This window comes from Canis lupus, chromosome 11 (genome assembly GCF_011100685.1).
Source record: "Canis lupus familiaris isolate Mischka breed German Shepherd chromosome 11, alternate assembly UU_Cfam_GSD_1.0, whole genome shotgun sequence".
Classification (NCBI taxonomy): Eukaryota; Metazoa; Chordata; class Mammalia; order Carnivora; family Canidae; genus Canis; species Canis lupus.
This window is the reverse complement of record NC_049232.1, coordinates 9461579-9525390: the sequence shown is the minus strand read 5'-3', so window position 1 is coordinate 9525390 and position 63812 is coordinate 9461579. Positions and strand designations below refer to the sequence as shown.

General features: G+C 36.4%; 1 pseudogene; it reads right to left on the bottom strand.

The window, feature by feature from the left end:
* Positions 1-3500: 3500 nt before the first annotated feature.
* On the bottom strand, positions 3501-25401 carry LOC111097922 (annotated as a pseudogene).
* Positions 25402-63812: the final 38411 nt, after the last annotated feature.

The following is a 63812-nucleotide window of genomic DNA, read 5'->3' as shown; positions in this document are numbered from 1 at the left end:
TGATTTTTATAAGAAATTGAGAAAATCAAGTAAAAGCATGCCCCTGGAAAGCCCTGTTTCCATGGATTCCTTACTAAGAGACTGAAGACCAAAATGTAAAAAATTTAACAGGGTAAATGTTATATATACATATTAAAACAATTTTTTAACATTGTCCATATTTTAGACAGCTGCAATTGTATGATTTTTAAATTGAATAATGTTGGAAATTATTGATTATTTCTGTTACGAGCAGATACGAATTCTGTTTCCTAAGTACATTTCTTTCACATGTGAGTGAGTATTGGTTATATATTTAGCTGTAGTTTTATAATGGCCAACGGCATACATTTTAGCCTTGTTATTTCTACTAAAATTATAGTAAATTTACTTGCTAAAATGTGTTAAAATAGGTCATGTTCATGGATTTTGAAAAATCATCATCTTATTTTGAATTGAACTGACTCTGAAGACAAATCATAAATATTTCACCTGTGTTGGAAAAAGTCTGATCTGTCTTGTCCCTTGGGAATGATCTTCTTATCTTTTTGTTTGTGAAAAATGGTTCTTTGGGGTATGTTTGTTCATTTCAATAAAACAGTATTTTTAAAGAAAATAAGCCAGTGCCTGCAACACAGTAATTGTTTGGAGAATGTGGCAGTTCTCTCTTTGTCTTTATGTTTCTGTTTCTCTCTTTTTATCTGTTTCATTCTTTCTCTTTCTCTTGTTCCATTTCTGATTTCTGTCATTACTTTGTCTCTTGAGCATGCATATGCCTCTGACTTTCCTTTTCCTTTCTTTTTCAAACTGAATTAGAAGATCTAGTTTATAGTTTCCAATTTCATAAACTCAGTAATATCTTAGGTTACAGCTCAAATAAATTGGCTCTTAAAACTCTTGGGGACATTCAATCTCAGTAAAATTTCAAGAGCAGAAGGACGTATTGATAATTCTAATTCATTTGTGGGCCTCTGACTGCCTTATTTCCTGCTTGCCCACTCTTTAAAAGCCAGTTACATTATCTAATTCAGTTCTAACCTAATTCAATTAAAATATTACTAAAGTTTATTGTATGTGAAGCAATGATTTAATTTCTCTGAGGAATGATAGTTAATAATTTATCATCTAAAAAGTAATAACACAGAAAGATAATATAACAATGGATATGTATGAATATTACATGCAGGTAAATATCCAGAGCCTTGAAACTGTGAAACAACAGACTGTGGAAAATAGTTGATAAATCATCCATTTTAACACACACGTTTCAGGGACTGACAAATCAAGTAAGAAGTAATAATTAGAGGTATCTGAGATAAGAGCAAAAAATGAATATACCTTGGAGTACTAGTTATAAAGGTATCTACACTAAATAAACTAGAACATTTACCAAAACAAACTGTGGATTAGGCCTGAGTAATCCATGATATCAGTATTATACAGAAGAAATGCTCCATTTATGAGGCAATGCAGTTAAGACTTAATAACGCAAAGCTATATTAAAAATTCAGTATGTTTAGAAATCATATGACATATGCTTAAATAATTTGTATTAAAAGGAAATTATAAAGAACACTAGAGATGATTACTAAGCTTTCAAAGGAAAGATTAATAAAAGAATGATATAATTTTGAAATTAGATGAAATAATTCCTATAAAACTACAAATTACTGAACTTAACTTTGGAGGAATAAAACATGAAAGAGTGATAAACAAATAAAAATGATATTCAAAACCCATGGCCATGAATATCCAAGGTCTGTTTTCATGGGAATTGTGTCAAAGTTTTCAGACTTAGTTACACTATCTACATAAACTACTGAAAGGGAAAAATCAGACCTTCCAAACTCATTTAAGGAGACTAGTACAATCTTATTCCCAATAAGGAGGAAAGGAAAAGTATTGGCTCTTCTTACTTACAATTATATACAAAAATCTGAAATACTGCAAGGGCTACATAAATTAAAATATATTTTATAAGATATAATGATCAAGTAACAGTTATATAAGTTATGAAATGATTCAACATCAGGAATTTATCAGTTTATTTTATGTAAGTTCATTTATGTATTAATGATTTCTAGGAAAATATCATTTAAACATCTTTAGATGTAGAAAAATGCTTTAGTAATGTTTTTATAACAATTATTAACAAATTGGGGTACATGGGAACAGACATTCATATGTACTTTTTAATTATGTAAGAAACATATGTATGCATATATAAATAGGTATATTTCTGTAAAAATGGACATTCCCAATAAGTATATCTAAAAACACATAAACATATATTTTTCCATTCAATTAAATGATTGCTGAAAATCTACAACAAACATACTTACTGAAAACATTAGATGCTCTTTTTTAAAAATGGGTCAAGACTAGGACATTCACTAGAACAGTTATATAACAAACATTTGATGTCTTGGTCAGTGCTCTGAGAGGAAAATAAGTATTGAGAATTCAAAGAGAAAAGATGAAATTGTGATTTGGGGCAAATTTAGAGGTTATGTACCTAAAACAACAATGATCACAATAAATCACGATCAATAAAGTATTAAGTATTTGGACTAATAAGTTTTCTACAAAGTTTTCAGGTAAAATACAAACATGATAAGTAGCATCCCTCTCTAAACCGGTTATAACCAACTATAAATAAGACACTGTAGAAAATTCACAAAAACTACAATGTATTTAGGACTTAGCTTAACCACGACTACACAAGAAATCTATGGAAAAATTATGAAGGTAATAAGGTAGAAAATGATCTAGATAAGTGGACATTGTTAGCCTTTAATCAATGATAATATATTTTTAAGACCTCTAATTTTTAATATTAGTTACTTTGATCAATTCCATTGAAACCTCCAGTTGGATACTTTTTTTTTTTAATTTTTTATTATTTATGATAGTCACACAGAGAGAGAGAGGCAGAGACACAGGCAGAGAGAAGAAACAGGCTCCATGCACCGGGAGCCCGACATGGGATTCGATCCCGGGTCTCCAGGATCGTGCCCTGGGCCAAAGGCAGGCGCCAAACCGCTGCGCCACCCAGGGATCCCCAGTTGGATACTTTTGAGAAACATGATGAATTTTCTATAAAATATAAGTGAAAGAATAAAGGTTAACAAGTAGTCAAATATAGTCTTAACCCTTGCCATTTCAAGTGTGATTCTTGGACAGGCATCATCATTGTCATCATAGTGGTGGGATCTGGAATATGCAGACTCTTGGGACTCACCTCAGACCTAGTGGATCAGAATATGTATTTTATCGAAGTCCCCAAGTGATTTGTATACAACTGTTTCTGTTTGTGTATTTGTGTCTGTTTGTGTATGTTTTACTAGACAAGAGATTAGTATAAATCAATAAGAAAAAGAGAAATATCTCAACATAAGATTGCAACAATTGGACCCAGAACTTACAGAAAAAGACTTAAAAAGTCAATAATCTTATAAGGAGAGGTTCATAGTCATTGGTAAATAGAAGAATTAAAAATTTTTTTCATACATCTGCCTTTATTGTGAGCAGCAGGTGGGAGAGACACTTCCATCAATAGAGGAGAAATTAGTTTACAAAAGTAGAGATTCAGTGAGGCCACCTGGTTGGAACTTTGGGAGATATTATGTAGGTGCTGACCCAGAACAGCAAAAAGGGAAATACAAAGCCCATATAGAGCAACACCACCAGGGAGATGGGAAGGCCTTTGTAGAGATCCCGAGTGTACTTGGTGGGGATAGCCTCTCAAAAGAAGAACCAGGTGGTGAAGAACATGCCAATGGCCAATAGCACCATAGTCAGATGGGAGAGAGCATCCAGGTTCACTGAGCTAGTGTATCTGCTCATGGCCTCAGCTCCATTTTGCCAGGAACAAGGTAATCCATTGCTTTGCCACTGGAATAGAAAAATGAAAATTATATCAAGAGATATCATTTTAGATACATTATGAGCCTGGATAACGCCACATATTTGGCAGAATGTGAACTACAGGAATCCTCATATTTTGTTGTGGGGATAAAAATTGCTGCAGAGCTCCTTGAAAGCACTGAAGCAGTATTTGGTAAAATTAAATATTTATAGGCTCTTTGAGCCGGCAATTCCAGTCCTAGACCCATACCACAAAGTCTATAAGGAAACACACACAGATTGATTAGTGCAGTGTTGCTTGTGATATCAACAAGCTATAGACGGTCTGGGCATTCATAACTTCATGATGGATGGATGCGTCTGGTAGGTGTACACTGTGGAATACTACACAGACATATTAGACAATGGATTAAATAAACACACATGTTGAAAACAACATGCCTTATAGGAAAGCAAAAACTAGCTTTATAGCATCGTTTTTGTGAGTTAAAAAGATAACAGAAACCATTCAATCTATGAGACCATATAGAAAAGAAGCATACACATCAAACACATTGGAATAGTTTACTATTTTAGGGAGGTAAGGAATGGGAGTGGGAAATAGGTAAAATATACCAAATAAGTAAATTCAGAAATGGACTAACGGTAGTAATTTGCTGTGAATTAAGGTGCATAATTAACTTTAATGGAAGAGAGAAAGACAGAGACAGAATGTAAATTATAAGAATTTTAATGTAAATTATATTAAAATAATCATGCAAATTATAATGCAATTGTGTACAATTTAAAAGTCAATAGCCCCTATTTCAAGAGTTTTGAAATCTGACATTGCCCAGTAAAATAATATAATGCTTAGAAGTGATCCTTCGGAAGGTTTTATTTTTAAAATTTTATTTATTTATTTATTTATTTATTTTTTATTTATTAAGATTTTATTTATTTATTCATAAGAGACATAGAGGGAGAGGCAGAGACACAGGCAGAGGGATAAGTAGGTTCTTCACAGGGAGTCTGATGTGGGACTCGATCCCTGGAACAGGGATCACACCCTGAGCCAAAGGCAGACACTCAACCACTGAGCCAACCGGGTGCCCCTCTCCTAAACATTTTAATACATCTTCATCATATTAATACTTTGCCATCTAATCTCAAAGAAACTTTTTAGTCATGGTTGTATTAAAATAATCTATAAAAATTTAAATTTTGTTGAGATGCAGCTAAGCCTTATCTTTTCAGACTTTTGGGTTGATTACACGAGGGTTCAGCTGTCCTGCTTCTGCATGTACTCATATGGTTAAATCCTGCTGCCCACAAGTGAAATTCTGTCCTAATAGAATCTTGCCCTTGCTCTTGTCAGACTGTCTTTGCTTTAGCTACTTTGAAATCTCTGCTTCCCTCTTCTCCAAATGTTTTCCAGACATATAAACGCAAACAATTATGTCTGTCAGACTGATGGCTAGAAAATCCTAAAACCATATTTATAATAGTTGGGTGTGGCAACACTTGTCTCATTTAAATATAGGCCAATGAGTTCTGTTACAGAAGTTAACAAAAATGTTTCCGATCTTCCTCTTAAATCTGTATTCTTTCAGTTCTTATCATAAGTGCTTTAATTTTAGAAATGCTGTCTGTTTTATTATTATTAATGATGAGTATTCAGATGATTTATTTCTAGGTGTCTTTTTATATATACCATTTGGCCATTTATTTAACAACATGAAACACCTCCCATGTACTTAGTGTGATACCAGGGGCCAGGGATGTCTGTGGGAATAAGGCTGCTTCTGTGCTCCTAGGAGCTTACAGAATGTGGAGAAAGGGGTAGGAAACAGTGCATAAAAGCCTATGTAGGCAGGGCAGTTGGTGAAGTACAAAGTGTTTATTTCTACCTGGAGAGACTAAGGAAATAAGAGGTAAAATTTCAGCAGATTCATGGAGAAAGTGACCAGACAAGGTATGTTTTCTGGCCCTCATTAACTCTGGTCCTGGCTCCCTTACTTACTTTCTTAATTACTTAATTTTACTCTTTTATTTTTCACTTGATTAAAATGACTCCTGGGCACACAAAATGTTTCTATAATCTAATGGACAGCATTATTTTTGTTAAGAAAAAAATCACTTGTAGAGAAAAAAAGAAAACCATTGCACGCATAGCTCTTTTCACCACTTGACTTTAATAAAAAGGTAATTATTTTGGCCTTGGAAAATAACAAGATTTCCACATAGTTTCCATCACTTAAGGGATTTCTTATTCCTGTATCATTGACTCCCCTAATACAAGTCTTCTCCAGCCCCTATAAGTTATTCTGTTTCAGCATCTTCTGCAGTGGTGCACAGGGCATGAGGCAGTTTTAGCAGGACCTAGATGGATTCCTTTTTTCCTTCTTTTTTTCTGAGATATAAGTATATTTTAATATCCATTGGACAAAAAAATATGGCACCATTCAAACATGCAGTTTTATAGAAAGAATTAGGCCAGACTGAAGTCTGTGACTAAGTAAAAAATTGGAAAATAAATGGTAAGTGAATAATAGCAGGAGTAATATATAGAAATGGAAAAATTGTGAGGGTACATCTTAGGTGGCTAAAGTGTAAAAAATTCTAGACTAAGTGTTTTTATGATCATTTTGAACTTCAACATTCAGTGTTTTTATGAAATCTGTTTACTGATGGGAGACCCTGAGACTTTTCAGAGCCTGAAATGTCCACTGAGGTATGGCAAAGAAGCCCATGTGAAAATGTACTAAGGATGCTCAGAATTTGTCTGAGATACAAATTAAGTCCCTTGGGATAATGAACATGGCCCGTAGGACATGCATTTACTCCTGCATGACAGGAGGGTTCAGTTGATGATGAGCAAAAGGAAACCACAATGACTGGAGGATAAGAAAGATTCCCACAAGTGACACTGAGGCTCCTGCAGAATGAAATCTCTCACCACATGGCTGACTTTCCAGTACAAGTTATGCTAGAAGAAATACTAAATCATCTAAATCATCTTTCTCTTCCTTCAGTAGACAGTGGCTTGTAAATCATTATCCTATGAAGAGACTTTCAAAGAATAAAGATTGAAATGAAATAGGAAAAGCATAGAAGTGTATCAAGCAGTCAATTAATATAAATTATATGTGTGTGGATTTGTGTGGTATTTGCCAGCTTTGAAAGTTGTAATTTTTTATTTATTGTAAACAAATATTTACTCCTGTACTTAGTTCCTTGAGGGATTTTGTAAAAATTATATGTTGTTCTTATTGTTCATATATATTGTTCATTGTAAGCACAGAAGTAAATATCTATGAGATGCAATTCAGTGATCCCTAGAAGGAAGAGCAGGGGATGGGCCTTCTTCCCTCTTCCTCTTCTTCTTTTTTTTAAAAATAGAATTTTGTTTATCTTTTATCCAGGTGTAGTCTTAACTGAAATTCAAATCTTTATTAATTATATTTAGTTTTAAAGTGTTAACATAACATTAGCCATTTTACCTAGTTTTTAGTGGACAAATCAAAGGCATGAACTATATTCACAGGGTTGTGTAACCATTATTTCTCTCTGTTCCCAGAAGTTTATCATCATCCAAAAAAAAATTCTGTAATCATTCAGAATATTTGTTGGGAGTAATGAAATACCATGAAGCAATAACTCCCCATTGCCTCCTCACCCCTGGCCCTGATAACCTCTAATCTATTTTCTGTCTTTTTAAATTTTCCAATTAAATTATTTGTATTTTGCGTAAATACAACCAAACAATATTTGTCTTTTTGTGTCATACTTACTTTACTTAGCAAGTTTTCACAATTCATCCATGTTGTAGCATGTATCAGGTTCCATTCCTTTTTGTGGCTGAATAATATTCCATTGTATAGAATTAACACAGTTTATCCATTCATCTGTTGAAGGATCCTTGTATTTAGCTAGTGTGAATAAAGCTGAAATGAACTTTGAACATATAAATGTCTTTCAGTCCATGTTTTCAATTCTTTTGGGTTTACATCTAGAAGTAAAATTATTGCATCATATACCAACGTTTGGCTTTACAAGGAACCATCAAACTATTTTCCGCAGTGGTTGCACCATTTTACATTCCAACAAGCAATGTATGAGAGTTCCACATTTCCATATCCTAGCCAACACTTGTTATTTTCAATATTTTTGAAATCAATTCAAATTGAAATTTTGAATATCAATACTGTAACCCTCCTTATAGATGTGAACTGGTATCTCCTTGTGGTTTTGATCTGCATTTTTCTCATGACTAATAGGGTTGAGAACCTTTTCATGTGCTTATTGGCAGTTTGTAGGTCTTCTTTGGTCTGTTCAGGTCTCTTACTCCATTTTACATGGAGTTTTGTTGTTGAGGTTTAGAGCTTCTTTACGTTTTGGATGTTAAACCCTTATCAGATGCATGATGTAAAAATATTTTCCCCCATTCTGTTGGTTGTATTTTTTACTTTTTTAGAGATTTATTTATTTATTTTGAGAGGGAGAGTCAGAGACAGAGAGAGAAAACATGATCGAAGGGAGGGGCAGAGGGAGATAATCTTTCAAGTTGACTCCCCACTGAGTAAGGAGCTCCATAAGGTGCTGGATCTCACAATCCATGAAATCATGACTGAGCCAAAGCCAAGAGTTGAACGTTTAACTGACTGAGCCACCTCAAATGCCTCTTTTTACTTTCTTGATAATGTCCTTTGATGTACAAAATCCTTTTTTAACTTTGGATGAAATCAAATTTGCCTATTTTTTCTTCAGTTGGTCATGCCTTAGTATCCTAAGAATCCATTGTCAAATCCATAGTAATGAAGATGAATCCTTTTGTTTTATTCTAAGAGTTTTATGGTTTATTTAGGTCACTGATTCATTCTGGATTGACTTTTGAATATGGTATAAGGTAGAAGTCTAGTTTCATTCTTTGGAATGTGGAAATCCAGTTGTGCCAGCACCATTAGTTGAAAAAACTGTTCTTTCCTCCATTGAACAGACTTGGTGCTCTTGTCAAAAGTCAACTGGTCATAGATGTATAGGTTTATTTTTATTATAAACTCTCAATTCTATTTTTTTGGTCTATATGTCTACCCTATGCTGGTCTTAAACTTACTTTTGTATTTTTTTCTTACAGTGGTCTCGTCCACAAATTAATTATGTGCATACCCTCTCAACCTGAATCTTCCAGTTATATTATCTAAGGACCTCTGAAGATTTATTTTCATAGTTCTGTTTTGTGCTTTGGTTTGTGTCTCTTTTGAAGTTATAAACAATGCCATCTATTTGTTACCATTTGTTCTACATATACATGTATAATAACATGTATAAATATATACCTCTATATATTTATACAAATATTTATACAAACCAGTGACAGTACATAGTTTTATCCTTACTAATCTTTAGCTAGCTCTCTCTATATAAGGGGCAAATTTCAAGGAGCTGTTTGTCTAGATCTGGATTTCTCTACCTTAAATGTACTTATTATTTAAAAAAATATTATTTGCTATTACATAGCTTATTTGCTCAAACTCTGTCATTGAGTTGAGGTCGTCCAATTCTATTGATTAGCTTTCATTATACTCTATTTGTTTTATATAATTTCTTCTATTTTTATATAGAAAATCTTAAGGTGAGTAGCAGCAACAACAGTGAAAAGTTGGCAGTAGGAAATAAGTGAGGAATTAAAATAAGCAAAGAATTGGGATCCCTGGGTGGCGCAGCGGTTTGGCGCCTGCCTTTGGCCCAGGGCACGATCCTGGAGACCCGGGATCGAATCCCACGTCGGGCTCCCGGTGCATGGAGCCTGCTTCTCCCTCTGCCTGTGTCTCTGCCTCCCTCTCTCTCTCTGTGTGACTATCATAAAAAAAAAAATTATTAAAAAAAAATTAAGCAAAGAATTAAAAGGCTTTCATTGACTTGTATATACTGGTGGAAGGTGGCTTTTTGGCTATTGGTATCTTGCATCACTGGGGTCTGTGATTATTGTATATGAAGGAATTAAAAACACAGTCTTCTCTGTGTCTATAATTAGGAGTATTACCCTTGAATACTACCTTCTTGTTAATGATATGTCTTTTAAATAGTTTGCAGATAAGAGGCTGGTAGTCCAGAGTTGCAGTTGCTCAAAAGATGAGAATCTAGGATAGTAGATTTCAATCACTGTGTCTTTTACTAAGATTTTTATGTGTGTCACAGAAAAAAAATGTTTTGTAATTAGATAAATTTGAGATAAACTTATTTATATAACAGTTTTGTTTCTTCTTAATTATAATTTTCTCAGAATCTTTCATGCAAGATGTCCATGATAAGAGAGTGTAGCTTGCAGCCTTCCATAGCTAAGATATCAGAAACTGATCTGCATAAGACAGCTATGTAACACCGTTTCGGATAACACAAATCTAGAAAAATATATCTAGACCCGTTTTTGGAAGATTGAGGGACAAATTATACTGAATAGGAGAGATAAATAATAGTATGACACCACAGAAAGAATGACTTTAGGTTTTTTATAGCAGAAGAACACCCAATAATTATTAAATATAAATAGAGTCAGGTTAAAAAAACAAAAAGAAAAGGAAAAACTAAATGGGATTAGACCAAAACGGTGATCTTCATCAACTGATTTGGGGCTGACATACACATCACTTTAGAAATGGAGGAAAACCTGGTTCTTGGCTATGTTAGATTACTATAATTGGAAAGGATAGCAATGCAGCTTAGTTGTAATAGTTTTCACATTGCACAAATTTGGTTTGTCTTAGGCATGTTTATTCAATGCTTATATGTATAGTTGCTGTATCTCTCTGTGCAACACCAGTATTAAAATGTATTATGCATGAAAGGTTCCAATGAAAGGAAAGGCTACAGAGGAATCTGGGTAGATAAATTATCTAAGGGTTTTTTGACAGTAAACTCAAAATACAACACAGGGAAAAGCATAACCTCTGTGATTTTTTTTAAAAGACTTTATTTATTTATTCATGAGAGACACACACAGAGAGAGAGAGGCAGAGACGCAGGCAGAAGGAGAAGCAGGCTCCTTGCAGGGAGCCCGAAGTGGGACTCGATCCCAGATCTTCAGGATCACGCCCTGGGTTGAAGGCGGCGCTAAACCACTGAGCCACCCGGGCAGCCCAACCTCTGTGATTTTAATGTAAAACTGGGAATGTCTTCAAGATGGACAATGCCTTTGTTCCTCAAGTCTGCTTTCGTGCTGCATAAATTTCATATAACATTTGATCTTAGAGCTGCAAATAGTTTTTGTTTGAGAGCTTACTAATTTTAACTTGAAGACTTTATTTTTATTATTTTTTTAAGATTTACTTATTTATTTATGATAGACAGAGAGAGAGAGAGAGAGAGAGAGAGGCAGACAACAGGAGGAGGGAGAAGTAGGCTCCATGCCGGGAGCCCGACGTGGGACTCAATCCCGGGTCTCCAGGATCGTGCCCTGGGCCAAAGGCAGGCGCTAAATCGCTGAGCCACCCAGGGATCCCCTAACTTGAAGACTTTAAATGATCAGTGAATTGCTCATGCTTTCAAGTTGGCCCCATGCTTTTCTGGGGGATAGATAGTATCTTTAAAAATTTTCAGTATTATATCCCCTATGAATGTCATTCAAGATAACAAATTTCAGTTAGCCTACAAAAGTAGCTTGTAGTCTTTTTAGAATGTAAAATAATATTAGGGTAAATCTTTACCAGCTATTGATGATGTGATAAATATAGATTATAATAAAACATTTCTTTTATAAAATAAACAAGCCACTTCTGTTGAGGAGTGAATGTGAGATCACTATGCAGATCCATTGGCAGGGTTCATTGCCTTTTGTTGCTCTATTATATAATTCAGAATGAAAATAGGATCCTCATTTTATAGTTGACTATTTTATATTTTTGGAATTGTTCCATAGTAATGCAGCAGGAAGGAAAAGAACTTATAATAATACAGAGATTTTATTTTATTTTATTTAAGATTTTATTTATTCATTCATGATAGAGAGAGAGAGAGAGAGAGGCAGGCAGCGACACAGGCAGAGGGAGAAGCAGGCTCCATGCCGGGAGCTGATGTGGGACTCCATCCTGGGACCCCAGGATTGTGCCCTGGGCCAAAGGCAGGCGCTAAACCGTTGAGCCACCCAGGGATCCCTTAATATAGAACTTTTAATATCCCAAATAGATTAGCTCAAAGTATCAGATATTTAATTTTTTTTAATCAGATAGGTGTTTGTTTTTGTTTTTGTTTTGTTTTGGTTTGTTTTTACTTTTGTTCATTTCTGGCATAATTAAACAACTGTGGATTATAATCATGTTTAGGTTTATTTATTTTTTATTTTTTAAAGATTTTATTTATTTATTCATGATAGTCACAGAGAGAGAGAGAGAGAGGCAGAGACACAGGGAGGAGGAGCAGGCTCCATGCAGGGAGCCTGACATGGGATTTGATCTCCTGGATCAGGATCGCACCCTGGGCCAAAGGCAGGCGCCAAACTGCTGCGCCACCCAGGGATCCCTCATGTTTGGGTTTAAATCTTACTCTTAATCATCTTGGGAAGTAAGTCATTCCCTGAAAATTCTTTGCCTTTTTTTCCCCCTTAACTTTGGTGGTGTACCCTTTCCCAGATCTCTCAGGTATTCATTGTCATGCTTGCTTTTCTCCATTGATCCCACTCTTAGGAATGGATCTGTAACTTGAAATGTAGGCTACAGTGTAAATATGACTTAATCACCCAAAATGTTATAGAGCATTGAGACAGCACTGTAGATTGATTTTGGAGAAATTTCATGCATCGCTCAGGACAGTTTAAGCATATATTTGGTGATTTATCTCTGTAATATTATTTACCAATATCTATTTATAGAATTCCAATAATATTGTAAGCCAGGACAATATGCCCGAGGATAAGAAACATTTTAGGTCTCTGATAATCATCCCTCTGGCTCTAAAGATGGAGTTCCTACTTCCAAATAGTCATGAGAATTTCTGAACCTCAGAAAGTCATGTTCTAGCCTTCTGAAAGGGTCTTTTCTCTTTTCAGCCTTTATAGATTCCTGTCCCTAGAGCCCTTCCACAGTGGCAAGCTGAGTTTTGAATTATGGTTTTATTTATTTACCAGTGGGAACTTTTTAAGCTATGAAAACATGTTGTATTTGGTTTGCATTTATTTAAAACACATGTGTCATATTTATTGATTCTGGAGAAAGCATTTATAAGTAAAAAAAAAACTTTCTGTAGATATTAAAGAAACAAATTAATCTTTTGGACAATATGCTTGGAGTCATGATCTCTTAAGGTTCAGGGTTCCTTGGCTGGAGAACAGCAGGTAAAACTTCTTAGTGGGAAGTACTGAGATGGAATACAAGAAGCTCAGAAGGAAAGTTGGTTTCTTTTGCACTTCTCATCCTGTCACTCATTAGCTGATCATTTTAGCAAATTTCTCCTTCCTCTCTTGACAGCTCAATCTGCTCTTCTGCCTTCAGACCTATTATCTGAAAATTTAAAGCATGGAACATAGAAAATAAGAAAAGATAAAGGTGAGAAGGAGCTCACCTGAAGAGAGGATGAATGATGAAGGAGGGGAATAGCTAAATGGTACTTTTTTTGAATTAATTGTATTCTTCCTTTTTTCTTTCCTGGGCTTCTGTTCACCAAAGAACTCTCCATTCTTGATCAATAGCAGTTTGATGCTGCCGCCATTTATCATCAGGAATAAGTTGAGCCTTCCTGCCTTCTGTTGTTTGGCGTTTAATTTTACCAAGCCCTGGATTTATTCCCTCTCATTTCCTCTTTGGAAATATTGCTTAGAAAGCAAAAGTAACTAACATTTGATTCAATTGGAATTTAATCTTCTGAGTTCTTCCAAGGCAATACTAGTCTCATTATAGCCTGTTTTATACAGACTCTGGAACGGCAGGAGGAAAAAGTAAGAAGAGGTAGGTAGGTTTCTAAATGCTAAATGATCCAATTATAATTAGTTTGTCCCAGATAACTCAAGGCCTAGGAAACAGAGACAGCCTACTGTAGTGGAACTTGCCTTGTTTTAGGAGAACAACCATCAGGAACAAAATTGTCAAGAAAAGAACAAAAATTTCTAGAAACAGGATTTTAAGTCAATCAGGGAAAAAACAGCAAATAAATGGATGATGCTGTAATGATGTAATCAGCAATGGCTTCTGGACTCAGGCTTTTGAATAAAACGTATTTTTGGACCTCAGAACCATTAGGAATATGTGAAAGAGGGAAATTTTCTCTGTCTTCTCCATTCTCTGTTTTTCATGAGAGTATAGATTAACAGGGTCAAACCTAGGTTATGCCTGTCAGCTGAATGAATGTACCTCAGTTTTGCTTAGGAAGATAAAGATGAAGGAAGGAAGATTTGAAGGAAGGAACACTGTGAAGGCAGGAAGAAGATTTTTGATTGACAATGAACAAATTCTGTCTCCAAGAATGTTTAATGTCAGTTTCTTAAGACAACTAAGGAACTGCAAAGTGTTATTTTCTACTTAATTTAGCAAATGGCATTCTAAGATTTGAGTAAGTTAAATGTGTAATCCCACATGGGAACTAACTAAACTGAAAGCAACACTAACCTACCAGTCAAATGAGACACAGTAGAACCAGTGACAGAATCAGGATCTAATCAGAGTCACTTCCTTTAGGCAAAGCTCGTATATTCAGAAATTGCTGAATTTCTGAAGAATAGAAAGTCATAAGTTACCATTAAACAAAAGAAGATAACAGTTGATATGTAGTTGAGATTATAAGGTAAACAGAAGAGAAAGCCAAAGATAGGATACACCTATCCCCTTTGCCTTTCTGGGAGGAATTTCTCTTGCTATCTCGACTCAAGGAATTTAGGGAAACTAAATGTTGCTTCTTTAAGAGAAAGTAAACCAAACTTGAGATTACAGTTACAAGTTAATTGCTGTATTTTTGTTTCTTGGTAGAAAATAAAACATTTTTTCCAAACTTATTTTCCTTTATTTATTTGCACAGTGAGTATAACCAATGTGTACCTGAGTTCAATATATTAATGATGTTTACTAGTCATGTGACTTGAGGCAAATAATATTTTTTAGCTCTTTTCCTCATCCACAAAATGGGAATTATAATACAGTCTTCTTAAATTTGTTGAAAAGGTATAAGGAGATTTTAAGATATTATAGGTTAAAAGAAGATTTTTAAGATAGTATCTAAAAAATTTGGACATGGATTATCAGTAAACACCATCTCTGAGAAGCTTTATTTTTTTTTTTAAGATTTTATTTATTTATTCATGAGAGACACAGGGAGAGAGAGGGAGGCACAGACACAGGCAGAGGGAGAAGCAGGCCCCATGCAGGGAGCCTTACATGGAACTCTATCCTGGGTCTCCAGGATCAGGCCCTGGGCTGAAGGCGGCGCTAAACCATTAAGCCACCCGGGCTGCCCTCTGAGAAGCTTTATGTAAGGTTATAAACTTACCAATACACAGAAAATACAAATAAAATGAAGGATTCTTCAAAAAACCAAGCCAAAATAAAAGGTCAGTTTTCCAGAGTGGTGCATTAGAAACGGCAAATACCCACCATTTGCTTCGACGTGGATGGAACTGGAGGGTATTATGCTGAGTGAAGTAAGTCAATCGGAGAAGGACAAACAGTGTATGTTCTCATTCATTTGGGGAATATAAATAATAGTGAAAGGGAATATAAGGGAAGGGAGAAGAAATGTGTGGGAATATCAGAAGGGGAGACAGAACATGAGAGACTCCTAACTCTGGGAAACGAACTAGGGGTAGTGGAGGGGGAGGTGGGCGGGTGTGTGTGTGTGTGTGTGACTGGGTGACGGGCACTGAGGGGGGCACTTGATGGGATGAGCACTGGGTGTTATTCTACATGTTGGCAAAATGAGCACCAATAACAAATAAATTAAAAAAAAAACAAAAGGTCAGTGCACTAACAGGATAATAAAATGATTGCTACTATTAATAATAAATTTTAGAAAGAGCTATTTATAAGACTTAGTGCATATCTGAAATAGTATTTTATGCTTGTAACTTCCAATGAGTTCATAATCATTTGCAAATAAAAAGTATATACGCTTTTTAAGGGAATCGGCAAGTAGAAACACCTGTATTTTGTTAGAGGAGGACTTTTCTATGTAGGTTTTGGTAATTTCCATCAGGCCTTAGAAGGAATTACAGAGGAGCAGAAATAAGGTCCTGGGTAGAAATTAACCCATTTGTAAAAGACACTTAACATTTATAAAGAAAATCTCAATCTGTTAGGGTGTCTTCCTCTCTGTACAAAGAAGAGGTGTTGAATAAATTTCCAAACGATGACTAAAACTCTTATCAATACTTACCAACTTAAATCTATATAAAAACAATATTCTTGTTTACTGTGTTTTACCTGGTAAACTCCCATAGCTGGCCTCCCTTCCCTAACCAACATTTCTTTTGTCTTTAGCTGGAGATGATATTTAAAGTGATGGCTGTGATCATTTAGGGGAACTATTCAGTGTTCCAGAATAGCTTCCATGTATACAGGAGGTATACATGTTATTAAACTTGTGTTTGTTTTTCTCCTGTTAATCTGTCTTTTTATTACAGGGCAGTCTCAGCCAAGAGCCTAGAATGGTAGAAGAAAACATTTTTTTCCTCCTCTATGGAATTATTAGAAATCCTATGTTTTGATATATATTTGTGGCTTTTTGTATCGTGACCTATCAGCGAGTGGAATGTTACAGTTATAAAAATATTTTTTAGGTCATTGAAAATACATCATTATGTATGTATTATGTGTGATGCATATATATTATTCATTTGCCCAAATCCAAAGAATGTATAGCACCTACAGTAATCACTAAATTATGGATATTGGGTGGTGATGAAATCTCAGTGTAGGTTTATCTTTGGTGAAAAAATACACCATTCTGGTTAAGTGATGTTGCAAATGAGGGAGAATATGCATGTGTAGGGATGGTATCTCACAATTTTCTTGTAAACCTAAAACTATCCTTTAAAAAACAAAAAGGCTTTTAGAAAACATTAAACAACAACAACAACAACAAAATATTTTTATGTAATTCTGGTTGTTGTAATGATGTGCTGACTTTATCCATGCTACTAGACCACTAAATATAGTAAAAATAATAATGATTTTTAAGAAACTCTAGCAGGATTGTGATACTGATTCATAGGCAGATCTACCTGTAGTTTAGAAATATAAATACAAAACTACATATGGCAGATTTCCTTTATTAAGCTACTCTGATTAAAGCTACTTAATACACTAGTGAGAAAGCAATGTCTATGGAGATATTTTGAGATTGTTGACTAACAGATATTTCTCATTGTTCACCAGGATGGAGAACAATATATATGAGGAACCTCTTTCTGTCTCAGGAGCTCTCTGATTTATACTCTGCTCAGACAGGTATATAATGATTTGAAATATGTAGGGTTGTTCTAGAGATAAACAGCTGTATAGTCAAATGTTAGTTAATTTGGATTAAGAATTCCTGGAAAATAAAGTGACTTTTGTAAACATATCAGCTCTTTCTTGGCAAGTCTATTTGTATTCTACATATTGATTCATATTACACACATTATGTAGAAGTACCTGTTCACCTTAAAAATAAAACAACCAATTGCTTTACCGGCATGATAGGTTTATTCAGGAATAGCAGAATTACAACTCAAAATATGCAAGCTGTGGCAAACGATAGGCAAACTTGAAGGCTAAAAAAGAGGAATCTTACTTTATAGAGAAAAGGATGAAGTTGGGAAGTCAGAAGGGGAGTGTGAGTTCAGGATGGCAATGGACTCTCATTGGCTGAGTTGTGGTATTTTCTTATTGACTGGGCTCCCTGCTGGGCCAGAAATTCCTTCCTTCCTTTTGTAGTAGGTTTCTTCCTTTTGGAAATGCTCAGTGTCTCTGTTGGGGTCTGCAATTGACAACGAGTTGTGGTACATTATAGAACTCCCTCTTCCGCCCTCCCAACTTCATTTTAAATGGGGTTTCTTTTATTAAGTTTCACATCCATCTTATAATTCTTTCTTGCTACATTGGTTATTTGGGATATTAGGAGAGAGAAAGAGAAGCTTAAAATACCTACAGTTATTACTGGAAGCAAAAACATGTGACAGATAAAATAAGAATTGTGTGCATCTCTTGCCACTGGCATCATTATCAGCTAGGGACTTAGAAATGCAAATACTTGGGCTCCACCTCAGCCCTACTAGATCAGGAATTCTGAAGGTGAGGTCTGGCAAATGGATTTAACAAGCCCTCTAGGTGACTTTAATGCATGCTAAACTTTGTGAGTGACTGTTCTAAAGGACAGGGGTTCCATTGTAATAAGTATTGGGAAAATATGATTACATGATGGATATTTCAAGCTCTGCAAAACAGAAGAGAGTCTTGACTGAATTAGAGGAAATTAATATGAAATTCAGGTCTTATGTGGCTTATAGAGGCTGAGAACCAATTAAAATCCCAAATTATGTCTTTCCCATATCTTCTCACAGACTACTCTTGGAATGTGCATAATTTTTATGCAGTCCCAGCACATGCACACACACATACACGCATACATAATTCACATGAAAGAATGTAAACAAACCAAATAGAAGTCACTTTTGATTCTTAGTTGCTCTGCATTAGCTGTGTACTTCTTGTCTCAATTATTTAAAAAAAATCCTATTCAAATCTTGTTTCATACACATCTCTCAAAATGAAAGTACATTAATGAACATAAGAAAGAGAAAATTGCTAAAGAAATGACTACTGTAATACTGACGGCCTTCATTTCTATTTCTTTATACAAAGAGATCTTTTGGTTAGCCCCAGTAATATTTTAGTTATTTAGAAAAAAAATAGAACATTAAGTTGTCGTTTTAAAACCTCCCTTGTAAATATAGCATGCAATTAATTTTGCAGCCCAGGTACACAATTTTCACTTGATGGGAAATTAAGTTACATAAGGAGGTCATATTTTACATAATTTATTTTTGATTAAGTAAATGTATTTGCTGATATTTTGTTTCTACATAAATTTCTTAGATAAAGCAAAATTCACATTTTGTATCATTTAATGTGTGTGGCTTATTTAAAAAAAATTTTATTTATTTATTTGATATCAAGCACAAAGGAGGCAGGCATAGGGAGAAGTGGAACTTGGGCTTGATCCCAGGACTCCCAAGATCATGACCTGAGCTGAAGGCAGACACTTAACCAAGTGTGCTGCCTAGGTGCCCCTGTGTATGGCTTATTTTTAAAGGAACCAAGGAGCAAGGATCAAATAACACTGAAATTAAGTTGTTTTGTTAAACTGTTTGATTTGGACTAGTTTTAAATTTCAGGTTAATTTGCAAAGATAGCACAGAAAGTTCCAGTGTACCCTTTACCCAATTTCCCTTAAGACTAGCACTTTGTATAATTATGCTATGTTCTTTAAAACTGAGAAATTAACAGTGGTACAATGCTATCAACTAAACTACAGACTTTATTGAGATTCCATCAATGTTTCTGCTACTCTCTTTTCTCTGTTTTAAGATTCAGTTTAGGATCCCAGATTAAATTTAGTTGTTGTGTGTGCTTAGTTTTCATATCTGTGAAAGTGTCCCAGTGTTTTTCTCTTTTATTTATTTTTTCTCTTTTATTTTTATTTTATTTATTTTTATTTTATTATTTGTGTGTGTGTGTCTTTCTCTTTTAGAAGTAATTGGGAATTGGCACTTTTTCAGAAGAAATGGGTAGATATTTTTAAGAGCCCCTCACTTTTGCTTTTTTTTTTTTAAGAGTTTTTAAATATATAATTTATTTTTTCATGAGAGACACAGAGAAAGAGGCAGACACAGCAGAAGGAGAAATAGGCTCCCTGCGGGGAGCCTGATGTAGGACTTGATCCCAGGACTTCGGGATCATGACCTGAGCTGAAGGCAGATGTTTACCACTGAGCCACCTGGGCGTCCCCTTCAGTTCTGCTTTTATAATGTTTTCTCATGCACATATAACAGACATGAGTTCATACTGACATCTCTGACTCTTAATTCACCTCAGAAGTCATCCTACCCTCCTTCTACTTCCTTTTGCTTTTTTGTAGCCTCTTTATCTTTTATGATAAACCGACTCTAAATACCTGTAATTTGTACAATCCTGGTATACATGTAAAGTAACTAAGAAATGCTAGCTCTTACCCCTATGAGATACAAATTTACCATCTAGACTACAGAGCTCACGAGTGGTTCTCTTTGTCTCTAGTCTGATGGCATCCAGTGAAAACGTTGGTTGCCAAACTTTCTGAGTCAACTCCTTTTTGCCTACCCCCTTTGCTTTCTTGTTTTACAATTGTAACACAGTTAGATTGTTTTTATGGATTAAAATAATGGTTCAGTTGTATTATTTCCAGCTTCCCTTGCATTATTTACTATCAGTAATGCTAGCTTTGCTATACAGAATTTCTAAGTATGAATATATATCTCTGTAGGCTTTTTTTTTTTTTGTCCTTTGGTATATTTGTTCATCTGTATGCTAATGTCATTTATTTTATTTTTTTAAATGTTTTATTTATTCATGAGAGAGAGAGAGAGAGGCAGAGACACACACAGGAAGAGGGAGAAGCAGGCTCTATGCAGGGAGCCTGATGTGGGACTCGATCCCGGGTCTCTAGGATCACACCCCAGGCGGAAGGTGGCATTAAACCGCTGAGCCACCCAGGCTGCCCTGCCATTTAGTTTAAATAAAACTTTATAAGAATCGATGTCTGCTAGGAGATGCCTTCCTTCATTCTCATTATTTCAGCTTTATGAATTTGAAGAATGCTTTTTAAATTTTATGAGAAAGCCAATTCAGATATTAATGGGATATATTTTATGAATATTGTCATCTTCATTGTACAGTTTTCCTATCCATTAAGATAGTGTATTTCCACATTTTACATATTCCCTGATGTCCTTCCATAATATTCTGTACATTTTAAGTAATTCTTTTTATGATTTTTGTTAGTTTTATTTCCAGTTATCTATAGGTTTTTTATTATAATAATTTTAAAAACATCTATTCCTAAATGTTTCTTACCAGGTTATAGGGAAAGATGGATTTTTGGGTAGTCAACTTTCAGACACTTATACAGTTATCACTTATAAGCTGTGATAATTTGTAGGTTCTCCTGGATTTTTTTTTATGATTACATTGCACATTTAGTGGACAACTGCACTTTTGCTTCTATTCTCATCTTGAAATCGGTCTCAGTCTCTCTCGTACTTTGTTTTGTTGCATTACCTGAATTTTGTAATATCATGGTAAAGAGAACAATAATAGCAGGCATAGTCTTGCTTCTAACTTTTAAAAGTTGTCTTTTGACACATCACCAATATATGTAGATATCATTTTTTGACAGATTTTTTTATTGGTTAAAAAGTTAAATTTATTCCTTATTCACTGAGATTTTTCTCTTAAATCGTGAATCATTAAACTTTCACCAACATTCCTATGCATTTATTAATAAGGTCATTTGACTTCTGATTTTTTACGGTTCAGTTTGGTGAATTACTTAAAGGATTGCTCAAGATTAAGATAGCTATTATATTCCTCTGATTAAATTAGATGTAGTAATGATTTACTCACTATTTTTTTGTGTATTTTTTTATTCAGTTTGCAAATATTTAGGATTCCCACATAAAAATTCACAGGTAAAATTGGCCAACAAAGTTGCTGGTTGTTTGTTTTGGTATTTTTGTTTTGTTGTGAGGTGTTTTTGCTGTTTGCTTGATTTTGGCATCAAGATAATGGAGTTTTTGTAAAATTAGTTACATTACTGTCCATTTCAAAGAGCGGTATGTGATATTTCTGGTTTCTTCTTTAGGGGCTCAGAAATAGGGAAGACAGGTGTAAAGCTCAGGTAAGGAAAATATGTGATATGTGATATGTTCCTACCCCAGTTCTGGCTTTAAGTAGGCTACCAGAATTTAGATGCTTTTCCCAGAAAAACAGAGCATAATTATTAGGAAAAACAAATAAATATGAGTGTTTTTATACACCTATGTTTATAAATTTAAAGATTTGTACCTGATACACAAACAATTGAAGGACTCTGTGTGTGTGTGTGTGTGTGTGTGTGTGTGTGTGAGAGAGAGAGAGAGAGAGAGAGAGAGAGAGAAGAGACAGAGAAAAGGTGTGAAATCATATGAGACATAATAGACATGCAGGAAGGATAAATCAGGAGAGAAACAAAACAGAAAAAAATCATTCAGGAATTCTGTTTGAGTGAATTTTGGCTTTACTACTTACTGAAGGAATATTAGGATGAAGGAGAAAACCTTACCAGGATATGTGACAGGGAAAGGCACTGTATGAAAGCATTTTAAAATTATTCCTCCACCCCTGAGAAGAACTATCTCATAAAATTAATAAACTTATTTTCATTTAAATGCATTACTTTTAAATTTTTATTGTTGCCTCTTCAGCACTCTTGGGCAAAAATGTATTATTACCCCTTTGGATTTGCACCTGGTCAATTCCCTAGGACTTTGTAACTATCTGCTTCCCCAGATGTGCTGAACAGCAGTGATCCAAGGATCATTTATCTTCCTTAAATAGCCACAAAATAAAGTGAGGAAAATCAAAGAAAGTCATTTCTTTGACATCTAAAATGTGCATTACTTCCAAAAAGAAATATATAATAATTATAGCCAAGAATAAAGTTGTTATAATCTTTAAAAACATAAAATTACTAAAATCATGCTTTACTCAATCCAACTCTTGTCTCTCATAGACTCATTATGCATGCTCCTTTAAGAAGAGCAGATGTTCAGGAATTATTTTTTATTTTCCACCAATTAAGTAATGTAACCTTGGCACAATATCTATATTTGGCCATCCGAAAGGAATGCTTATTAGTATCAATGTAGTATGCAGTAGATGCCTAAAAAGCAATAGAAGATTCATATTCCACCCCATAGTTCATGATCTACAGTCTTGATAAGAATATTTGGAAAATACAGTGGAAGTACAACAAATCTGGTGTCTGAGGGTCAGAGAATAGATTTCTTTTCCCTTATAGTTCTTTTATCTCAATCCTGTTACCACATTTGTCAGTTTTTAATATGCGATATGTATCTTTCACAATGAAGAAATGCTAATAGCTATTATTCACTTGCCTCTGAAAATTTAACTACCTCTATCCACTAGTGAGTGGGATTACTTATGTGTGTGGGTTGAGACCTGCTGTAATTAAAATTACTTAACAATGTGTAATTTTTATTCAAAAAGAATTGTCTGTGCTTTGGGAGTCCCTTTGCAGCCATATGCTCTAGTATGATTATTAGATATATAAGGACAGTGTGTATGACATAAAGGTACCATGAGAACACAAAGGGATAGAATTTTTGTTATATTAACAATCACAGTCTTATTAACACAAATTTTAGAAAAAGAAAACTAGGGTATTGGCTGTCATATAGAAAAATGGTTTGATAAACTTTGCTTGCTCCACTGCAAAGAAAAAAAATGAGACAGGAGTTGAAAATAGGTAGACAAAATTGTTTTTAGACCTGAGTAGTTAACAATAAAATAAATACTTACCTCAAATAATCTGTGGTTCCTAATATGCTTCACCTGTAGTGAAAACACAAATTTCCTCATAAACTGGCTTATTTGACCATATCTATATAATAAATATGTAATGTTTTGCAACTATAATTTGGTGAATGTTTAAGAGATGGAAGCAAAATAGACACAAACTTAGTATTTTAAATAAGTATTAAATATCAAATGGCATATTTTCACATGAAGTCAGGAAGAGAAGAAAACTGAGCTGAATACATTAATTCATCCTTTTATAACGCAAAGGGAGCCTGCCATACTCTGCATCTTTAAATGTTCTCTAGAAGAGGATGCCAGTTAGTGAACAAATGAAAGGTGAATATAGGGGTTGCTTCAGTGTAGTTTCACAGGACAGCTGCATAGTACTTCAGTATAGATTTGTTATATAGATCTGGTTTCCTTTGCATTTCTGTGTACTTCTGTGTCTTTTATATTTCAATAATTACAAGCTATGATTTGAATTAGTATCAAAAATATGAGAATGATAGTTTTAGTGTTTTAGTAGGTATCAATACTGTGACTGGCAGCTGTAAGGTGACATTACAGTAAAATAATGAGTTTTGAAGGTTTACATCATAATAGGTACATTCCTCACACATATAAAAAGCTGTTTACTCTTTACATCTTCAGGAAAATAATCTGTTATAAAATAATACTTAAACTTAAGTATCAAGTCTGGAAATCTCTGAAAAGCAAGATGCTAGACAGTCTGGTTCGTCTCATACTGTCCCATCTTCATTTCAAGTCACTATGAGCAAGGTGTGCCACTGTGAGAGAACTGGGACCATTCTGTTAACTTCTTGCTTACTTTGCAAGCTCACATTTAACCCAGCACACATCCCTCTCATCACATTTGGCAGAACACCCAGTGTTTGTAGTTTGCCAGGGCACCTTCCACCACACAAACCTTGGAGCTAAGTGATGCAGGAAATTGAGGGGAAGAACTTCTGTTGTTCAGTCCATCATGGTCACTGGTGATCAAGCTGAGTTAATCTCTCCCAAAACAAGCAGCCCCATCCATCCGAATGCCTGCTTCCTTACCGCCAAGCCAGACTGCTGGTCCTCGGCCATGGCTCCCAAGGGTGAGGGGCAATGTGCTAGGACTGCAGGGAGCACAGAGGCACTCCCTCCCAGGCACTCTCTGTTCTCTGGTGCAGTGAAGGAATTTTTTTGAAGGTATCTGCTTTTCCAAGAACCTTATTAATTCTCTACCACTCTTGAAACATACTTCCTTTCTCTCTGTAGTTGAATCATTTCCTTCTCCCTTGAAGTTTTGTAGCCATGCTGGAGCATCCCAGAACATCAAATACTGTTTTCAGATTCTAGGGAAACCCAGATATTATCCAAGAGCAAAAATGCGGCTGCTCTGAAAAGAAGTAAGGAGTGAAAGGGGGAAAAACTCTTTTTATGTATAGCAAAAACTACACAAATGTAAAAATTTTCAGAATACTATTTTGCAAAGTTATGTACTAAATCTTGCTTAGGTTTTTTGTTAGTTTTTGGTTTATTTTATTTGTTTGGGTAAAACAAAAAATGTACATCCTTAGGACCTAAGCAAAGGAATGTTTTTTCTAGAAATAATATTAATAATCAAGTAGAAGGATTCTTCAAAAAAATGAGAAAAAGAGGTGGGAAAGATTCAGACTGCACTTGAAAGGAAGTGCTTATTTTCATCAGTACAGACTGCTATAACAAAATACCGTAGAGTGGATGGCTAAAACAACATGTGTGTATTTCTCACAATTCTGGAAAGTAGGAAATCCAAGGTCACGGTACTAACATTGCCTGACTGGAGTGGCTTCATGGCTTGTAGACAACTGTCTTCTCTCTGTGTGCTCTCGTGGCCTATCCTCAGGGAGTGCTTCTAGAGAGATCTGTGGTCTCCTCCTTTAAGAAAATTGCTAACTCCATCATGAAGGTACCACCCTCATGACCTCATCAAAAACCAACCACCTCCCCCAAAGCCTACATTTAGGTATCCTCATGTTGAAGGTGAACATTTCAACACATGAATTTCAACGGAACACAAACATGCAGTCCATTGTGATGTTATTAGGAGCATTTTTTTTCAACTTAATGTAACTAACACACAATTTTCAGGTTTAAATTTATCATCCTGGCCATCATGCAGGCCACTATTGTTCTTTCTTCTTCTGTTCATGGCTGAATCTTAATCATGATCTCTCTTCCTTTCTTCAGTTATGTGGCTATCCCAATCAGCTACCTTGGCATTTCTCCTAATATATCTTACCATTTTTTCAAATTCAGTAAGCCCAAAACTGAGCTTACCCTCATATTTTTCTCAAAACATCCTTCCTGGCATTCTGAATTCTCTGACTTGAGCCAACAATGACCTGGTCCACTCATTCCAGAGTTTCAGTCATCTTTGAAGTATTCCTGTAATTTCCCCTATCAAGTATGGTTCTCAAGTATGATATACTTGATTTTTCCTTTCTAGCCTTACTCACTTCACTGTCATCATTTCTGATTCAGGCAGTTATTATTATTTCATGTTTAGAGGATTGCCACTGTCACTTTACTTTTTTTTTTTTTTTTTTTCTATTTCTACTCCTGCCAGACCCTATTGTAGCCCCTGGATTTTTCCTTCTCCAGTTTACCTTGGTTAATGTTACTCCATTGCTTAAGATTGTGGATTCTTTCCTTATATTTCTGTGGTAACAATTGCTTGTTTCTGGCCATCACAGCCGTATGATATGGTCTCATTTCACTTCTACATTCACCTCCATCAAACTCACTGACAAAATTTTTCTTTCTTGCCTGCCTTTCCCTTTCCTGGTACACTTTCAGAGCTTTTGTCTTCCGCATCTCAAAATTCCGCCATTCCTTGAGGCCTGGTTTTATTTGACACTATCTTTATTAACTCTACCTGATGTTCCAGCCATTCATTAATAGACTTCTCTCACAAGAACTGCTGTTATATTTCTTATGCCATCCACTTGATGCACAATGTCCATTGATTCGCATTTTACTTTGTTTGGGTTATTTTGTTTTGCTTGGGTTTATTTGTATCTAAAGCAGGCTTAAATTTACATTCACAACTCAAGATCTGTACATGTGTAATTTTAGTTATCTTTTACACCACAACTAGCTTTGCTTGGAACTGAGCCAAGTTCTGGGGTTCACACTTCTGATGAAAAGTCTTTTGATTCTCAATAATCACACACTAAGATATCTCAATTTCCACAACAGGAAAGGGCCCAGGATGTTTTTTAGATTTCTTCTATCACTCTCTGGAAGTGCGCAAGATAAGATAGGGATGATGTTACCATTGTGTCTGTCATTACAGTAGCAGACTCATAATGGCTTATGTCCAAGTGCATAGTTCTATCTTAGCCTCTGCTGCCTTTTGACACTTAGCAGTTTGCCTAGCTTCAGTTATAGCCATGGCCTATGGATTCCATGTATGTTTGCCCAGTTCAACTACCACTGCCTTCCAAGTCAAAGCTCTTACATATTGCCACTTCTGGACTCAGACAAAACACAACCTATTGGATATAAGATCTGGCTTTACAATAAGCCACTAAAGGGTTGGATGATACCCTTTGGTATTGGCGGTAACTAACCTCCTATGGAGAAAATAGAACATTCTAAGGAGCTGTTCAGATAAACATCTCTTTTTTTCTTCCTTTTGAAAAACTTTCTAAAGCATAGTTTCTCTGTAGAGTTGGTCTAGAAATGTCCTTCATCACTGAGTGGACACACCTTTGCTGAGAAAGTAGCTAATTGTGAAGCCACAGCCAGTATGGGGCCTTCAGGCCAATTCACAGCTTCCTCCCCTTTCTTCCATACTTCATATATTCTTTCTCTCCTCACTCATAGGCTCTGAGATTACATATTACCAAATCTTTGGGGTATTCTGGAACCAATTCAAGTGAGGGCTGGTGTTGGTTTTCTCCACAACACCAAGCAGTTCTTGGACACCTGCTGGGTGTCCTACAATTCAAATCACTTCTGACACTGTCTGCTTGTATCAGATCCCTTAGGTTAAGGGTTCAGTCTTACCAGACTGACCCTCACAGAGATGTCAGACACCAGTCGGCATCCTGGGCTCCTGACCAGTCAACTATAGACTGGAGCTTTCAACAACTCTTGCCTTGGGTTTCAGATGCCGGTAGCAAGTCCAAGTTGTTACCAGGACTTCTAATCAACCAGATATAACTCAGAGATTCCCACCACCCCTCCTTTTTTGGGTTTAATTTGATAGAATGGCTCACAGAACTAGAGAAAAACAGTTTCCTTATTAGATCAGTGGTTTATTATAAAAGGATATAACTCAGAAATAGGGAGATAGGAGTGATGCATAGGGAAAGATAAGGGGAAAGGATGTGGGAACTTCCATGCCTTCTCCTGACATTTTCACACATTTACCAACCTGGAAGCTCTCCAAAACTAGTCACTGGAGGGTTTTATGGAGGCTTCATTATGTAGGCATGATTGCTATTTCCAAATGATTCAACCTCCATCCCTTTTCCCTTCCCTGTAGATCAGGGTAGTGGAACTAATATCTCTAATGGGTTAATCATGTTTGGCTGTTTTGGCAACCAGCTGCCAACTGTAGATACTTCTAAAATTGACCTTATTAAGATAGACTAAAGACACTTTCATAGTTATTATCACTTAGAAAATTCCAAGAGTTTTAGTAGCTTTGTCCCAACAGTGGGGAAAAGACAAAATATTTTTTAAAAAAGATTTTCTTCATTTCTTTTAGAGGAGGTAGGGGTAGGGACAGAGGGAGAGTGAGAGAGAATCCCAAATAGAGTCTATGCCAAGTGCAGAGCACCACAGGGGGCTCAATCTCCTGACCCTAAGATTACAGCCTAAGCCTAAATTGAGAGTTCAGCAGTTAACTGAGCTACCCAGCTCCTCAAAATATTTATTTATTTTGATAATGACCGGAATAAACCACAGAATCACACCAAGAAAGATCAATACTTATTCCCTCCCTCAAGCTGGTTTTCTATAAAACCTTAGCTAAGTCACTTCATAATGTGATGACCTTATCTGGCAGGCTCCCTGATTGCCCAGTAGGTATGAAATCTGACAGAAAGGTCAGGATCACGCTCTGCTCAAGCACAAACTCTGGTTCTCTTCTCTGTACTACTGTCCCAGCCTTCCCTACAGTCCAGAAGGGTCTTTCTCTTTTTCCTTCTCAGTTCTCTAATTTTTGTTTTTGCATCTTGAACCTAAATGTTTTCTGCTTCTAATAAAATCTGGGTCTTGTAAATGAATGCATTGTTCTCCAGACTATTATTTCTGACAAGTGCTTTAAAAAATCTATTTGGAAGGTCAAGTCCAGGCAATCTCTTTTTCCTCTAGGCAGCACCTTCTTTTGTCCTGATCAATGGGTAGTACTAGCTCCATGTGTTCAAGGATCACATTGTAGCAGGAAGTTTTCTGGAAATAAAAACCTTATTCAGTGGAAATCATCCAATAGAGGAATGAAAAATAATATATGTATTCAGCAATGAAAATGAATGAAATAGACCTATCTTTATCTGTCTTTATCTCAGCAAAGACATATCAATGCCTAATGTTTAGTAGAATTATGTTTCTAAGGAGATAAATATAATTTTAGCTGTATGATGAGCTCATGGACTTTTAAAAAACATTATCAATGTTCTCAATGTTTAAATGTTTTTTAGAAAAGAAAATTAATCTCAATGTAATACTTAATATATTATCCTTCTATATAGATTATATATTTAACTTGGGAACAAAAATGTATCTCTTGAGCTGGATCTCTCATGATTGCACTTCTTCATATCACTAAATAGGTGTCATGCATGTAACAGTTTCTTTGTTTATTAATTCAATAAACATTCATCCAATGGTGGTATAAAGATACTAGATTGATAGTGTGTTTATCAGTGTAATTGTGTTTATGTGTATAACTAATAAAACATTAGTTAATTTAATAACATTTTACCTAAAAATATATAATACAAATTTCACTGAATCTAATGTTGAATTAGTTTTTCTGCTCACTGTTTAAATACCTTAAATCACTAGTGTTTTGTTCAGAAATCTGTGGCCTATTAGAAAGACTGAGTTTGCATATAGTTGGGTGTTTGAAGGAAGAGAAAAACGAGTATATTTCCAGGGAGAAAAACAGAAGAGAGGCAGTTCATTTGTCACAAAAGAATTGTGAAAAGTGCCCATCCTAGTTCCCCAACCTGGTCTGATTTTCAGTCATAATCAAATCATGTGTACACCTCTATGTGTTGGTCATGCTGGAAACTAAGTGATAAAGTAAAACTGTAACCACAGTCCTCAGGAGTACTCCAGTAGAGTTTAATCTAATCTGCTTCTTTGGGTGAAGGAATGCTTTTCAAATGGGGGGATATTTGCCCTAAAGACTGGGGATGATTTTGACAACAGAGACAGCAGAAAGCATGCCTTTCTCTTCCCTCCAATCACCATGCAATGAAAACATGGTCAAGAGACTGAGTACTGAAGCAGAGCAGAGCAGGTGATAGGTAATTCACTTTCTTCATGATTGTCCCCAGACCCCATCTTATTCTCCCCAACCTCGAGAATCTGCAATAAGTTCCAACTGATTGTGCTTAAAGTTCAGTCAAAGATGATAAAGCAAAAGTCATACCTGCTCCACCCTAATCATGCTCTGGGCTCTGCAAGCAGTAGAGAAGGAAAATTAGATGGAGTCAGTACTTACTACACTGAAATCAGCTTGACTTGTGCGATGACCACTTTTATATTACTTTACACTTTCTTGAAGCCAGGAATGACTCAGGATGTGTGCATGGTGTGTGTATATTTGTGTGTGTGTGTTGAAAGGATGAAGCCCTAGTGAGTGGTAGAGCCCTGGGAAGGGAGTTCGTGGTGAGAACTACTTGGGTACAGTTGTTGTGCTTGGCCATGTACTCCAGCCAGCTTGTTCCTCCCTCCCTCATCCCCACACTTGTGCAATGCAGCAGAATCAGAGATCTGCTCACAAGGTAAACTGTGCTTTTCTTCCAGCATTTTTTCCTCTTCTATGTCTTTGAAATGTAGAAATGTCCCACTTTCTTGGACCTGATTCAGTAATCCCATAATTTCTAGTGGAAAGCCCTTAAAAGACGCCTTACTCAACTAGAGAACCTTATGACATCCTTAAAAAAAAAATAAAATTAAGCACAATATGCTAACCTTGGAGGAGCTTCTCAGTTCTATATAACACCTTTCTTTTATTGCCAATGCTTCAGGCAAGACTGTGGCATCTTGTTTAAAGAGACTGAAAAACAAAAACAAAAACAAAAAACATTGAAGAGTGAGGATCCAGACAATCTAACCTAATTTTCTACTATATCACTTGAAGCATATGTCACAAAATTAAATAATCATGGTGATTTGGTTTGATTTTATGAAAACGTGTACAGAAAAACATGTGGTGACTGAAACAATGTGGTTACCAATTTAAACAATGTTTTAAAGAAACACAATAAAAGAATAACGGTATAATTAACACATTTCTTTGACAAATTCTACTTGATTTTGTTACATAAATCCCAGCCTCTGCTAAGAATTTCTTAACGTATACTCATGTTTACTTCTCTACACAAAAGGTGATTTTCTATTTTTATTTTTTTCTGAAAGCAAATTTAATTTTGGCCCTGGGTGATAAAAATTGGTAGTCCTTCACTGTCAGAGAATTGTTATGATTTTTGGAAAATGATGATGGTATTCAGAAAACTGCACGGCAAACAGAAATAATCCCTGCATTTTTAGAATAAATATATCAATATCTGACAATACAGGCTTTTTGGATTCTCTCTAGCTTTTGTTTTAGGAAATTCTGTTTAAAAACAAACAAACAAAAACAATAGCCATAGTCTTGGTCTCCAGCCATTCTAGGTAAATGAATTCATAGTAAAGTATTTGTGGCTTTATTTGGAGGAAAGAGTAAGCATCTCCTCTTACTTGAAAGTCTAGGGGTGGATCCCTGGGTGGCGCAGAGGTTTGGCGCCTGCCTTTGGCCCAGGGCGCGATCCTGGAGACCCAGGATCGAATCCCACGTCGGGCTCCCGGTGCATGGAGCCTGCTTCTCCCTCTGCCTGTGTCTCTGCCTCTCTCTCTCTCTGTGACTATCATAAATAAATTAAAAAAAAAAAAAAAAAGAAAGAAAGTCTAGGGGGAGCAAGGGATCAGCAATCCCCTCTTCCCAGGTCATCTGCCTCTGGCCAGGTGACACTATAAAAGTATTTCCTCATTTAGATACCTCATTTAGATTTCCTCATTTGTCAACCTTTTTCTATTTAAAAAGGGCTGGATGGTAAATATTTTATACTTCATGGGCCCCACAGTCTCTGTCACAACTGCCCAACTTTTTTATGCCATTGAAGTACAAAAACAGTTCTTGACAATATGTAAATAAACGAGCAAGGCTGTGTTCCAATAAAACTTTATTTACACAAGCGGAACACAGGCTGACCAGGGTTTGCTGGCCTCTACTCCAGAGCATTGGCTAATCTTTTAGGTCATCTGTCAAGTTAACTCTATAAACAATTTTCTAAGAAAACTGAAGAAACTCCCCACTCCTCACATTTTGCACTCCTCTTCCCAGGCTTGATTTCCAGCCAATGTGATAACACTAGAGTGGGAAGTATTTGTCACTCTGGCAAGGAACAGTCCTCATATTCTTCCTGGATGTGAATGTGAGCTAAATTTGAAAAACAACTGTGAAATGAATGGCTTGAAGTAAAATGTGGTTTAAAGAGGTTGACTCTAAGAATTAGCTCTGCTTCAAGCTGCCTTAGAAAAAAGGTACAGAATCAAAGACTGAATCACTGGTACAAGATCATAGCTGATACTATTCTGGCATAAAGTGCCAGGGATAAGACTCATTTCCTTAATCAAATGTGATGGAGACAGGCTTATATATAGTCAGAGGGCAGCAGGCAGGCTGGCCTAGGGAAAGCAAACAGGGGCCCCTAGGGAAAGCAAACAGTTGGTTTAAAAAGAGACTAGGCCGGGATCCCTGGGTGGCGCAGCGGTTTGGCGCCTGCCTTTGGCCCAGGGCGCGATCCTGGAGACCCGGGATCGAATCCCACATCAGGCTCCCGGTGCATGGAGCCTGCTTCTCCCTCTGCCTATGTCTCTGCCTCTCTCTCTTTCTCTCTCTGTGACTATCATAAATAAATAAAAATTAAAAAAAAATTAAAAAAAAAAATAAAAAGAGACTAGGCCTACACACAATGCCTAGTTTTGATGTTCAATAAGGCATGTGTGAACATAATCTCATTTAATCTTCAGAGTTACTCTTTGAAGTAAATATTGAGAGCCCCCATTATGTGAAGGAAAGAAAGGTATGGTAATGATGCCAAAGGTATTACTTTCTAATAAAGCAAAAGAAGATGATGAGTTTCGGCAGTATGTACCTGAATTACACCAAATCTGAAGTGTGGATGCCACTATGTATTTGGTCTGACAGTGACTGGCACCATGGCAATAGTTTATGGAATCTGTCTCCTGGCCCACAGTGGGTAAGAGGGCAAGGACTCTGAGGAGAAAGATCACTGCAAGAACTCTAGGTTCAGAGAAAGAGCCCAGCTCTATCCATAACAAGGCAGCTCCAGAAATATTTGGGAGAGTCCATGGATTAGGGTAATCGAATTATCGATTAGGGGTAATCCTGAATTATCTCAGACTGACTGGTTTCTTGGAATGTGGGGCTATCAGTGCTAAAATATCGAATGTTCCCAGCAAAGTGGGAGACTTAGGGATATTTAGGTGCTTGGGGCTTACTAGAAGCTCATAAGCCACGCTGTGCTGAAGCTGGTTCACAACTGCTCACAAAAACTAAATGTTACCTTTTCAGGAATTTTGCAAGCCATTGATTAACTCTTATTAAAAATTAAGTTATATAAAAGTATAATTAATTATATTAGAATATTAATAAATATTCAAAAGTCACCACTTTCTAATTTTTGAGTTGTTTTCTCACATCTGTGATTTGAGGTTATTTATGTTTACAGTATCAATCCATATGGTAGACAATCCATGCTACATACCACAATCGATATTTTGTCAAATCCATGTGGCCAATCCATACTACAAATGGTAGACTCCTGCATATCTCTTCCCGGCTGTGAGTTCAGCGGCATCCAGCTACCAGCGTGAAATAGGAAGGGAAGGTATTTTGTTGTGGGCCAAGAAAGTGATGGGGAAAAGGTTAATAATGTAGGTTAAGCAAGGGAAACAAAAGCAAAAATGAACTATTGGGACTTCATCAAGATAAAAAGCTTCTGCACAGCAAAAGAAACAGTCAACAAAACTCAAAGACAACGTACAGAATGGGAGAAGATATTTGCAAATGACGTATCAGATAAAGGGCTAGTTTCCAAGATCTATAAAGAAGTTATTAAACTCAACACCCAAGAAACAATCCAATTATGAAATGGGCAAAAGACATGAACAGAAATTTCACCAAGGAAAACATACACAAGGCCAACAAGCACATGAGAAAATGCTTTGCATCACTTGCCATCAGGGAAATACAAATCAAAACCACAATGAGATACCACCTCACACCAGTGAGAATGGGGAAGATTAACAAGACAGGAAACAACAAATGTTGGAGAGGATGTGGAGAAAGGGGAACCCTCTTGCACTGTCGGTGGGAAAGTGAACTGGTGCAGCCACTCTGGAAAACTGTGTGGAGGTTCCTCAAAGAGTTAAAAATAGACCTGCCCTAGGACCCAGCAATTGCACTGCTGGGGATTTACCCCAAACATACAGATGCAGTGAAATGCCGGGACGCCTGCACCCCGATGTTTCTAGCAGCAATGTCGACACTAGCCAAACTGTGGAAGGAGCCTTGGTGTCCATCGAAAGATGAATGGGTAAAGAGGATGTGGTCTATATATACGATGGAATATTACGCAGACATCAGAAAGGATGAATACCTACTATTTGCTTCAACGTGGATGGAACTGGACGATAATATGCTGAGTAATGTAAGTCAGTCGGAGAAGGATAATCATTATATGGTTTCACTCATATGGGGAATATAAGAAATAGTGAAAGGGATTATAGGGTAAAGGAGAGAAAATGACCGGGAAAAATTAGAGAGCATGACAAAACATGAGAGACTCCCAACTCTGGGAAACGAACAAGGGATAGTGGAAGGGGAGACGGGCAGGGGGGTGGGGTAACTGGGTTATGGGCACTGAGGAGGGCACTTGATGGGTTGAGTACTGGGTGTTATATATATGTTGGCAAATCGAACTCCAATAAAAATATATTTATATATTTGAATATAAATATATATATGAAATATATATATGAAAAAATAATGTAGGTTAAACTTCAAAGTATATGATATCTATAGCTGGTACATTGTGTATAGCACACTCAATAAAGAGGAAATATTCTTCAGTCTTTGAGAACTGTTCCCTTTTTCAATAAAAAAGTAGCTCACAGATTTAACAAATGAGCATAGTTTTAACTTAAGTCTTTGTTGTTTCACTTACATTGCACTTATTAGAGGAAACAAAATATCAACCACCATTCATGCTGCAAATATACCACCTTATCAATTGAAACTATAAGTTGGCAACAAATATACAAGGGGTTGGCAAAAATCAACTAAAACATTCTGTGAGAATTAATTGGCTATATCGAAATGACAATGACGAGTATTTATATTTTATCAGTATTTATAAATTGTGTGCCACTTATTGTTTATATTAGTGTGATTTATAAGCATATATCTCCATATCTGTAGGTCTATAGCTATATACTTTTCTCCCCAGAGGGCTAGTTAGTAACTATTTCCCAGTATACCATTGATCATAAATTATGTAATATACAGCAGCAGCAGGAAAAACCTGAACCCCAGTAGGTAGTGGGTTTGAGTTTGTAGCCTGTTAGCTACTTTGTTTGGAAATGATGGTTTTCTGGGTGTAGCTGAGTCTGTACATTGCATGTGTCCAAGCAGAAAAAGGTTTTGCAAAAAAAAAAAAAATTCTAATGATAAATAATGTAAGAGACAGTCATCTATGCAGTGCCCATGCTCATCAGTCTTGCCAGGCTAATAATTATATTCTGATATATGATATTTCATTGCCTGAAGTCTTCTGTGGGTTAATCCATTTATGCCAGGCATTTGCCATATAGAATATAAATTCCATGGAAGGAGAGGCTGAGATTATTTTATTCATTACTGACTCTTTAAGACTTAAACCTAGTAGCCTCTTGATACCTATGCAGTGGGTGCATGTATAAATGATTGAATGAGTGAATTCACTTTTATCCTTTCTTAATGCCAGAAGCCATGATCTCTCTTTGTTTAAGGTTTCCTTATGAGGACAAGGGAACAGTAACATTATTCTTACCATACTAGCACACTTTTATCCACTTGATTGAGACTTGAGTTTCTTAAGTGTTCTCCCTACTTACCTTTAAGGACATCCAGGAGCTGTCTGGAAGTCACCTGCTTTAAGAATACAATTTCTTTCTTTCTTTCTTTCTTTCTTTCTTTCTTTCTTTCTTTCTTTCTTTCTTTCTTTCTTTCTTTCTTTCTTTCTGATTTTATTTATTCATGAGAGACACACAGAGAGAGGCAGAGACAGGCAGAGGGAGAAGCCGGCTCCCCATGGGGAGCATGATGAAGGACTCGATCCCAGTACCCCGGGATCACCACCTGAGCCAAAGGCAAACCCTCAACCACTGAACACCCAGGCATCCAATTTCTTTACACTTTTGTATTTATACTAAAAATTCGCATTGGTCTTTGCATTTTTCTCCAAAGAGTACCACATTTGTATTACCTGAAAAGGTCCATCAAGAGCTTTTTATGAAGTACATCAACTAACTTTTCCTCTGTAAATCTTTTTTTTTAATATTTATTTATTTATTCATGTAGACATAGCGAGAGAGAGAGAGAGAGAGAGAGAGAGGCAGAGATAGAAGCAGACTCCATGCAGGGAGCCCGACGTGGGACTCGATCCCGGGACTCCAGGATTTAGCGCCAAGGCTGGCGCTAAATCGCTGCACCACCCAGGGATCCCCTGTAATCTTTGAATAAGTTTGGTGTTCCAATTAAATCTGCTTTGTTTGTCCTATAAGAGCTTATTCCCATATACTTGGGATGTACTTCAAGATTTCATGTTAACTGAACCCTGTTTGAGAAGTTTCACATAGTTACTCATAAAGTATTCTCTGAATATTTTACACAAAAAATAAAAAATTCCCCTATAAGGTTTACATTTTAGGTAAAAACAAACAATCATTTCCTCTACCACCACTGTTAAAGGAAAGACAAAAAAACTAGTAAAAATACAAAATATTTTGATGAAAAATCCATTTCTTTCTGAGGGTATTTAAGGGCCATTCCAAACATTAATTATATTCTTAATTTATTATATTCCAATAAATTATAGTGTTTTAAAGGGCTATTAAAATAACCCTTATATTAAATAACATTTTAAATTCCTTGCATGCTTTACATTATTTTATATTTAATTGCTTAAAAATGAAAATTAAGCCCCCCCCAAAAAAAGAATGTGATATGAACTTACTATAATAATATATTCCAGAGCCTGTTACTGAAATTTGTGATTATGTAATTATGCAGTATTGCCACCATATTCTCGTTTCTTTGGTAATCATAATCAATGATTTTTGGAAGCAAGTTATGCAAAGAAAGTCAGATAAGTGCTCATAAGCACAAGTGACCTAGATTATTTCTTGGCACAAATTTCCTTTTCTTCCTTTGCCTTGATTGTGTTAAGTTCTAGATGTAGGCAACAGAATCATTTAAGGAAGAAACAAATAATATAATTTGGGGCATTTCCATGCTATCCAGCAGAATTCTATTTTGCAAGATGTTTTTGGTGGAGTCTTAATTTTCTTTTTTGAAACATTAGAATGGAGCCTCAACATCACAAGACCTATTGAAGCTCAAAGGCATAAAACTATCCTCAGCTTTCCAATGAGTCCATATGTCTAATTTTAAAGTTTCATTAAGACTGGATAAGAATGCATCATCTTCTCATAATTTATATGACTTTTTCTGACTGAAAACTTGCCTGGAATCATGTTTGTCTCATGAGATGAGCAATAAATACCATCCACTCCCTTAAATAAATTGCTCAGAAAATACCAAAAGCCATGTGAACTGATGTCCGTCAGCCTGGAGCAATTTCAATAAATGTCATAAATATTAAACAAAAAAATATAGGTTATAAAAATTCAGTGGAACCTGAAAGTTCTTTTGGAAAACATTGTAAAACAAAAATCTTTTCTGTTTCTTTCTAAATACCCAGTCCTAATGAAAACCATAGAGGAAGCATACTTATATGATGATTTCTGTAAATTGTAATTATGTAACCATTTCCAGAACTACTTGTTGAATTATAAAAAAGAGAAATATATAGAATCTAGGGGGATCATTTATTTCTATATATATTTTTTTAAATTAATGGACTTTTTTGGTTATTTATTTATTTATTTTTAAAATTATTTATTTGAGAGACAGCTTGCAAGCAAGAGAGGTTAGCATGAATAGGGATGTGGGGAGGGGGCAGAGGGAGAGGGATAAACAGACTCTGAGCAGGGAGCTCAACACTACATGGAACTCAATCCCAGGACACCAGCCAGGATTAGGGCCTAAAATGAAAGCAGACACTTAACTGACTGAGCCACCCAAGCATCCCAGACTTTTTTTTTTAGAGTAGTTTTAGATTTAGAGAAATTTGAGCAGACAAGAGAGGCTGGAGCTGGATATTTACACTTTGGTAATATCTTATGGAAAACCAAGTTTTTTTTTTTTTTTTTCCTTTGGAAATAGTATGCTAAGAATTACGGAAATAATTTCTGAAGCTTTTTCATTTGTAGCATCTGCTTTTCATTTCTCTGGATTTAGTTGGTATTTCCAGCACTATTATTTCTGCTTTCCATCATCACCATCCTACTACCATTTTTAGAAAGTGAACTCTGGATAATCTACATATCTCAGAAAAAGGTGATAATTTGCAAGAAATGTCACAAAGAAATCGTGGCGCCATTGAAGCTGAACTAATCTATTTATTTATTTATTTATTTATTCATTTATTTACTTATTTATTTTTAAAGATTTTAGTTATTCTTTCATGAGAGACACACAGAGAGAGACAGACAGACAGACAGACAGACACAGGCAGAGGGAGAAGCAGGCTCCATGCAGGGAGCCCGACGTGGGACTCGATCCAGGGACTCCAGGATCACGCGAGCAGCAGTTTGGCAAAGGCAGGTGCCAAACCGCTGAGCTACCCAGGGATCCCTAAACTAATCTATTTAAATAAAATTCACACTTTCTGATTCTAAAATGGTTTGGTAGGGGCATGATCAAAGCCAGAATATAGTGCAGTCTGCTTAAAAGTAATGTGATGTTTATAAATGTAGTGTGATACTTGTGGCGGTTGATAAGAAACATTTTAAATCAATTTTCAAAAATGTATATATTCCTATACATGCTTACGAATTCTTCCTGAGAACCATGGTGGTGAGATATTTGTTTACTTAATTTTCTGTGTGTGTGTGTGTGTGTGTGTGTGTGTGAGAGAGAGAGAGAGAGAGAATGGGAGAGAGAGAAAATATTTATACAATTAATAAATAATCTTAATGATTTGGTTTTATACAAATATTTTCAGGAGCAGAACAAAGGCTGTATTTTCACAAAAATAATTCTCTTTTACAGGAAGTATTTTACTGTTTTCTCTAATCAGATTGAAATACTGCAAAATTTAAATCATGCTTTATCAAATATTACCAACTGATTTTTCACAAATTCTAGACAAATACTGTCAAATTTTATGTTTATTAATTTTATTTATTTATTGAAAGACACACAGAGAGAGTCAGAGACACAGGCAGGGGGAGAAGCAGGCTTCATGCAGGGAGCCTGACGTGGGACTTGATCCTGGGACTTCAGGATCACGCCCTCGGTGGAAGGCAGGCTCCACCGTTGAGCCACCCAGGGATTCCCTACTGTCAAATTTTATATAAAAAATGAATAAGGGGCACCTGGGTGGCTCAGCTGATTGAGTGCCCAATTCTTTTTTTTTTTTTTTTAAGATTTTATTTATGTATTCATGAGAGACAGAGACAGATGCAGAGACAGAGGCGGAGGGAGAAGCAGGCTCCATGCAGGGAGCCTGATGCGGGACTCAGTCCCTGGACCCCGGGATCATGACCTGAGCCAAAGGCAGAGGCTCAACCACTGAGCCACCCAGGCACCTCCAGGTTCTTGATTTTGACTCAGGTCATAATCTCAGAGTGGTGAGATTCTCATGTCAGGCCCCATGCTCAGCAGGGAGTCTGCTTGAAATTTTCTCTCTCTCCTTCTCCCTCTGACTTTCCCACTCATGCTTTCTAAATAAATAAATAAAATCTGGGATCCCTGGGTGGCGCAGCGGTTTGGCGCCTGTCTTTGGTCCTGGAGACCCGGGATCGAATCCCACATCGGGTTCCCGGTGCATGGAGCCTGCTTCTCCCTCTGCCTGTGTCTCTGCCTCTCTCTCTCTCTCCCTGTGTGACTATCATAAAATAAATAAATAAATAAATAAATAAATAAATAAATAAATAAATAAATAAATAAAATCTTAAAAAACAAAAAATGAATCAACTCCAAAGAGGTAATTGCTAGTGCTCCTTAGCCCTAAACTTCTTATCCAACCTTCTCCTTCACTGTGTCTTCTTCCATTTCTAAACTTAACTCTACCCGGGCCTTCATCTGTGTCATTGAAAACTCCTTTCTGTTATAAACTCCTTCCTTACATCTTCCACTTCCACTTCCTCTTCTCCCCTTCTTCCTTTATTCCTACTGTTGTCACCAAAGAAGACTTACACAGCAGGATAGTCCTAACCCAATATTTAATAATCCTCATTGGTTTTTTAATTACCCTTCATCCTAATCAGGATGCCCTCCCAATATTTTGTATTGAATAGCCATAATATGTCATGAGAACACAATTTCCAGGCCTTCACCAAATCGTCAGGATAGAAACAGTATTCACACATACTAAATTGCACTGCCACAGTTACCTTTACTCTTACCCTTACTTCTCACATTTTTTTTATTCCTCTCTTGTTTTTCTTTATTCCTCTCATTTTTTCCCTACTAAGAATGTCATTATTTTTCAACCCTCTTCTGAAATTTAGGACTGTCTTTTGTAACACATTATAGTCTTTGGCTCTATGCAGTTGTCTCAAGCTTCTCCAAACTTTTGCTCTCCTGAGGTTATTTTTTTTTTAAGATTTTATTTATTTATTCATGAGAGAGAGAGAGAGAGAGAGAGAGGCAGAGACATAGGCAGAGGGAGAAGCAGGCTCCACTCAGGGAGCCCAAAGTGGGACTCTATCCTGGGCTGCAGGCTGTGCTAAACCGCTGTGCCACCAGGGCTGCCCTCCTGAGGTTATTTTGATTCATCTTACTTTTTCTTTGGCTACCTCTTCAGCCTGTGCTCTTTCTTGCCTGCCATTCTGCACTTTAAGGAGATTATTCTGTCAACACTCAGTTTCTCTTACCTCTTCATTATTTCCCCCTTTTCTAATATAGTGACCCTCAGAACTTTGCTATTCTAAAATTTTGTCAAAGCTATAAATGATGGAAGGACCAGAATCAGGAAAAAGAAAAAAAAAAAAAAAAAGGATAGTATTAGGTTGATGTTTATTTGGATTGTATGGCTGAACTTATATATGTATCACTAATTTACCTTTTGACTTAAAATCTCATTATGTATATCATCTGAATATGAATCTATTTTGTAAATTCTGGGAACTTGTTTGTGAATGATGGTTATCTAGTTGACTTCATGATTTTTTTTTTCAGTAAGAGAATGTAGACGTGAATTTCCTAGAATATAGTATTCCAGGATTACAAGCTCCATGAGGGCAAACACTCTAATAACCTTGTTGTTCTCCCTCTGTCATAAAGACAGATGCTACATCAATCTTTCCTTTTCATATTACATCAGTGACAGTAGCATTGGAAAGGACTTGGACTGGGAATGAAGTAAATCTAATTTCCCCATATCACTCTGCAAATTAACCTTGATATATTTGCCCTTTTATGTCCACTAATTCTTGTGTAATATGGAAACATATAGGTCTGATGCATGGATCTCCTTCAAGACTTTTTCTTTGAAAAGCTTGCTTTAAATATTCATTTATTTGAGAGAGCTGCCCTAGGTTTTCCTGGGTCATCCATTAATATTTTCAGATTTCCTAATGATACAGGCAAAAATGATAATTCTTTTTAAGTATTTTATTTACAGAGGCTTCAAATGATAATTTAAAAATAATTTCTGTTTATAGGTAAGAACTTAAAATTGGAAGATTAACTCTTCAAGGACACTAATATATTTATCTTTCATAAATTTTCTCTGGCCTTTTATTTTTTCTAGTCAAATGTTGAGTCATTTTTTTCAAAATGTTTTTAGTTGAATTTTGATAGGCATTTTGTTCAGCAGCAGGTACAATTGATGTTTTTTGTTGTTGTTTTTTGTCTTTTTTAGAAAATATTTAAATAAGCTCTGGGGCCAACATTTTCCCTGTATTTCTGAATCCACAGATTATACCAGAGATCTTGTCATTAGTGACAAAGACATTGGATAGAGTTCAACTTCAGAAAGGAAAGTCTTATAATCCTCTGTCTTTGCTGTATATTTAACAGTTTATCAGGGTATTAGGACTACCTCAGAGGATATATTGATTTTATCTTTAGAAATGGAAAAAAATGCAAGAAAAGAATGACTGATGCTAGTTTATAGAACTGAGGTCCACGTACTCTCCCCCTTAAGGCAAGGGAAATCTGTAACTACAAAAGTTTTAGGGTGGCAGCAACACCTGTTAAGGCAGCTGAGTATGAGGTGAATTCAAAGGAAAGAAAGTAAAAGACAAAAGGTGTATGGGCCCATGAGATAAAAAGTTTACACTGAATGAATGAATAAGAAGCAGGAAGAAATGTTAGAGATTGAAGGTGGTATTACATAAAGATTTAGAATTAGAAACTTTTCCTTAACTTTGGGGAGTTATTTAATGCCTATTTCCTAGTCTCTTTTTTATATAAAGTAGAAGTAATAGGTTTGTCATGATGATTTATGCAGATAATGATTTAGCATCATACTTTCTCTTGGTTTTGAGGAGGCACAGTTGAAAAGAGTGGTCCTAAACCATTCATTACTAATGGGAAGGCCAATGGAAGGGTTGAACTTTTGGAGCAGTTGTCTGTACTGTAAATGTTTATATTTCACACATTTAGATATTTCTCAGTTCTTCATAAACTGTCATTAAATTTAATTGTTTTTTTAATACAATGTGAGTTATCTTTAATCCATTGTTTCTTTTCACTTGAACCCAAATACCCTTTTCTCTTATCCTTTGAGTGGAAACTCACTAAATCATGGGAATGCAAGGTATCATTGCGAAGCGCAAAAGTAAGCTCTCTTGTAACTTTTCTCTAAGGTTTTATGAAAATACTGGTTTTGGTCAGATGGCAAATCGATGGGAAATCAACACGTGAGCAAAGCAAATGTGAAGCAATTATCTTAGCATGACATAACTTGTGCTGTTTCTATGGAAATCAGAAGAAATAATATGCAAAGAAATTGCAGAAAGTGAGGGAATAAATTTGTGGAGATTATGTTAATCAAAAGTAATATTTTTAGGAAGCTGGATTTTTATTTTTACTAGGCTTTTGTGAATTTCCTTTTTGGTTTAAATTTTAACCATTCCTTATTCTATTTCATTTATGTTCTTCAGCTATTTGTTAAAGAAGATAGCATAAAATTTATAAATTCTATTTTTTTTAATCTTATTAATTTATAAAACATAGGTTATATACCATACTACTTTTTTATTACTGATAATGAAGGACTTTCCTTTTAAGTGGAATATCAATTGGAAAAGTAGATATATGCCATTTTTCATCATATAAGGATAGAATTTATGGCTGTGAGGGCATTCATGGAGAATATTGATAACTCTTGTTCATCCTTGTCATTGCAAAAAGGTTATCTGACCCTGTAGTATTGATTTACACTTTTATCTACATGTTCTCTGATCAAATCATCATAAAGAAAAATTTATCATTATCATTTACATATGGATTTCAGATTGTCTCCCTGTAACAAGATATCTTACTTACAGGATGATTATCTTTCTAAAATTTACTTATTAGGGAACCTTGTGTGGCTCAGTCCATTAAGTGTCTACCACGGCAGGCTCCCTGCTCAGCATGGTGCTGCTTTTCCCTCTCCCTCTGCCCTTTGCTGCTCATGCCCTGGTGTGCACTCTCTCTCTCAAAAAAATAAACTCTTAAAAAAATAAAATAAAATTTACTTACTATCTTAGAATACTTTCATTTACTTTTTTTTTTTTTTTTGTCTTGAAAAAGGGACTCAAATGTTTGGGAAAAGAATGACTAAAAACAATGGCAAAGAAAGAAGTGACCCACTCACTTTTCATTTTCCTTGCCGCTTAGATTCACTATCACTCACCTCACATACAGTCATTTAGATTTCACTGATTTTTTTCAATTTTATTGATTTTCTATTAGGAATGTCAAAAATCAGGTGTTACCCATTGTATATCATCTTTCAAACTACTTTTTGAAAAAAGTAGTAGATTGGCTTTTAATGAAAAGGACTACTTCCAAAGCTCATTTTAATATAAAATATAGCTAAAAACTATATCAAGTTAAATCATTTTAAGAAGCTGCAACAGATATGGTTTCATAGAACACTTTTGTTTGTTGGTTTGTTTTTGTATGGGCTAGCTCAAATAACACAAATTTGCCTGTGTTATGAATTAATTGTGAAGCCAGATATAAACAGAAGATTAAACTACACATTCAAATTGATGTGTTTTATCTTTAGATGTACTCTTTGAAAAATTATGGAGCAGGTAAGTGAAGCACGTTCAAGCAGTTCATTGAATTTATCCTTTAAAGAGAAATGATTAAGGCGTGCCTGTCTAGAAGAACACGCAGTTTTTGATCTTAAGTTCGTGAGTTCAAGTCCCACACTGGGTGTAGAGATTACCTAAATAAATAAACTTTAAAAATAAAAATAAGTGACTTAATGATTATAGGAGGCACTTTTGATGCACACCATAAATAACTTCAATTCGATGCTGAGTAACTGCTGTGAAGAGTTAATTTGCAGGGTGATAGCTATCCACATCAAGTTCCTGAATCTGTGCTTAAATGCTTTCTCCCACATCATGGAGGTTGTAATGGAAATGACCCAAGAAGCAGAACAGCCTGAACTGAATTATTCATTAGTCAGATGGTAATAAGGAATGCTCTTTGGTAGTAAATAGGATGAGTGTTAATAACCATTGAATAGGGGCACCTGGGTGGCTCACTGGTGGGACGTCTGCCTTCGGCCTAGGTCATGATCCCGGGTTCCTGGGGTTGAGTCCTGCATCAGGCTCCCCAGAGGAAGCCTGCTTCTCCCTCTGCCTATGTTTCTGTCCCTCTCTCTGGGTCTCTCACAAATAAATAAATAAAATATTTTTTAAAATAACCACTGAATATTATAGCATATTTCTTGCCATGAACCCCATGAGTGGTAAACTGGGATGATATTTAGATAGAAGAGTTAGGTAGAAGCTTATACAATCAGTATCTCTAGCAATTGAAAGACATAGAGGCAGTGGTGATTGTAAGGACTTGGCCCTTCACTGGCTTTTGTTAACTGTCCCACATTTTTTTGAAAAAAGGTAACAATAGGATCGGATCATGAACTCTTTACTCAGAGCATGCTCTAAAAGCTAGAAGACATCGATGGCCATATTTAAAGCTATTCTCATATCCTGAAGCAGGAGAGATTATGCTAAAAATTAGGTCCAGAGTTTGATTTTAAGAGTGGTGGAGCTATGAAGTAGATGGGTTGCATGGCCTTGAATGCCTCCTATATTCACACTGGAGACTCTGTTAGAGAAATAAATGAAACCCTAAAATATTTGACCAGACAGGAGACATTTAGTACAGTTGAATATTCTGGGATGGCCAGAGCAGCCTGTGGTGAACACCTACATCTACTTTCATTGATGAGCAAGTTTTCCAACCCAGAACTCCCTGAAGTAATCATGATGGCAGAGAATAAGGCTCTGTATAGGCCTAACAGCATAAACTCCTTTTTACCAAGGCTCATTTAGTTACTGCTGTCACCAGATGGCACTATTCCTCAGGAATTCCTATTGTCCACTGGGTGGCAAGTTGATACATCGACTCCTTTCCATTCTGGAAAGGTCATATATTTATTCTAATAAAAAAAGACACATTCTGAATATGCAATTGCTTTTTATCCTCTCAAGGCTCCAATTAGCACCATTTTTCAAACAGGGTGCTTAGTGTTTGGTTTGCCACCATGGGATATCACATACCAAAACAGACCAATGGATCCTTTTCCTCTCAATGGAAGTATGGAAGTGCATCCAGGAGTATGGGATTCCCCCCTTTTCTCACATACTGCACCACTCATAAGATGCCCAGATGCTTAAATATTGGAATATCCAACTACATAGACAATTAAAATGCCAAGTTATGGGACAATACTCTGCAAGTTTATGGAATCCATCCTCCGGTATATAATATATTAGTTGTAGCAAACACTTTGATGCTATACTTTGTCTCTAGTGGAAGAGTAGAGAGAGTGGAACAGGAGTTGTCTCACTTAGCATCACTCCCAACAACCTACTGAGGAACATTTTGTTTCTTGTTTCTGAAACTCTATACTCTGCTTAATTAGCAATCCTGGCACCCCCAAAGGGTCAGTCTTTTTCCAGGAAACACATGAAAAGTCCTATTGAACTCTAAACTGCGGCTGCTACCTGGTCTCTCTGGACTCTGTGTATATGGACTAGAGGGTGAGATGAGAAATTACTATCTTGCCTTCTTTTTAGTTCTTTGGTACAGATTATCCTGGATTGGATTTTCTGGAGGCATGTAAGATGTTTATTACAGACTGAAACTGATAAAAAGAAGAGAATAAAAGCTGGGTTAGATATAGAGAGCATTGAACTGTGCAGTTTATTTTTCAGCTATTGCCAACTAGTGGGGAGTTTGGCAGCGAGTATTATTTGTCAGAGTGGTCCTGCCCCAAGTAGGAATGGCTGGGGATCTACACCCCTATTTCATTAAGTCAATAAACATTGACTATTCCAAGCAGATGCTGAGAACTGATAGTTGGTACTGTCTGTTGATTGTACTTCCCAGAGTGGGCAAAGAGTTCTTTCTGGAAGGGAGATCTGAGTAAAGCATCCCCCTGTCTACCTCACACATGATCCATCGTAATACTGACTTATACCCAAGGACCAATTTTATGATAAGGAGGCAGTATAGGCATGCAATCCTATCACATCACCTGCAAGCTGCTGCCTAAGAGAACATTAGTTCTCAACCAAGTTGCTAAGCACAGGGATGATTGTTTGGGGTGGGAGACTGAAAGTACATTTGATACAGGATAAGTGTTAAACCAGTGGCTATTGAATAGTGCTGTGTCTCCAATATTTGAAAAAAAAAACCTGATCTTTTATTATAGAGCCACAGAGAAAGAAGTTACTGTACTTTGGGATGTAATCAACACATATAGGCATGAAGACTTAGGGACCTAAGCCTCTAATAGAAATTGCAGAAAGGGTAGAGTATGTCTGGAGGCTGGAAATCACTAAGGTGTTCCTTGATGTTTCAAAAATCAGTAAATGTGCATTTGCAGCAATCTGAGATAACTAGGGGCTCATACTTCTCAGAGATTAAATTTGGGCCAATCCACTGGGTAAACAACCTAGATCAGTAGAAGTAATGACCAAGGGAAAATGAAATGTAGAATAGATGCCAGAAGAGAACTGATGAGTTGATGAATAGTATTTACTACCTTGGAACCTTGGGGAGCCATAGAATTCCAGCTCGTTTAAGAACGAGTTCTAACTTCTTATTGATCCTCTAGTGGTTGTTGTTTTGCTTGTTTCTGTTTTTAGAGAGATTGTGGCTGGCCAGTGGCTTAAGATATCAGTAACCAAATATAGGCAATATGGGGCATGAAAATATTTGGGTGGTGCGAGGGATAGGCTTTAGCAAACACCAGTAATTTCTCATCTAAATACTCTCAGCTTACTTCTGAATTCACTTGAAACTGTGGTATACCAATTAAATCACCTCACCCAATTGGGATGAGTACTCTGTCCCTGTGTAGGATAAACATGAGACAGTTATATCCTCGGATGTCCATAGTGGTAAGGCACTATTTATCAAAAACACAATTTATCAAAAGCACAATTTATCAGACAAATTTGGTCTTCCCCTCTCTTTTTTCTCTTCCTCATTTGTGCTTACCACTTCTTAAATAAGCTGCTTGGACTCAATACCATCTCCTGGTATCTGCTCCAGAGGAGAAATTCAAACTAAGACAATGATAATTTTCATGATTACCCTCATTGTTAAGTTTCCTATGGGGAAACCATGCTCCCAAAGCAGAATTACACTTGAGAAGCTAAATCTAAATGGTCTGCTCTTAGTACCACTTGGAGAAACAATGGCTAGTGAAGTATACTCAGGTTGTCATGTTCCACTGACAAGTGTTTGAGTCAGCTTATTGACAGCGTATTTAATACACAGAAGAGTTTTATTTTTTACATATTTTTGGCTTCCAAAGAAAATTGTTTTACCCTTACTCACTGATGCACTCTTTGAGGACTGTTTTTTTTAGGATTTTATTTATTTATTCATGAGAGACACAGAGAGAGAGGCAGAGACAGGCCGAGGGAGATGCAGGCTCCCTATGGGAAGCCTGATTCAGGACATGATCCCAGGACCCCAGGATCATGACCTGAGCCAAAGGAAGATGCCCATCCACTGAGCCACCCAGGCTGGAGGGGGAGGACTGGAGCCACCAGTCCTCCCCCTTTGAGGACTTGAACGCTCTTCAACTAAGAGTCAAGGTGAAAATCTGATTCTGCATATCTCTAGAAAAATGAATTTGGTGACCTGCCTGAAACATTCTTCTATATTACTGTAATTGCCAATCTGAAGCTCTTATTACTCTCCATACTGTTGGTCTCACCCTAAACACTTGAACAGTCCCTTTCTGTAATCAGGGATGTTTAAGGAGTAATGAGTTACTACTGGCCTTTTTTGGGCAGTTGGGCACTGTTCTAGCTTTATACCAATCTCCAATAATGTTGCTGTTTTATTTTTTCTATCCATAACCTTGTCTAGTTTCTTCTATTAACCAATTTTTCACCAACTTTCCCCCACACACTCTCAAGCCACTGTAAAAATATGACCAAAGTTGACCCATCAAGTGATCTCTAACAAGAGTCTAGCCTTGTTTTATATTACACTAAGGTGGATAATAAAATTGAGTCAAAGGACCTTTGGACTTTTCATTCTTAAGACTAGAGGGATGTCATCTAAGGCCTTATTATAGAGCATACCACTTATCCTTTGGGACTTGAACCAAAATTCCAAAATAACAAGAACATTCTCATTCTGTGTCCTGGTAGAGGACAAGGATTATGGAGGAGAGGATTCCTGGTGACTTTGTGTCTTTTGTTGGAGTAATTTATAACCTGACTTCTGCCTTTCCAGGTTATGTGTAATAATTTCATTTCTTTCCTTCTTTCTTTGTTTCTTTAATTCTTCCCTTCTTTCCCTTTCTTTTATTAATATAGGAATTCTGTCATATGAAACAATGAAATTCTAAATTTCTCCTCACTATCTGGTTCTTACTTATTAACTCCTACTTCGTACTCCAGTCCCAGTAAAATGTTTCTGTCACGTACATATCATATCCCTACATGATTCTTTAAGCTAAGATGAAATGGTAATTAATATTGTTTCCAGAATGTCTCACCTGTTAAGAAAAGATAAATGTTAAAGTTTTATAGCCATAACATAAAAATAGAGTATTTTTAATGCGCACTTTTTAGAAGGGAAAACGCATTTAGCTCTTACTTAAAATCTACTATATATATAAAATTATGAGCTTTCCTCTTAGGGACTTATTCCGTTACTATAATGTCCCATACTATAAAAAATACAGTGGGGTTGCTCTCTCTTCATAAATGTATTTTAATGTTGAATATATATTTTAAAGAGATAATAGAAGTGTATAATTTTTTCATTCATTATTGCAAATAAATACAAACAAATACTTTTGGAAACATAACTATCTTCTTTTAAGAAATGTCAAATTTGATTTTTCGGAGATTCCCATATGGTTTATATTATCCATTCCTCCCATTTGTATCATTTAGATTTTGACACAATACTTTCTTGGACTTTGGGATGCACTCTTCTCCGCAGTTTGAGATTCTTGAGCTCCTGGTGACTTCCGGAGGTAAAATTACTCTGGGATAGGGCCGTGGTAATGACATCATTTGGGTTATTTAGGTAAGGAATATGAAGTCAAATTGTCCTAGAAGTAAATATTCTACGTAGAATGCTAAATCTACCACCCTTGAAGAAGAAACGTCCTGAATTTGAATATCTTGAATATCTAGTGTTACTCTTTTTTTTCCCCAATAGTCCATTTATATACCAGCTTTCACAAGTGGCAACATGAAGGCGACATTGAAACTAAAGTATTAGCTCTTATCTAAATGAATGAGTGAATCTCAGAAACAGTGATTCTTTTTACCCACCTTCTTTTTTGAATTCTACTGTCAATTTCTTATCATGAATAACTGTGTAAAATATAACGTTTATGTAATTTCAATCCAATAAGCAGAAAAAATTTCCCTTGTGTATAGAACCATTTCTAACTAAATTACCAAGTTTTTTTAACTCTCAAAATTTCTTTTTACCTAGGTGAGTTTCATTTTCATTCTCTCCAGGACTTCTTCATGGTTTTCTTAAACTGAATTACCAGACAACAAAATTATGTATGAGCGAGTAACTAAAGGACAGTGTAAGAATTTTGTGTGTGCCTGCAGTGCTGTGATGGAAAGTGCCCTCCTTCACATTGTATTATATTGAAAATGATTATATTTTACCACATACTGGAATAAACATAAGAAACTAGTTTCTGTTGGTTGGATATCACCCCTTGGGGAATCTGGCTAGTCCAGTCCTTCTGTGAAACCACAAAGCCTGATGAGGTTGGTGTCTTAGCATGCCTGTAATCCACTAGCCCCATAGTAGTGTGCTCTGACATATTGGTTGGAAAGCCCTGCTATATTGCTTTATAAAACTTGCTTTATAAGACTTGCTAATTATACAGTACTCCATTCCCCCCCCCTTCCTGTTTGCTTTATGTTTTAGGTGTGGAGGGTAATATTAAATCCCCCATTTTCCACTTTCAGTGAAAATGGTCTCTTTAAACAAAATTTTGTAATATTTATTATTTCCCTACGATGAGTAATGTTAAAATGAGCAAGTTACTCCTTCTCCTCTATTCTCCTTTTCTATACCACCTTATGTAATATAATAATATTATTTCTATAATTGTTTCTTGAAATTGTTAAATATGTCAGTACATCTTCAATCTGTTGGTTGTGAATGATTCACTTTGAATCCTGGCTATACTTGATTAGAGTAGATTAACTGTTTTCTTCTAAGAGTTTTATGGTGTCTAGTCTTACCTTCAAGATTTCAATCCATTTCCAGTTAATTTCTCTGTATTTCTGTATGGCAAAAGATAGTAATATATAGTTTTATTCTTTTGTATGTGGCTGTTCAGTTTTCCCAGCACTACATTTACAGAAGAGATGGCACTTTCCCCCTGCGTATTCTTGAGTCCTTTGTTATAAATATATTGAAATACTTTTATAGGTTTATTTTTGGGCTCTCTATTCTGTTCTATTAATTTTTGTATGTATGTTTTTATGATAATACCATGCTATTTTGATTACTATAGTTCTGTAATATAGTTTGAAATCAGGGAGCATAATGGCTCTAGCTGTGTTCTTTTTTCCCCTCAAGATTGTTTGGGCTATCCAGGGTCTTTTGTGGTTCAATACAAATTTTATGATTTCTCTATTTCTATGAAAAATGTCATTGGAATTTTGAGAGGGATTGTATTGAGTCGTAAATTTTCTTTGGGTAGTATGGCCATGTTAACAATATTAATTCTTCCAATCCATGAGTTTATCTTTCCATTTATTTGGGTCATCTTCAGTCTATTTCATCCATGTCTTGTAGTTTTGAGAGTACAGGTCTTTCACCTCTTTGGATAAATTTATTCCTTGACATTTTGTTCCTTTTGATGTAATTGTAAATGGAATTGTTTTCTTAATTTCTCTTTCTGATAGTTCATTGTTAGTGTATAGTAATGCAATCGATTTTTGCATATTGATTTTGTAACCTGCAGCTTTACTGATTTAGTTTATTTGAGCAGAATTTTGGTGGAGTCTTTAGGGTTTTCCATAAATGAAATCATGTTTTCTACAAATAGTGATGGCTTTATTGTTTCCTTTCAAGTTTAGATACCTTTTTAAATGTTTTTTTTTAAAGATTTTATTTATTTATTCATGAGAGACAGAGAGAGAGACAGAGAGAGAGAGAGAGAGGCAGAGACACAGGCAGAGGGAGAAGCAGGCTCCATGCAGGGAGCCAGATGTGGGACTCGATCCCGGGTCTCCAGGATCAGGCCCTGGGCTGAAGGCGGCGCTAAACCGCTGCACCACCAGGGCTGCCCAAATTTGGATACCTTTTATTTCTGTTTCTTACCTCATTTCCAGAGCTAGGATTTCTAAAACTGTGCTAAAGAGAAGTGACAAGAGTGAATATCTCTGGTTCCTGATCTTAGAGGAAAAGCTTTTAGCTTTTTATCATTGAGAATGTCAACTGTGGGCTTGTCATACATAGCCTTTATTATGCTGAGGTGCCTTCATTCTATACCCATCTTGTTGAGAGTTTTTATCATAAATGGATGTTGGATTTTGTCACATGCTTTTTCTGCATCTACCAAGGCAGTCCTGTCATTTTTATCTCTCATTGTGTTAATGTGATATATCATGTTGATTGATTTACAGTAGTTGAGCCATCCTTCCATCCCTAGAATAAATAAATCCCTTTTGATCACGGTATATAATCCTTTTCATATATTGTTGAATTTGGTTTGCTAATATTTTGTTGAGGATATTTGAATCCATGTTCATCAAGGATATTGGCGTGTGGTTTTGTTTGTTTTTTGTTTTGTTCATCTGGGTTTTTTATTTTTTAGTGTCCTTGTCCTTTTTTTGGTGACAGTCATTGTGGCTTTGTAAAATGAGTTTGGAAGCATTCCTTCCTCTTCAGTTTTTTGGAAGAACTTGAGAATGATCAGTATTGAATCATCTTTGAATGTGTCGTAGAATTCACCAGTAAAGCCATCTGGTCCCAGTTGTGGAAGGTTTGCCAAGACCTATCAGTGTTCCAAAGAAAGGAATCTCAATTAGCACCCAGTTTTAGACTGATTGGAAGCCACACTCTTAGGCAGCAGCTTTTAAAGTCTTAAAATTGTGGGACCACAATTATAAACACTGCTGGCCTCCTATTCAGGAAATCTGAAGGTGTTTGACATTTGCAAAACTTGGGTCTCCCAACGAGTGTAAGCTCCTTTCTTAGAGGTACTGCCAAACTGTAGCAAGGCCTAGGGAAAGTGCAAATATGTCTTTCCTTGGCTTCATTCCTTAAGAGCACCTCTGTAGCCTCTAGATATGTGCCAAACCTAAAGCCTGCCTTTCAGGCTAAAGCTCTAAGACAAGTAAATAGTTTCTTTTCATAGGAAGCCTTGGGATATATTTCAGTCTGCTGTCTGCGCAGCGCCTGGTGGTGATAGCCTACCAAGAACTGTCTCTTCAATTGTTTCAGGCCTGTGGGGCCCAGAGAGGCAAGCACCCCTGGCCACCAGAGCCAGGCGATTGGGGAGGGGAGTCCCCTGTGTGGGCTGTGTACACCTGCCAGCTTTAGCAAGGCAAGTTGAGTGCAGAGCCTGGAAGGGACCACTGGCTTTAGCTCTAGTGAGACTATGGGAGAGCATAGGGTCAAGGCACATCTACTAGTTTTAGTGAGGGAGCGGTGGAGCTCTGAGGTGGGGCCTGCCCGCCAGCTCTAGCAGGGCAATGGGAGAGTGCTGTGACTGTGTGGAACTGCTGGCACTCCCGGGGTGGAAAAGGAGTGCAAAAATGGTACCTGCCAGTGCTTGTGTCCCAGAGAGAGTCCCAAGAGGTCTGTCTCTCTGGCAGATGCTTTAAAGATTAGCAAATGAATCTTCTTCACAAATCGTCTGTGGTACTTTTCAAACAGCTGCTTTTGCACTGGGTTCTGGGGTGCGGGAGTCTGCACATAAGCCCTGGAAATCAGAATCCCAGCTCCTTGCAGCCCTTCTATCTCTGAGATGTAAGTAAGCCCTGTTGTCTTTCAAAATCAAATATTTTGAGGGCTCAGTTCTCTCTGGTTCAGGTTGCAAGGATTGGCATACCTCACGTGGGGCACAAACCTCATACTCCTCAGGGAGAAGCTCTGTCCGTATTCGTAAGAACCGTCCAGCCCCAAGAGTGGCATTTTTGATGAGACCACATCTCTTCCTCTCCTGCCTGTCTAAATGTCGTCATTGTGTTCTTTGTTGTGGAGAAGCTTTCAGCTGGTTTTCAGGTCTTTTTCAGAAGGAATGTTTGATGTGCAGTGGTATTTTGGTGTATCCCAGGGGGCAGATGCAGTAAAGGTCTTTTGGTGCTGCCATCTTGGACTGCCTCTTCTGTCTCTAATCCTTTTGTTGTTTAATTACATTTCCTTTTGGTTGCTTTAGAAAGTATATTTGCACAATGACTTTCTTTTATGTGTTGTCCAACATTGTTTTCAATTCCCTGGGATGTTTGCCATTTTATTTCTAACTTCTGGCAATTTTAGATCATCTTTCTGTTCCAAGTCCACTTCATCTTGACTTATAAGATCTTACACAATCATGCTTTCCTTGACCTACCTGACTTAGTTTCCTACTTCCTTCTCCTGATTTTCTCAGTTCCAAGATATTGTTCCTTGGTATTCTTGGAACATACCAAGCATGTTCTTGAGAGACTTGGCTGTTCTCTTTTACTGGAATGTTTTCCTTTCAGATGTCAACATCCCTAGCAGTCTCACTTGCTTCTGGTCTCTTTCTTAAAAGCCATAAGGAAGCCTTCCCTGGTTACCCACTTTACAACTTCTGCCTCCTCCCAAAATCTCACATTCCTCTTCCTGTTTCTTCTCCTTAGTTATTAACACTACCTCTACCCTATTTCACTTCTTACCTTGATTGTGTCTTTCCCACTAGAATAAAAAACCCTTCAAGAGATTTTATCTCTTTCCTGCTGTTTCTCCTGCACCAGATTCAGAATAGGAGTTCATTAAATAGTGCTAAACAACAAATGGATAGGGGTGTTATGGATCTTCTCAACTTTGGTTTTTAAATATTTTATTTAAATACTACTTTTTCACCATCAGATTTTTAACTTGAATATGTCCTTTTTCATAATCCAATGTTTTTTGTCTCTTACAGCTTTCAATACCACTTGATTTTACCTATATTATATTTTCCTCTATTCTTTTTGAGGCTCTTAAGCCATGTTAACACTTTTTTTCTGTTTATTGCTTTGCACTGGTATTCAGCTTCCTTTACTCTATTGGAAAAATACATGAAGCACTAAAATAGCTGACTGGAAGTTTTGGGGCATGCTGTTGTGTATGGATGACCAGGCTTCACTGTAAAATGTTAGGGCTAGAATGTGTTTTTATTGTCCAATACCCAACTCTTAGTGTCTTTAAGTTTTTCTCCAGTGCTATTAAGGTTTCCTAGAGAGGATTTTTTCCCTCTCCTACCTAAGAGACTGCCAATGTTCTCAGGCCAAATAGAGGGAAGACATATCATCTCACCATTTGATAGGAATAATTTTCTTTTATTTACTTATTTGTAGGAAGAATATTCTCCTTCTTCTGTGCGGTTCCACATCCTCAGTGGGAGCCATGTGTTTCCCAATTCCCTATATCCCTGGCTAAGCTCTCCAGAGAGGAAAATTCTGGTTTTATCCTGAGTGAGGAAAAGTTGTTTCCTTACTTCTGGGATAGGGCAAGTGATCAGTAACCAGCTTCAGAGAGCTCTGTTCTCTAAAACCCCCTATTTTTTCTGTGATCCTTTGGTTTAGTTTGCTCCATATTTCTTCTGTGGCCAGTCTGGAATCTGGTTTTCTAAGTCTATGTCATGTATTCCTAAAATATCTGTCCTTCAGATTTCAGATATCATTTTGTGATCATTGTCTCTATTCTTAGTCCTTTTTGTTTTATCATTTTTCCCCCTTAAATTTCTCTAGTATAATTTCAGGAGTGAGCAGAGAAGAACATATAGTTCAATTCATTCTCCTTAAAGAGTTCTTATTTTGCATCTTTGAACTCATTTTAGTGTACCTGGTGCATAATAATTTTTAGTTAAGATATTTAGACCAAAAGAAGAATTTGGGTCACTTAATTTCCCATATTTCTTATTTAGAAGAAAGTGAGTTATTACAATTTAGGGGGAAAAACAGTATACTTTTAGGATATCAAAAGGCTAGGATATGAGCTTGACTGTGGCATTCACTCATCCTCAGCCAATTCTCTACCTTACTGATCTTCAATTTCCTACTCTATTAGTTGATAGGTTTAGATAACTGGTTCATGAGATAATTCTAGGATTAATATTTTGCTTTTTATTTATGTAAACAGGGTTCTATTGGTTTGCATTTTTTAGCATAGGCTCCACTGAATCATTCCCAAAATATGTAAACTGATCATATTGTGCTGCCACTTTATCGAGATTATTTACTCCTTTTTTTATTGCATGTATTAGGTTCTGACATTTGCTTCTCTTTAGCAATACCAGAAAGAATTTATTTATTTATTTATTTATTTATTTATTTATTTATTTATTTTTAAAAGGATTTAATTTATTTATAATGAGAAACACAGAGAAGAGAGGGAGAGACACAGGCAGAGAGAGAAGCAGGCTTCCTACAGGGAGCCGGATACAGGAGTGGATCCCAGGACCTTGGGTCACCCTTGAGCCTAAGGCAGATGCTCAACCCAGGCATCCCAATACTGGAAAGAATTTAATCAGCCTCAGTTATCAAAATTTTGCTTTGTTCACAAGCCCTATTGAAGTTATTTGTCAGATGAATAGGGAAATCATTAGAAGTCAACAGTTACTTAGGGATCATTGATCCAACCTCTTCCTTTCACAGAGGATGAAACTTAATAAGCCTGTATAACTGACCCTTGATCAACGTAGATTTGAAATGAACCGGACTCTTATACCCATTTTTTAAAAGAGTTAATAACAAGTGAAAGCTACAAGGTGTTCATTTACAACTGTCTACCCTAGTCTCTATGGGACCAAACTGAAGACAACTGATACAGAGTTTGTACCTGAGTACCTAGGGAGGCCTGCTGGGGCCAGCAGTCCCTGGGGCCTTTGGACCAGGCAGGGTGGTAGGTCTCGTATGTGCTTCCAAGGTGGTCAGGTTGCATGCCTGGGGCTTGTGGGCAGGAGGCCAGCCTACATGGGGGGACATGCCCAGAGGGTGGGGATGGTGCTGCACAGGTATCCCTGAGCCCCCTGTCATCTCTGCCCTCTGAGTCCATCATGTTTCAGAGCAGCCATGGGCCTCAGATCCCTCCCTGCATGGTACCCCAGCCTCATGACCCCCTTAAGGCTATAGCTGCTGATGACTACAGGTTGATGGTATACCTCCAGACAGATGGGATAGCTATGCCACACCTGTAAGCCACTGCTGTGGGCCAATCTGGCAGCAGTTCTTGGTGAGTAGAGCCTACCAAGTTGTGGAATATCATCATGATCCTGTCCCAGAGGGGTGAGACCTGGCCACTATACACAGTTTTGTTTTGTTTTTTTAATAAATATATGGACAGTACTGCACATGTGTTTTTTCTTTCTTATGATTTTCTAGCTTACTTGTTTTAAGAATACAGTGTATAATACATATAAAATAGAAAATCTATATTAATTGACTAGGCTATTATTGTTAAGGCTTTTAGTCAAAAGTAGGCTATTGGTAGATATGTTTTTAGGGAATCAAAAGTTATAAGTAGCGTTTTTAAAAAAAGATTTTATTTATTTATTTGACACAGAGACAGAGAGAGAGAGAGAGAACACAGCAGGCAGAGGGAGAGGGAGAAGCAGGCTCCCAGCTGAGCAGGGAGCCTGATGTGGGACTTGATCCCAAGACCTCAGGATCATGATCTGAGTAGATGCTTAACCGACTGAACCACCCAGGCGCCCCTATATGTGGCTTTTTGATTGTGTCAAGGATCATCAGCCCTAACCTCTGCCCTGTTCAAGGGTCAACTGTATAGTGATACCGATGGCTTACTATCATAGTGAGATTTAATTAAATGATACTGCCAAGACCTGAACTCTTATTATTCCAAATCATGATACGTTCAGGGTTCTGTCACTGCTGTTGTTGTAGTCAGTTTCTTCACTGTGTTTTATTGCATTTTTGTTGTTTTGTTTCTTTGGCCCATACACTGATTTTAAATAGGGCTCAATGCTGTCCACCTTGACTCAGCTCTTATATTGGTAATTTGGCTTGGATTTTCAACAGCAGCTACACAGCTTACTCCTCCCCCCCCCCTTTTTAAAAAATTATTTATTTATTCATGAGAGACACACAGAGAGAGGCAGAGACATAGGCAGAGGGAGAAGCAAGCTCCGGAGCTGTGGGAAGTTCCATATGGGACTTAAACCCAGGACCCCAGGATCATGACCTGAGCCAAAGGCAGATGTGCAACCACTGAGCCACCCAGGTGCCCCAGCTTATTCCTTCTTGTAGACGTTTTACTTCTCCATTATCATATACTGATTCAACACATTAATCCATAGCTTCACCTCTTTTTTGTTAAAACACCATCAAAGCATAGTAAAAGGGAGCTTACCAAGTAACAAAATGTTATCATCAGAAATGGTAGATGATAGCTAAAGAAAATGAGAATCCTTATTCAAATATTAAAGATTGTCCTCTTTAAATTTGTCCAGTAATTAGAATTACAGGAAAGAAATAATATTTTAGCATTTTTACTCTCAGAATTTTATCACTTATTAATTTAATGTAACAAAAATTATTTCTTCACTTTAAGATTTATATCTGCTTTTTCCTTTCAGAGCAAAAATAATCTTTAGGAGTCAGTATTTTCAATGGTATGATGAAAGCTGGAGGCTTGGAGTGTGGAGGGAGGGATTCAGTTTTACTTTAAATGAATTTACCACAGTGTAGCTCTTTTCAGCAGGCAATAATACTAATTTGGGAGATTTCTTATTACATATTTTTATTTTTATTTTTTTAAGTAGTCTCTATGCCCAACATGGCATCCATGACCCCAGGATCAAGAGTCACATGCTCTATCAACTGATCCAGCCATGTGCCCTTACGTGTAGTTTTAAACAAAATGAATGACATGAATTACATGAGGAATGTCACTAAAAATGTTAGAATATCAATTAATAAGCATCAGTAAACCTGCTAATTTTCATTAAATGTCTTTGAGGTACCTAATTAGATCCTGTGCATTGAAAAAGAAAGTTGCACATTTAGAAAGGCTTTGCATAAAAATGTTTTTAACATCAGAATTTTTATATTCATAAATTAAAAATTTTCATTTTGGTCATGACAGAGTTCTCTTGATGATGCATTCTCCTCTTTAAAGTGAAAGAAAAAAATGCCTCCTATTTTATGGTAGAGAGAAAAATGAGAATCCAAATGAGAATCCTACAATTCTACTTTTTTTTTAAGTTTTGCAAGGTAAGTGTTCATATAAGTTACTCAAATCATAAGGTAAACTTTTCAATAAAATGCTAAAAAGACTGAATAATTGTAAAATTATTTTCTATTTTGGAATTTTTACTCCAGTGGATTCTAGGACTCACCAACTTATTATTGATACCACAGTTTTGAAACCTTCTTGAGTGTTTGTTCAGTGATATGGTTCCAGAGATATGATTTGAGTAAGTCTTATCTATTTCATTTATATTCACTTTTGTCTTTTGTAGTTTTGCAACTTTCAGCTTTATAATAGTCAATTTCTTTCCATGAAGAAGAAATCTTTCACTTTTGTGAAGCAGCAAATTTTTTTCTGTTTTCCTTAAAGAAGAGGTCATTTTCCACTAACATTACAAATCTAACCAGATGGTCTCACAGAAATGGAAAGTTAGAAGGGTCCCAGGGAAGCAAGAAAACGACACAATGGCTACTACAACTTACCATACTGATATAATAAATTTCATGTATGTTTTTTCATGTCCTTTCTTTCTATGTCTTGTAGGGTTTCTTAAATCTCTTCCATTCATACTGCAAATAGAGTTCACATACTAAAATGAGGAAGCTTGCAGGGTGGAGTGTTACTAAAGAAAATAAAAATAGAGTGTTTTTCTAGTTGTGAATGAGAGGCTATTCCCTCTGTGTAGTCAACAACTCTTGCCAGTAAAGGCAGCATCTTCCCCAGAGTCATGCTGGTATGTGACTTGATGGGTGCAGCAAGGTGGATTGTGGAAACTTTTTAACTGCCTTCTACCAGCTTCCTATTTCTTCCTGCAGTAAAACAAAACAAAACAAAACAAAACAAAATTGTAAAAAGACAGAAAAATCATGTGCATAAAAATATCAAAGGTAGCCTTGAAAGGGAGCTTATGAGTACGCTCTGAGTGGTGTGTGGAAATGCAGACATCCTAATATTGGATTTCATGGAATTTCATGCTACATGTGGACCCCCTCACTTTTTTACTTTCTGTGCTCAGCACAGGGCCCAACACCTAACTGGTCCCCAGAAACTGCTGTTGTTTGTTGGGTGTAATTTTCCTGAGTTATTTGGGACCAGGTAGTTGTCACAACACAGGAAATCATTGCCTTGTCCCCTCATATTATCATACAGTTAATTTTCACATTCCAAAGTCAGAGCCCTGTGAGACTTCAGGAAAGACTCTAAGTGCAAGAAGAGAACCATGAACTAGAGGCCTCTCTCATAAAAGAATGAGTGATATGATTCCCTTTGTGCTTTTCATAGTTACATTTTTCTAGTTAAGGGAAAAATGCTATTTTCTATCATTTATGAAGTTTTCCAAATCTATCACGAACTGTTTAATTAATATGGCATGTTTAGAGTCAACACGGCTACTTGGGTTTTATCAGATCAGAATTTCCAGAGGTTGGACCAAGACATCTGCATGTTCAGAAATCTTCCTAGATGTTTCTGATATGTACAGAGTATGACAATGGGTAATCCGGATAATAGGACAGCAGGGACCTGGATGTTTGTCCTTGGTGACACATGAACTAGGGAAAATAGTTCTGTATATTCTTTTTTTTTTTTTAAAGATTTTATTTATTTATTCATGATAGTCACACAGAGAGAGAGAGAGGCGCAGAGACACAGGCAGAGGGAGAAGCAGGCTCCATGCACCGGGAGCCCGACGTGGGATTCGATCCCGGGTCTCCAGGATCACGCCCCGGGCCAAAGGCAGGCGCCAAACCGCTGCACCACCCAGGGATCCCTAGTTCTGTATATTCAATGCCTGATGGTACTATCTATTACTTTTACAAATTTCTCAGACAAAGGAAAGCAAATAAATGTGAGGCTGTTGTCAGTGATTAATGCTAATTTGAACAAATCATAAGATTGGAAAAGTATATATATATTCTAAATTTGAATAAGCTCCATATAAAGTAGTATATATGTGATTAAGCAAATATGACCTTTCCCAAAGAGTAATATCTACCTGAATAAATTGTATTAAATACTAAATACTTTTTAACTCATACACACTTTTTTTTTTCCAGATAGAATTCATCCTATTCCCAGTGGATAGAATGAATTAGATAGAATTATAAAGGAGAAAACTGTGTGATATATTTTAAAATTATGCTTTTTTTACTTCTTTCCTTTTTTTATATAGAAGAAAACATATAAATCGAAAACACACTTTTATTGCCACTCCAACCAAGGAATTTCAAGTTTCACTATGTGTATGTCTGTGTCCTTGGGTCTGTCAAGTTGAAGGTGTGAGAACATTGAGCCGGCTAAATTATGCCATGGGCAGGAAATTTTTATTATCATGATAGCTGTGGAGCTGGGCTTAGGGGATAATTTCTCTCTTAAAATCTGTCTCTAAGTATGGTAATTTTCCTGAAATGTCATTATTATGTATTTGGAAGTTAATAAAAATGTTAGGGGTAGTCACAGAAGCAATAACTCAAGCACTTTTCACTTTTGCAGGATTGTTCAGTGATTGGTTACACGATTAAACTTGAATTTAATTTTTCTCTTGTGCAGAGTGTTAATATGCTGAGTCGCTTTTGCTTTGAAGCATTTATCTTTGACCTACAGTATGCTGGTATCCCCTACATAACACTAGGATATCTTTGGATTTACTGAGGAATGGATGAGCTTGAAGATATATTCAAGTGCAGCCATTTTCATATACATCCATAAAAACAGACACAATAGCTGTGTAAATTTACTTAATATTTACAAATAAATAGGTTAAGAATCACAGTCTCCTCTCCTGTGGTAATCAGTACTGGGAAGTGCTCCTTCATTCCCTTCATTCTCCTTTCTTCATCTTTATTTTTTATTTCTCTCCCCCTTTACTATCATTATCTATTGAAGTTCATCAGTCCAATAGAGAATATACTGATCATTTGCAATGGGTTTGTTTCTTATGCCCTAGTGGATAGCTAATCTTAGAGAAGAACCCAAAAAAAGAAGAGGCAACTATTAAACCAACTGGAATTGAATCTTCTTGGAAAACTGGACTTTCATTTCTAAAACAGGAATAGTTGAAAGAAAACTAAAGCTTTTGGTCAACATACTCCAAACCTTTTGGGGGGAAAATGACTTTTTTACTTGAAAAATATTCTTCTGGAAAAGAGAAAACCTTGTTTTACTGAATACTTAAATGGGTATGTTTGCCTCTAATCATCATGTAGAAAAAAGAATATTTAAGGAAGAGAAAATCTACATGAAGTGAATTCAAAAAATTCATTGGAAGAGAAGTCTCTACAGGGAAATTCTTCAAAGGCAAAAAACACTGTACTGGCTTAATAGTTACTAGCAAAATTTAATATGTATTTAAACCAATCATGCTTTTGTTTAAAAAAAAAAAAGCATGGCATACAGATTGCAGACAATAAACACATTACCAGTGCGTAATTCTGTCAAAGAAAAATGCACTGAACTGTGTTAACAGGCAAGGAAGACTATTCAAAACTACCGTGGAGTACCTGGATGGCTCAGTTGATTGTCTGCTTTTGGCTCAGGTCCTGATCCCAGAGTCCTGGAATCGAGCCCCACTTTGGGCTCCCTGCTTCGTGGGGAGTCTGCGTCTCCCTCTGTCTCTGCCCTCCCCCGAACTCATTCTCTCTCTTGCTGTCTCACTCTCAAATAAATAACTAAAATCTAAAAAACAAACAAACAAAAAAAACTATTACAGTAAGGGAAAGGGAGTAACTTCACCATGGTTCAAACAAAAGGCTAATGGAAAAGTAGTGGGAGAAGTTACATGGGGGATTGTTCAATGTGATGAGGCCCTTGCATTTCTTTAAGATCCTACCTTTTCACAGAGACTAGAGAAGATAGGGGGACTGTCTTAGTCAGCTTGGACTGCCATAACAAAATACCATAGGCTGGGTAGCTTTAACTCCGAGATTTATTATCATATGCTTCTGGATGCTCAGAAGTCCAAGATCAAGGTGGCAGCAGGGTCAGATTCTAGTGAAGACTCATCCTGGCTTGCAGATGATGGCCTTCTACCATGTGCTTGCAAAGCACACTGAGAGAAGAGAGGGAGAGGGAAAGAGATGAGGTGGTATGTTTTTCTCTTTTGTAAGGACACCAGTTCTTTTGGATCAAGCTTCATCCTCATGACCTCATTTATCTTTAATCACCTTCTTAAAGGCCCTGTTTCCTTGACTGTCAAATGGGGGTTTAGGGCTTCAGCATAAAAACTTGGGGCACACACAATTTAGTCCATAGCAGGCACTGTCTTCCTTGATGATTGCATTTCAAAGAGATGGCTCCCAAGACCTTGAGAAAGACAGTTCTGGGTTGTAAATCTGGTGAGAGACTGGGAGAAGATTTATATCCCAAAGAGGTAGAGAAGGAATTTACAATTGCCAGTTTTCCAAAGTAAATGATCTAAGAAAAGGGAGGTCAAGGATCAAAGTCAAGAAGAAATACATCTAAAGTTTAGTCAAGGGAACTTTAAAGCCATCCTGGCCAACCAGTGGGTCATCATTGCTTGGTGTCCTCTCTAAGAAAGAAATTACCACAAGTCCTTTCTCTTTTAATTTATTCATGGTAAAGCTGACAAAGAATATTAATGCACTAGCCAAACCATGTCCTGGAGGACCCAGGAAGTACTGCATAATGCAATAAGTGGTAACATT